This window comes from Akebia trifoliata, chromosome 10 (genome assembly GCF_017979445.1).
Source record: "Akebia trifoliata isolate Shusen 1 chromosome 10, ASM1797944v1, whole genome shotgun sequence".
NCBI classification, from domain to species: Eukaryota; Viridiplantae; Streptophyta; class Magnoliopsida; order Ranunculales; family Lardizabalaceae; genus Akebia; species Akebia trifoliata.
Window position 1 is genome coordinate 5320104 of NC_141384.1, and position 71268 is coordinate 5391371.

General features: G+C 36.0%; 6 protein-coding genes across 8 annotated transcripts; 3 read left to right on the top strand and 3 right to left on the bottom strand.

The window, feature by feature from the left end:
* Positions 1 to 848: 848 nt before the first annotated feature.
* On the top strand, positions 849 to 8607 carry LOC147392921 (VIN3-like protein 2). Of its 2 annotated transcripts, XM_086455390.1 has the most exons (6): positions 849 to 1043; positions 1132 to 1213; positions 2302 to 2977; positions 4269 to 4322; positions 5996 to 6315; positions 7193 to 8607. In XM_086455390.1, the coding sequence occupies exons 2-6, from the start codon at positions 1195 to 1197 to the stop codon at positions 8326 to 8328; spliced, it is 2205 nt and encodes a 734-aa protein (XP_086311516.1). In that variant the 5' UTR covers positions 849 to 1043; positions 1132 to 1194; the 3' UTR covers positions 8329 to 8607. The 2 variants fall into 2 exon arrangements, with proteins under 2 accessions (XP_086311516.1, XP_086311517.1); XM_086455391.1 differs by lacking the exon at positions 4269 to 4322 and having other exon boundaries at positions 852 to 1043.
* Positions 8608 to 10250: 1643 nt separating this feature from the next.
* Positions 10251 to 11743, bottom strand: LOC147392922 (ribulose bisphosphate carboxylase small subunit, chloroplastic-like). Its single transcript, XM_086455038.1, has 3 exons — positions 11447 to 11743; positions 11191 to 11322; positions 10251 to 10698 (listed from the first exon to the last, which is right to left on the bottom strand). The coding sequence occupies exons 1-3, from the start codon at positions 11591 to 11593 to the stop codon at positions 10453 to 10455; spliced, it is 525 nt and encodes a 174-aa protein (XP_086311164.1). The 5' UTR covers positions 11594 to 11743; the 3' UTR covers positions 10251 to 10452.
* A 5570-nt stretch (positions 11744 to 17313) lies between these two features.
* LOC147392923 (Zinc finger protein 622) lies at positions 17314 to 26507 on the top strand. The gene is made up of 5 exons (XM_086455037.1): positions 17314 to 17593; positions 24419 to 24991; positions 25069 to 25238; positions 25855 to 26073; positions 26158 to 26507. The coding sequence occupies exons 1-5, from the start codon at positions 17489 to 17491 to the stop codon at positions 26315 to 26317; spliced, it is 1227 nt and encodes a 408-aa protein (XP_086311163.1). The 5' UTR covers positions 17314 to 17488; the 3' UTR covers positions 26318 to 26507.
* A 3574-nt stretch (positions 26508 to 30081) lies between these two features.
* Positions 30082 to 36025, top strand: ACR11 (uridylyltransferase-like protein). The gene is made up of 10 exons (XM_086457011.1): positions 30082 to 30498; positions 33039 to 33096; positions 33183 to 33308; positions 33534 to 33628; positions 33938 to 34022; positions 34164 to 34223; positions 35173 to 35228; positions 35306 to 35411; positions 35512 to 35580; positions 35654 to 36025. Exons 1-10 carry the CDS (start codon positions 30359 to 30361, stop codon positions 35714 to 35716), a joined length of 858 nt encoding a protein of 285 aa, XP_086313137.1. The 5' UTR covers positions 30082 to 30358; the 3' UTR covers positions 35717 to 36025.
* Positions 36026 to 42340: 6315 nt separating this feature from the next.
* LOC147392925 (G-type lectin S-receptor-like serine/threonine-protein kinase At1g34300) lies at positions 42341 to 43903 on the bottom strand. Its single transcript, XM_086457010.1, has 2 exons — positions 43685 to 43903; positions 42341 to 43597 (listed from the first exon to the last, which is right to left on the bottom strand). Exons 1-2 carry the CDS (start codon positions 43713 to 43715, stop codon positions 42408 to 42410), a joined length of 1221 nt encoding a protein of 406 aa, XP_086313136.1. The 5' UTR covers positions 43716 to 43903; the 3' UTR covers positions 42341 to 42407.
* Positions 43904 to 45465: 1562 nt separating this feature from the next.
* LOC147392926 (hydroxyproline-rich glycoprotein family protein) lies at positions 45466 to 49650 on the bottom strand. 2 transcript variants are annotated; one of them, XM_086457013.1, is made up of 4 exons: positions 49205 to 49650; positions 49030 to 49127; positions 45899 to 45938; positions 45466 to 45776 (listed from the first exon to the last, which is right to left on the bottom strand). In XM_086457013.1, the coding sequence occupies exons 1-4, from the start codon at positions 49461 to 49463 to the stop codon at positions 45772 to 45774; spliced, it is 402 nt and encodes a 133-aa protein (XP_086313139.1). In that variant the 5' UTR covers positions 49464 to 49650; the 3' UTR covers positions 45466 to 45771. The 2 variants fall into 2 exon arrangements, with proteins under 2 accessions (XP_086313139.1, XP_086313138.1); XM_086457012.1 differs by having other exon boundaries at positions 45869 to 45938; positions 49205 to 49646.
* Between the last annotated feature and the right edge of the window lie 21618 nt (positions 49651 to 71268).

Here is a 71268-nt window from a genome sequence, read left to right on the forward strand (position 1 = left end):
CATTCAACAACACTTAAAATTTATGTTTCAAGACCACATGTCATCGAAGAAATCAACTTATTTGCGTACAACTTTATGGGGTAATTTATACCACATTAGGTAAAAGATCCCAAATGCCTAAGCCAAGCAATGGTGGTTTTTGAAAAGAATAATGCTGAAGTGACCTCAAGATTTGATCTCACATGGCACATCCAGACGTGAAAGTGTATGAGAACCATAGATACTTTTTCCAAAGATACGAGTGAAAAAGCATTTATAATTTATATCCACTTTCACGTCAAGATGTGTAATATGAGATTTAATCTTGAGGTCACTCTAGCACGACTCTTTTCAAAAATATTTAACTGACTTCCTCTTATATTTTACTCAACATTGCATTCACATGGTAGTGGGCGGAGAATCATAGATTTTTTTTCTTGTATCTCAAGGAAAAAATATATGGATCTATGATTGCCACGGCATTAGTACAATATCAAAGGAAGTCCCTTTAGAATGATTCTATATATTTTTTTTCTACCATATCTTATTATATTTATTCCCACCCCCCCCAAAAAAAATTTTAATTTATTTGTTTAGCTTTTATTTCTTCTTTCCAGGGTGGCAAATATCATTTGTTATTTTATTTTCAATATAAATATGTATTAGACATTTTAACAAAATATATTTTAATTTATTTGATAATTAAGTCAAAAAAATTAAAAATTAAAAATTAAAAAAAAAAAGTCACCATTTACCAAACTTTTTTTGATAAATCATGCAAAACACCAATTTATTTTCTCATATTTTCCTCTCTCTGACTCTTCTCATAGGTAACAACGTAGTAGATGGGCATGCAGTCGCTTTTGACCCCGTTCTTTAAGCCTTACTTATTTACTCCTTTTTCTCTTATAGGCTAATCCCTCTCTCTCTCTCTCTCTCTGACCATCTCAAAGGACTCGAATCTCTCTGCTTTCGTTCTTCTCGGGTCCTGAAAAGCCCACGAAGAGTACCATCGTCAGCCATGGATTTTGTTATGGAAGAATTCCCATCTTTTCTTCTTCTTGGTATGCCTCTCTCTGTAACACCTTTTCGTGTTTATTTTATTTTTATTTTTTTATGTATTCTGTGGTTTGAGGTTCTTATTGTTTGCAGGGGGACAAGAAAGGGTTGATTTTTTGTGGTAATGTGGCGGGGAGAGGATTTAAATACTGAAGTATGGATTCTTCTTTTGAGGGTACGAATTTTTCTTCTCTTAATGTTGATTTTTATTTTTTATTTTTTATTTTTTGTGTTTATGTTCTATGGGGTTTTAATTTTTTGGGGGTTTTTTTCTATCTGGGTTTTCTATTTTTGTGGTCTTTTGTCCATATGTTATCTGGGTTTTGGTAATCAATGTGTTTGCAAAGCAGATGGTTGAAGCTTTGATATTTGTATTCTTGACTTTATTCAGATTTATGTTGTTTGTGATTCTGAAGATTTATATGATTTGGGTATATCTGAATTTGTGAGTTTCTTGTGTAATTTGATTTGGGTATCTGAGATTGTGCTATCTGTGATTTTAATATATTATCTGATTTATCTTGTTTTTTGGACTTCTTGGTGATTTAAAGACCTGTTTGGATCTCTATCTAAGAGAAAAATGGCGATCCAAGCAGGCGCTAAGAGAAATTGTGGATACCCTTTTGTTTTCCATCCTTTTTTATTTTTATTTTTTATTATTATGTTTAATTTTTTTAATCAATATTTTTGACTTATGTAGATAATCTAGAGGGCCTTCCCTTTGATGGGTTTGAGCAACTTTAATTTTAAAAAACTATTTTGCCGTCTAGAGGAGTTGGTTAACTGCATTAAGTTTGATTAGGTCGTTGAACACCGAAGAAATGCTGGAGGTAGACTTCTTTGATGGGAACTTCTCATTAATGTGAGAAGAAATAAACCAATATAATTGAATTACTTGCGGTCCCTTTATTAATGGAAGTCAACCCTTTTTTAATATTTCTCTACAGTTATTTTATTAGTAAAGTGGTCTAACAAACAATGTACAGAAGAATTCAAGGTAATAAGTACTTTTCCTAGTAGTTTCCAGTTGGTTTCACTCATAAGAGGAATCACAACTTTGATTTGACTGTATTATGTGCATTAGTTTGATAAATAGCTGGCTTTTGGTCTTCTGCTTAACATGTCTAACTGATTTAGTAATGGACTTTATCTTTGTTTAAAAGGATTAAAATGGTTTATGAGGTCTGAAAATTTTGGGTGTCAGTGATTACATGCAAATTCGTGATGGGTTTAGTGATGTTCTTTTTTTCGTTGTTGGTCTAGGATTTGTGCATGACCCTTTGAAATGTAGTGAGCTGAGTATGGAAAGAAAACGAGAACTTGTCTATGAAATATCAAAGTGGTCACATGGTGCCCCAGAAATGCTACAATCATGGAGCCGGCGGGAACTTCTACAAATCCTATGTGCGGAAATGGGAAAAGAAAGGAAATATACTGGAGTGACAAAGTTCAAATTGATCGAGCATCTTTTGAAACTTGTATCAGAGAAAAATTCCCTCACACGAGTGGATGGAGCAGTCCTTGAATCACAGCCTCCACCTGAAAACATCCAAAATACTTCAAAGAGACAGAGGAAGACAGATAACCCTTCACGGCTTCCAATTGCAACAAATCATTCTATTATCAATAACAATGGAGATCTGTTTAATACAAAATACTGTCAAAACTCAGCTTGCAAAGCTACTTTACGACAAGAGGACGCCTTCTGCAAAAGATGCTCTTGTTGCATATGTTGTAAGTACGATGACAACAAGGATCCTAGCCTTTGGTTGGTTTGCAACTCAGAGCCTCCCTATGAAGGTTATTCATGTGGCATGTCATGTCATCTTGAATGTGCTCTTAAGCATGAAAGAGCTGGCATTGCTAAGGAAGGGAATCATGGAAGATTGGATGGGAGCTTTTATTGTGTATCTTGTGGAAAAATGAATGATTTGCTTGGGTGATTCTTCCTAACGATTCTTTTTATTTGATAAATTTTGCTTCATTGTGAAGGTTTGAATTTTATCTTTTTAAAAAATTTCATTCTATGTATGAAGCATACAATCCTTGCTAAGTTCTCTGCTTTATTTATTTATTTTTTTTTTGGCATCATGCTTTTTTTTTGGCATCATGCTTTCTGCTTGACTTTAGCAAGTTTATCTCTTCAAATCATTCAGAAAAAAATTTGACATTACCATGTTAACTATGTTTTGTGGTTTCTCCCCAACTAATGGACATAATTTTTTATTTTTTTTAATGTTAATGGGTTTGTTTGTGCTAGAAAATCTTGTGGTTATGATTTATAATGCATTGTCGGTCATTTTGAAAATGAGTTATAATTGTACAACATGGGATTTGGTGTGATTGGGCTGTTGACTGTTACTTGCAGGGTAGCATTGCTCTTATAGCTTTTTTTGCCTACGAAAAGTATATCATATTTTTGTGGCTCTATAGAATGCTATTGTTTCTAAAATAAATTTACATGTGTAGGAACTAATAATAGTGAAGGGTCCTAAAAATATCTGACACTGGTCTAGGATCCTTGTCACGTATTTATACAATTCTTGCAATTAATATGGTTTTACCCGCCTGTTGCATGAAGACTCGTAAACTGTTTCACTGTAATAGCTTCCATAATCAAGTCTCAAATAACTAAATCATTAGGTATGCCACTGGTGCTTTCTTGAGAAGGGCAAGCCAGCTTGATGTTTTAAAAAGCATTTGAGGATCATCCTTAGGCTTTGAAAAAAGTGCTCTTATCAAAAAAGAAAAAGAAGGTGCATGTTTCACAATTTTATAGAGCAGTGTTTTAATATTTTGAATATTTGTTTAAGTTATTGTTTATTAAATTTTCCTATTATATATTTTTATCTTTATTAAAAATGATTTTTTGCGAGGCTTATGCTTCTCATGTGTTTGGGCCATTGAAACTCCACATTTAAAAATACTGGTTCAGTTGTCAAGAGTGCCTATAATGAGAACCCTATCACTTGCTAGTCAATGATAGAATCTACAAATAGGATTTCACTTAAGTTTTTGTGGCAATGACCATCTTTTATTTAATAGCCATCGTAGGTTACAGAATGTATATCTCTTTGTGTTCTTGTGAAGGTCAATCTAGTAATGCGTGAATTATTTACTAAATCCTAAAGTATATCCCTATGTGAGCTGCATGTAAGGACATTGCTTGAGTTCTTTTTTTATTCATTATGTTTTATGTTACAAGTCTAACTAGTGGTTATATTTTCCAGTTGGGCCTTTTTCGGAGTTATAAATAGTCTGTTTTCATTAGTCATCAGTTGCAGGTGATATCCAGTCTAATGTATTTAAATTTTAATTTCAAGTTAGGGTATTGAATTATATATACATGGATTGGGTTCCAGTGACTCATGAAGAATGATTCATGAGAAAACACATGATCCTGACTGTGTAAATACGAAGTCCAACGGTTGGGATTTATTCCGGATAACAAATATCTCGGGGATACTTATCTCGAGGATAAATCCTGACCATTGGATTTTGTGTTTACATAGCTGGGATCATGTGTTTTTTCCATTAGTCATTCTTCTGAGTCATCAAAACCTGACCCTACGTATGTATGTCAGTGTGCGGTTCTCTGTGTGTGCATGCATGAGTGTGGTGTATATGTAACTTGAAGGGACGATAGTCTGGTAGGCAAGCTATAACTTGAAGTAAGTTCTTATCCAGTAATTAGTATGCTTTTTCATAAAAGTAGACAGTTGGCAAGGGATTTCTTTTTTCTTATTAGATTGATATCCACTCTTATTTATTTAATATTGTAATTTCAATTGGTGTCTTGAACTACAAATAAGTTATGAGTCGTGATTTTCTAACGCCCCCTCTGACTTACACTCCTTAACATGGCATGGGCTAGAACCATAGATTTTTTCCTCAGGATACACTACCGTGCATCCCCATAAATATGTGCAATTGTGTATCCTGAGGAAAAATCTATAGTTCTAACACGTTCTAACACATGCTACGTCAGGGAGTGTATGGGATATGTCAGTGGGCGGCGTCAAAAAATCATTATTCATAAGTTATTAGTACATGAATTTTACCTTGGTCACCTTATATTCTATATAAATATAACATCAATCTACAAATAGTTGGTTAATATCTCTTTTATAAGTAAGCAATTGATATGTACCTTTACATTTTATTTTTTTCTTGTTTGTGAACTTGATTTAACAAAAACCAAGTATGGATGCTAATGAGGAGTGCAGATCTCAGGGTATTGGTACCATGACTATAATGTCATTGTAAACATAGATGGTGGTCTCGGATTTGAGCTTTTCACCTCAGGGTCCTCTCTAGTTGCTGCAAGACATAATAAACTAATAAAAATAGTAAAGAAGTTTAAATTTTTTTCCCTCAAATCAGAAATTGCCACCTATGGTTACCATGACAAATAGTCGCGGTAACAGGTCCATGAGACCACCCTTGTTTAAACCCATAGTTACTATACTATCGGGTATTTTATCCAGCCACTTGGCTTAGGAGAGGAGACTTTTCTACAATATGGAAAAAATTAGACCCATTTGTATTCAATAATTTACCGAAACCATATCTATTCCTCTTTTTTCCTTTTTTTTTGGTAAATTAAGGATTTCATGGTGGAGAGTTTAACAATACAAAATGTACTTTTGAACTCTTCAGTTTCTGTCCATGAGACTTTTTGTTTTTGTTCTCATGGTCCGCGTGGAAGGCCAATAGATGAGGAAGGTGTTCATACTTCAGCTTGCAATCTGTTAATTTTCCTCTTTTTCTGCACTTTGATGTCATTTTCTCTCTTCTTTTTTTTCAGAAAAAGAAAAACAATTACTTGCATAAACCATAGATTTTCTGATTTGCACAAATTAACAAATTATGCAAAGCATTAAGACTTCCCAATGTGAAATATTCAAGAAATATTGAAGACCCTTATTTTAAATCGAAGTATTCTATTTTAATACAGATGTTGGAGGAAACAACTTATGATGGCGAAGGATACAAGACGGGTGGATGTACTTTGTTATCGTGTCTCTCTAAGCCAAAAGCTTCTCCGTGGAACAGAGAAGTACCAAAAGCTGAATGAGATTGTGGAATCAGCGGCAAAGAAGCTCGAAGTCGAAGTGGGGCCTTTAGCTGGTTTACCTGTGAAGATAGCACGGGGTATCGTTAACAGGCTCTCTTCAGGCCCTGACATTCAGAAGCTGTGCGCAGCTGCGGTGGAGTCGCTAGATTCAATGCTTTCTTGTAACATGTTGCATTTACCTCCAAATCCTCAGATTCGAGGTAATATTCTGCCGAATCCTACAAATTGTTTTTAGAAACACAGTCATTCTTTTTTCTTTTCTTGTTGAGTAGTGCTGGAGTAACATTAAAATTGACATCGATTCTCCCATTGCTGATGTGGAGGTGCGCCATATATGCTTTTCACTCTTATCTCGATGAAAAGCATCTATGATTCCATACATACATCCACGTCAGCAATGTGAGAATCGATGTCAATTTTAATGTTACTTCAGCATTTTCCTTTCTTTTTTTTTACAAAGGAAGTATTATTCATCCGGAATAATTCACGCATTTTAAGTATATAAAAAAAAAATAATAAAACGTATTTTTAAGAATTTTTATAAAATTCAATATAAAAAAATAAAAATAAAAACACTATTTTAGCATTTTGTATGTTTTAAAGTGTAAACTTGTAAGTTGTATCATGTAATACAAGTCCGACTTTAAGCGGCCACTCAAAATTTTGGAAGAAACCACCCATCTAGGTTTCACTTGTCCCTTTCATCTTTTTAAAAATAATGACATGCCGTTCTACGTTTATTTGAGATACCACCTCAATTTTTCAAGCTAATGATTTGTTCCTTGACTTTGGTCTTCTTTTATAAGCCAATGAAAAATAACCTCAATGCCCCCATTATCATGACCACCATCACCTTCACTATTAACATCACCACCATATTACTGAATTTTGTGTTTTTGAATTTTTGAAGTTGGGCATATAATACACATAAAACATACGTCACATATTTTCCGTTTACCAATTTTTTGACTGGATTTTTGCAATCCAAAATCGAATAGAAGTTGAGTTTTTCATGTGTTGAATTTTTGTCGTATTCCAAATTGTTGACGAGGGGTTGAACATGTTTCAACTTTGCAGATTCCTGCTTGACGACTCAAGGTCTTATCATGTTTGAGAATGTGTCACCGACATCTCTTACAGTGGTCTTGGGTTCCGAAGACAGATCATTAGAAGAACTTTTGGGGTATACCTTGTGGCATCGCAAGGCTGACGCTACCAACTATCCAGCGGAACCAACATGTACGGTATTCACACCGAACACTAGGTTTTTGGTGTCAGATCTTGCTCCATCTACAGCGTACATGTTCAAGGTAGTTTCCTTCAACAGCACAAGAGAGTTGGGGGTATGCGAAGTCAAGTTTTCTACAAATGTTGCTGAGAACAATGCTGCAAAGAGCTTGTTAGTAGAAAGAGATCGAAGCCCAACGACCAATAGTAGCAGCTTGTCTAATCCGTCTTCAGAGGGAGATGAATCCAACAACATTACCGATAATCCCCCGGGCACAGGACAGGAAGGAACGCCGGGAGATTCGGTTTCTATATTAGACGAGGAACGCATAACGGGGGAAGTCGGATCCATACCCAACTTATTAATCTCGAAGTTGACCATTGGAAACCATGTGTCTGACATCCCGAAACCTGAAAAGCATTCACTTGAAGGTCAATTCGTAGAGGACATGAGCATTGATAATGGATCAAGCAGTCCCGGGAGGAAAGAAATGCGGATAGTTCCATTCGAGCATGGAAATGATGCCGCTCTGCCCATCACTCCATGCAAGCTAGAGATTGGCAAGGATGGACTAGGAAGGAGTGGGAGACCAAAACCGAGTGACGTAGAGCTTGATAACGGGAATGGTAAGCCTGGGAAGGAAACACAAGCGGGTAGTTCGTCAAAGAAGAGAAGTGGAGCTCGGTGGGTTGAGGATTGCTTCAGTGATGCATCTTTGGAGAAGGAGTACGAAAATTGTGTCAAGAAGGTTAGGTGGCTTGAGTGTGAGGGATATATCGAGAAGAACTTTAGGGTGAAGTTCTTGACTTGGTATAGCTTGCAAGCAACCCCAGAGGAGAGGAGGATTGTGAAGGTGTTTGTCGATACATTTGTCGATGATCCAGCGTGTCTTGCAGGGCAGTTGGTTGATACCTTCTTTGAAGTCATATCTAGAAAGAGACCACCAGGATTACCAACCGGATTCTGCATGAAGCTGTGGCATTGATCGAACATTCAATTGTGGGGAGGAGAGCCCACTTGTAGGTCAACTGATTCTTGATGCAAAGCCCAATTGGGTTTTGTGTGTCAATGATTCTTTGGACCAAAATTCAACATTGCTAATTAGGTAAAACCCATTTATATAGATCAGCATTGTTAATTTGATTCAGATGTAAGAACTTCGGAGCTCTCATTTCTAGTTATGGAACAGTTCCTCTGTTTCTTTGTTTCTTTGTTCTTTGTTTTTTCATTGAAATCATCCAATTATAGAAGTTCGCTTCAACTCTTTGGAATGTGTGGCATATATATTATATACGTATCTGTTACAATCAGTATTTTGGTGTTTCAGCTTGAGCTGTATGAGATGAAATTCTCCTATATAGTTCTCAGGGGTTGAGTCCCGTCCCCTTGGTAAACCTTTCTGAATAAAGTATATGATTGGTTTGAAGAACATCTCGAGATTTGGGTGATTGTAAATGATATAACTAGTAAATATGTTGCTCCTCATCTTAACATATTGTCAACCTTTTTCAGATATGTATTTATCTGATTCAAAAGGGAAGAACTTGCATTAGTATCTCAATTTTAATTCAAATATGGGATTCATTTACACTCCATGTTATGAGTAATATTTACCATCCAAAAAGACGAAAAAACGGAGTATTTGTATAAAGAAATGTGTTGAAAAAATGGAGGTGCAAAACCCTGCCAACAAAATGATTAGAAGTGGGACTTAAATCATCTTCTTGGCTTGTGGTTGATAAACATTACTAATGGAAATATATATATATAGGGGGCAGTTCAAGGGCCATATGAGAAAACATATGAAAAAACTTTCGTTTTTCAAAATAAGAGTTAGAGGTTTTGGATTGAGCTAATTTTTTGCAAGGATGGTCACTATGATGAAAAGATCATCCTCTCAAAGAATCAGTTCAATTAGAAACTTCTAAATCCATCAAAAGTGATTTACAAATTAGTGATAAAAATTGGTAAAAAATCGACGGTCCACATTCTAAATCACTTTTAATGGGGTTAGAAGTTTCAGATTGGGCTGATTTTTTTTTTTTTTTGGATGATCTTCCCATCATAGAGATCATCCTCACAAAAAATCAGCTCAATCCAAAATTTCTAACCCATATTTTAAAATTTTATAAAAAAACGAAAGTTTTTACATATATTTTCTCATATGGCCCTTGAACCTGACCTATATAGATATATATATATATATATATAGGGAAATGTTCAGCAACAAACATTTTGGCAAAACATTTTTCAAAACATGGGTTAGAGGTTTTGGAATGGGCTGAGTTTTGGCGAGGATGATCTCTACGGTGAGGAGATCATCATCACCAAAAATCAGCCCATTCAAAAACTTCTAACCTTTTCAAAAATGATTTACAAAAAATGGACGGTCCACGATTTTTCAACTTGTAAACTGGTGCTAGAAGTTTTGGAATGGGTTGATTTTTGGTAAGGATGATCTCCTCACCCTAGAGATCATCCTCACCAAAAATCAGCCCATTCCAAGACCTCTAACCCATGTTTTCAAAAATGTTTTGCCAAAATATTTGTTGCTGAACGGGACCCATATATATATACATATCTCGGTTTATACCACGTTGATCCTTAATATAATTATGAAAATCTTTGTTCGAGTCGTTACAGAATCCTATGTAGTGATCTTCCGCTCTGACTCGCACTGAAAATATGTCATGGGTCATAGATGCAAATCATTGAACAAAAAACAGTCCGTTGATTGTAGGGTTGATAACACCATCGTCATTATCGTCTTTTTTAATGGGTAGGTTGAGATTTGATTAATATAGAGACATAGTAATGGACAAAATTTTAGTTTGTATAAGAGTTACTTTGTAACAACTCTCTAATTAAGTAGCGAAACTAATGACCAAATGAGATTCCAAAACCATGTCTTCCAACAAAACAATGTGCTTGTCACATGGGACATCCACTCATATATTTTTTTATATTTTCTAAGCACAGTCTTAATCATATTATAAGCAATTATTTATTAAAAGCCAACATCAATCCGAAACCAAGACACTTTATTTGTAACATCAAGAGAAATAAAAAAGGTTCCCAAAGGAACCATGGACTAAGAAAAACAAAAGGCCTAGGAAGAGGTGGTGGTGGTGGTGGTTGGTTTTTGAATGATGAAGGACATGCACTGGCCCTGCTTCTTGTTATCGAAAGCCAAGCAGCGGATATAAGCATTCGGGTACGTTTTCTTGCACTCTTGGAGCTCATTGAGGACTTGTGAGGGGTCGTTGCATCCGAACATAGGTAGCTTCCATAGTGTCCAATACCTCCCATCATAGTACCCCGGCATTTGGCTATTGGTTCTGTGAACATACCCCACCTTCAAAAAAACAATAATAACAAAGTTTAAAAAACAAAAATTAATCAATTCATATCCAATAAATTAACAAGAAATAATGGAGAAAATTTAATGTTTACAAGTGAAAGAGTTGATCTAAGAGAAGGGCGTTTTCAAAATGAAGTTCATTTATAGAGTTGGTTGTCGTCGTTTAAAAGAACAAGCCCATTACAAAGATCGTACAAAGAATTCGAGAAAAAAAAAAAAAAAACAAGTGAGAAAGATTCTTTGGAAACAAGGTTGATCTTAAGCTCTTATGAAGGAAATAGAGAAGGAAAAGACTTGAAAAGATTTAGATTGGGAGTGAAAAAAGATCTAAAGATTTGTTATTTAACATAAGATAAGACTCTAGAATAGAGATGAAAAAAGGCGTAGAAATCGCTCTCTATTTCTCTAATGGATTGGATGAAAATGGTTATACAATAATAATAACAATAACAACTTTGAATTTTTATTTTTTATGTATTTTCTTACCGTATCGAATTCTATGCAAGGGATCCATCCCTTGGAGAGCATGTAATTGATCTCTTTAGCGATCGAGTCATCAGAGAGAGGTGGTAAGTAAGAAAGCGTCTCGAACTTCTTGTTATCGATCGGATTCCATGTCTATTTACATTAATAATCACACATAAAATAGAGAGAAAAAAAAAAAAAATTTTAAAAAAAAGCTGGTGAGTCCTTAACACAAGTCATGACCAATTTTCCCATATTGATATTTAGATTACATTACCTTCATGCAACTAGTTTTCCATCCATTGGAGACAGTTTTTCGACTCCATTCAATTGAATCCTTAGGGAGAAACAGCTTCGGCGACATCGGTTTCAAGCCAACGTAATTGAATCCGGACACCGGAGTTGAGAGCATCCTGGCAGCCATTTTTTTTTACTCTTAGTGTAGGGAGGGGAGGGGCACAGTTGCAACAAGTAGTGAGAGTGATATTAGTTTATTTTATTTTGGATGGAAGAAAGAGGACAAGAGGAGCCCGGCTTTGGTGATTGTGGGGTTGGTTGTGAGTTGTTTTAAGTGTCAAATGGGCAAAGAGAAACGATAGGTACGAGGGTGTGACACTGTGGGGGGAGGGTTTTGTTAGGCTTTTTTACCTTGGTTTAATCACCATTTTTCTTGCTTTTCTTCTTTTTCTGTACTTTTTGGGATGATTTAGATACACCCCTTCATTTTTTGTTGAATATTTGTGATACCCCCAAGTTTTCAAACAGGTGACATGTTCCTTGACATTGTTTAACTTGGAAGATTAAAAGAAAATGGCCTAAATGCCATCATTTTCAAGTATGATTACTCGTGGGAAGGTCAATATGGGATTTCACATATGTCGATTACGCCTAATATGGGTAGTTTTGTAAATTGGACATGTCCTCAATACACGCAGTTTCACATGATTGGTCTATAGAGAAATAGATCCAAAAACAATAAATAAATAAAAGTAAATCAAGATGCACCATACATAAAACATAGAGATTTTGATGTCGTCCCTTTGAGACTAAGTTATGTCCACTATGTTAAATGATGAACAATGCATCCTGACTAGTACCATTGGACACCACAAACCATAAAAAAGGTCGATCCAGGATTCTATGAATTCTTGGATTGAATTTTCTGTGATAAAAAAAAAAAATTCATAGAGAATGGAAGACAACATGATTTTCCATGGAAAATGGGATTTTAATGTGTATGCTTGAATTAGGTTAAAAATAATTTATCCTATATGTTCAATGCTTGAGGATGAACATTTTTTTTTTTTTTTTTTTTAAGAGAAAGCCAGAGTTCTTGGCTAGACATTGAATATGAAGGCATTTAGATCATTTCTATTAGTTTGTTGTAGAAGACTGGGGTCAAAGTACTAAATAAAAAGTTCGAAAACAAGGGATTCTTAAATATCCTTTTTAAACTAGAGACCGAACACATGGCACACAGAAGGTGAAACGTAGCAATCAATGGGGGGTGTCAGTCACGTAGCCAATTGAGTACATCACAGTAACCGTTTGTGACATAAATGTGAAAGATGATTCTCTCCATATTTGGATTTTTATGGGTGTGAAGCAGAGAGCCTTCTTTATATAGCTGGATGTGGACGCAAGTATTAATCTATTTCTTTAATGTGGGATGATCCAGTGTTTCCGATTTACATACCATAAACAACATTACATACGTGGCAAATGATCATGAATCATTTGATAGATTTGGTGATAAACAAGTTTCCCCAAGGTGGAGTACCTGAAGTTCAAGATGCATGATTTTAAAATTCTAAATTCTACCAAAAACAGATTAATAAGTTCACCACCTCCGCGTCAGAAATGTAAAAATCGCAGTAAATCCAATGTCACTCGAGCACAACCCCAATAAGCTCTATAAAGTGATGGTGTGTGCAGATTCATTGTTTATGTAGAGGCCTCTTGAAAGCATATCTTACTATTGAGCTTCAATTTCGTAATCGTTTTTAAATCTTATCTAATAAAAGGAGTGCAACACTTTTTTTTTTTGATAAGGGGGTGTCCGACTGGGGGGATCAGATGAGCTAGGGCCAAAATCAAGGCATTTGGGTCCCTCCCTCGGGCATATGCAACACCTACACATCACATGCACCGGGTAAGTGAGGGAACGTCCTAATGAGTGTCCTCGAGAATATATTGCTCATATTGGGTATCAAACACAATCTGTGGACTCTCGTCGATTATTGGATTCGAAATTGCCATTAAGCCACCCCAGGGGCGGAGTTAGGATTTTGTCCATGTGGGGGGCAACTAAGAGTAGAAATTTTTTTGTGGGGATAACTAAGAGTGAAAAAAAATAGCTGTGAGGGTAGCTAAGATTGGAAAAAAAAAAAGAAAATGTGAGGAGGCAATAGACGGATGTTTTTATCTGCTAGTAAAATCTGTTATAATATCTCACTAATTTATATTGTTTGAAAATTCTTGTGGGGGCAAGTCCCCTCACAGCCCCACTTTAAATCTGCCCCTGAGCCACCCCCTTGAACCGGGTTCAACCCTTTATTGACCTTTCTTATTTATAATAAAAAAATTAAAAATAAAAATTTCTATATAAAGTGATAATTGTTTTTGATCTGATCATTTGAGGCATATAGGCTTCTGGAGTTTGACAAGTGCAAGAATCAAATTTTAATTCCATTGATGTGGAACTACATATCTAATTACTATTCATGATTAATCAAACTGGTACTCAAATAGTTGACACAAGTCTCACGAACTAAAAACAATCCTGACATAAAAATCTAAAATGATGTTAATTATACATGTACTTCGAGTCGTGCTGGAGTGACCTCAAGATTGGACTTCATATCGCACATGTTGACGTGAATGTAGATAGGAACCATAGATACTTTTCACTCGTATCTTAAGAAAAAGTATCCATGGTTTTCATACACTTTCACCGTCAGGGTGTGCTATGTGAGGTCCAATCTTGAGTTCACTTCAGCATTATTCTTGTACTTATGATGGTTATTGTTCTAAACTTGTATGGCTTCAGCTGATTTGAGATGGGTTTGGGCTTTGCTTTGGGCTTAGCCACCCCATGAATAAAACATACCGACCATCGTCTTCAAACCCTAACAAAAGTAGGCGGCTGTGGCACCTGCACCTCCCACGAAAAGTCTGCAACATCCGTAAATGGACAATGAAAGTCTTCAGCAATCGACAATACATTTCACAACTAGCGATAAGATGTCTGATGATCAAGTCAATAAAAATTACAATCTAATAGATCTTAGAACTATCCAATAATCAAACCAATAAAAACAAAATTAATCAAACATAAGTTGTGTATCTTGTTCCCTCACTAATTCTTTTTCTTTTAACTCTCTTAATCACCAATGAAAAATTTATTTCTGATCCACGATCAATCCAAGCTTTGTTAGCAACAACTTGGGCTCTTAACTCACCTCTCTCTTCTTCGCCCTTACTACAAAAGGGTATGTATTCTTGATGGGAAATTATGATCAAATAACAACATTATAGGGTGAAGAGATATGGCAAACGTTTCTAATTATGTTGTCTAACCCATCAAATAATAGAACTATTTATTTCACATATTACTTTGTTCTATGATTTCCATTAGAATTATAATTTGGAGAATCCAACTATTTTTATAAATATATATAATGTGGGCCAAATCACAGTGAATCTAACATTATAAAGTTGGGCTAAGGCTGAACCAAGCCACCCCAAGCCTCTCTATTTAATCACTCCATTTTCCTCTCTCTTTGCCTATAGAATGGAGAGAGAGGATAATGGAGTGATTTTTTCCTCACATCCCAACACCCGTTTGACATATGGCACAAATGACGTAAGTAATAAGAGGGAAAATTTGTCAAACGGCATAAATGACGTAAGTAATAAGAGGGAAAATTTCTCTCTTCTGTCCACGGTGAAAAAAATGAAATTTCTTGATTAGGTCACTTGTGGCATTCAAAAACATGACCAATGCATGTGTTGTAGAAGATGAAATTTTATGAATTTTTTTAAAAATAAATTTAAAAGTTAGTATCCACCATTAAATTTTAATTTTAAATTTGGGTAATTGGTAGCTATTCATTTTGAACACCTATGATTAAGCTCGAAAAACTTTCTTTTTTCTACCATGAGTTTTTTTTTAATGAAATCTTGAAGACTATGGTTTTCGATTGTCAATATGTTAATCCATGTGGGCCCCACGACCCTTTTTAAAATTTGAAATCTTAAAATTGAAATTTGTGAGCAAAGGATGTGTGGGCTGAGGAGAGAGAAATTTTCTCTTTATTAACTGGGAAGTTTTGTTAATTTAAGAATCTATTTCCAAATTTTAGAGTCATAAACTCTATATATGGAGTGAATGTAATTCATTGTTCTCACATAATAAAATAAATAAATTAGTATTTGGAGGAAGATCCCTCTTGAAATGGATCAAAATTGTCCATAGGATCAAGGATCATATCAATCGTCAGCCCAACAATTGATACACTTGTACAAATTCTTATCCACATTTTCATCTCACAGTGAATATTGATCAAAATCTTGAGATGGCATAGGTCATGCTCGATGGAGTGATCAATGGGCATGGGCACAAGGACAACCAAGTCTTTAGTACAACCTACAATGAAATTCCTTCCACCTCCTTAATTGATGAAAATGTCAAAAAATACCGAGAAATTTGAAAACTAATTCTTTTCGTGAATAATGGAGGATCTTGTCATATTTTCTATTCAAGATTATAATAATCGAATTCAGGAAAAGATTGCTTTCTTATTTATTTTATTTTAGAAGTCTTTCTTTTTTATTTTAAAAGGTTTAGAAATCAGCATGATAGTAAATTTTTTTTTTTTTTGAGTTTTGTGAGAGGTTGAATCATGGAGATTAGGCTTTAGATTTTTTTTTTTTTTTTTCAAGTCATCTTATTTCTGTCAAATTTCTTTTACTTTTTTGTATTTAATCATCAAGTAAGATGGAAAACCCACTATCAAAATGATGATTTTAAATCGAAGTCATCGAAGATTTTTTGATAGTTTTGTTTAGTAGGTTTAGACCAAACTTGTTTTAGCACATTCAATAAGCACCTACCAAATAAAATTTTCTATCTAACATTACAAAATCGATTCGATAAGTACCTATCGAACAAAATTTTCTTATGTAAATGATTTTGATTCAATTGGAAGTGTTAAGATAAGAAAAATAAGTAAGATCAAAGCTTAAAAGAGTGTTGATAATTTGACGTACTTTTAGTGCACGTACTTGACACACACTGGCGTGGGAGCACATAACTTATTTAGAAAAAGAAAGAAAAAAAGAGAATTTCTCTCTCCTGTCCATAGTGAAAAAAGAAAAAAAAAAAACTATATGATCCGATCACCTTGTGACATTCAAAAACATGATCCGATGAAATAGGATTGTAGAGGATAAAATTATACGAACTTTAAAAGAAAAAAAAAGTTATTTTTCACTATTTAATTTTATTTTTAAATTTTGGTGCTTGGTAGCCATCCGTTTTAAAAATCTTGGATTTTTTTTTTTACATGAATATTTTCATGAAATCTAGATGGTTGTATTGTTGGATTGTCAATGTGATCATCAATGTGGATTCAACGATCTTTTTTAAGATTTGAAATCTACAATAATAAATATATGGGTAGAGATTGGGCAAAAGAGAGAAATTTTCTCTTTTTTTTTTTTTTAAATAAGTTATGTGCTTCCACATTAGTGTGCCTCAAAAATACATTAAATTATTAACACTCAAGTTTAAAACCCTCACTAAACCTTTCTAAATGCAAAGAAGAAGAATAAATGAGAGAGGGGTGAAAAATAAGAGAGGAAGGAGAAGAAGGGGGTTAAAGAACATTTAATTGGTGTGTGTAGATAGTTATTTTAAAGCGGATGAAAGTTGCAATTTTGGTGTGTGCTAGTAAACCCACGTACCCATATTTCATATAGAGAAGAGATACAGACCGTCCATCCAGAAAAATCGTCCTTTTTAGCCTTTTGGCTCGTAGTTGAAAAGAGTTCAGTCGACAGATGGAACGCTATAAGATGGAAGACATCACCATATTATATAACATCTAGATGCACAGGATAAAATCTCTCTAGATGCGTTCTTCGATGCACGTGCAAGCACCCGTGCGAAACACCTCCGTACCCCTCTACGACTACGAGCGGCGCAAAAACCCTTTCTTCTTATAAAAATCTCTCAGATTTTTGCTTATTGTTTCTGCGAAATATCGAAACCCTAATATCTTTCAATTAAGTTGAATCGAATCGAGGTTAAGAAGAGATGACAGGGCTGACCTGCAACTCCTGTAATTCAGAATTCGTGGATGAATTGCAGCAGAAGCTCCATTACAAGTCCGAATGGCACCGTTACAATCTCAAGCGAAAGGTATGTGTCCTCCTTAATTTTCCAAGTTTCTTAGGATTAGGGTTTTCGTACTTGATTGCTTTAATTAGGGTTTCATGAAATATCATTGATTTAATTAGGGTTTTAGTTTTCCAATGTGTTTGTGATTGTAGATATTGTTGGTGTTGATTTGGTCGAAAAAAGAAAAAAAAACTCAATTGCAATCACAAGAATGGAAATGATGATATCCACACAAATGAACTTGAAAGAAAAAAAAAATTTCTAGGGTTTCTTATGTTCTTGATGAAAAATTGGAGAACAAATGAACAATTTTAACTTGCCTTTGAAGTTCTCTCTTCAAATTGAATTTTTTTCTTTTCTTTTTTTAATATTAATATTTTTCTTCTTTTCTTGCATCAGTGCTAGTGAGTTGATATTTAACAGGGATTTACCTATAAAATATATATTTACGTGTGTTTAACTGGGATTTTTTGTTGTGCTCTGTTGGTTACATTGTGTTGATCTAGAGTTGATACCATAGTCGTGTAATGTACTTCGTCTAGGATATGGTGATCTGTCCAAATGAATCTTACTTGCAAGGATTAAAATGTTGCATCGATTGAATGTTCAGTTAATGAAAGAACCAATAGGGTATCAGCCAATATGTTCGATACAAACAGATACATTCCATACAAACCCAGGGGCGGAGCCAGGGGGGCAATCGCCCCTGCCCCCCAACTTTTTGGATTTTGTAGAAAACCTCTACATTTTTATCATTATTTGAGATGCCCCTCTATTTTCAATGGGTTGCCCCCTCTCACTCTCCACTTTCTAGTTTTTGCCCCTCCAAAATTCTTCTGATTATTATTATTATTATTTTTTTTTATAAATATAAATATAAAGATTTTATAAATATCAAAAGGAGAAGGAGAATACAAAGGAGGTTGAGAGAACCCCCAAGATGGAAAACGAAAACAAAGAAGACAAAAACAAGATCTACTAGTTACATAAGCTATCCCATCTAAATACGAACTCCTCGAAAGAGAACCCGGAGAAGTCCTTGCTTAACTACGTCCAGAAAAACAACAGTCCTAAAATCTCCATGTACACCGAATGCCAATTGTTCTCCTTGCTTTGGAACACCATGTTGTTTCTCTCTTTCCAAAGACCCCAAGCTATGGCTAGAGGAATGATAGCCTAAAGGTGCATTTTTTCTCTGAGAGAATATGTTGTAAGCCTACCCTTCTAACATCATAAAAAAATTCTTTAGGAAAACCCAATACATGTGAAACAAAGACATAAAAGACGACCAAATTCCTTGGGAGAAAGAGCAATGAAGAAGACTGTGATCCACAAATTCGCCATCACTCTTACAATGAGAACAAAAATTAGGAGTGATCCTCCCACGAGAAATCAAATTATCCAAACTAAGAATGCTCCCTAAGGAGACAAGCCAAACAAAGAAGGAAATTTTAGAAGGAGCAAGAGAAGACCAAATGAGAGATTCTGAAAAAGAATTTTCCGACTTTGGAAGAATGACTTTGTAAAAGGAGCAAACCGTGAATCTCCTATCCTTACTCTTGACCCATTCCTTCATATCCTAATCATTTTACCTGATTTAGACTTCATTCAAGAGATTTAGAAGAGATGTTATCTTGGTTATCTCTCAATTATTAAAATTTCTCCTAAAACCCAAATCCCAAGAACTAGTGATTTCATTACGAATCAATCAGTACTTAATCAAGCAATTACTTTTAAGAGAACAAACATACAGTGATGGGTATTGGGTTGATAGAGTCGAATTACCACACCGCCTATCTTCCCAAAACCTCACCCTATCCCCTAAACCTACTCTAAAACCGATATCTCTCTCAAAAATCGTTGATTACCTTGAGAATACCCTACTCTTCCAAACACTACAACAATAAGACCCCTTGGCTTCCCTGTTGTACCACCCAAACTTCTTTTCCCCATAGCACAAACAACCTTTTTCCACAAATTATCCCTCTCTTCACCGAACCTCCATAGCCATTTACCTGAAAGAGCTCTATTTGTTAGCCTAAGATCTCTAATCCCTAGACTTCCATTTCTCTTGGGGGTGCATAGCAACTCCCAATTAAGCAAATGATATTTCTTTCCTCCATTCTTATCATTCCATCAAAAAAAAATTATAAGTTTTTCCATGTGGATCTCCATCGACTTAGGCATAGAGAAAATGGAAAGGAAGTAGATAGGAATGCTAGACATCGTGCTTTTGATCAAAGTCACCTTACCCCCCCTTAGAAAGATATCTCTCTTTCCACATACTCAACTTCTTTTCCATTCTATCAACTATCCCATCCCAAATGCTTTTACTGCTATACGTCGCTCCTAAGGAGAGACCCAAATAGGACGAGGGAAGATTATCACTAGAGCACCCAAAGATAGTTGCAAACAATGGAAGATCGTCAACGACCCCTACCCTAAAGATCTTACTTTTCTGCAAATTGATATGAAGGCTAGAGATTGCCTCAAAGCAGCTTAATAACACATGCAAGATGCTCACCTTATCTTTGGAATGATACAACAAGAACACTAAAGTGTCGTCAGCGAATTGAAGGTGGGAGATTAATGGACCCTCATTATTCACCATACCCTGAAAGCTTTCCTATGTCCTCAGCTTTTTTGAATAATATACCCAAGGCCTCGGCCACAATAAGAAATATGAAAGGAGATAAAGTATCACCCTATATGCTTTGGTGAATATTTTAGATATCCTCATGTGCCAATGTTCAATATTTTTAGGCTTTAGACATCCTTCTACATTTTGATACATATTTTTGAACCCCTTATATTTTTAAATTGATGAGACCCTTTGAAAGTGTTGCCCCCTCCCCCCCAAATTTTTTGAGTGATTAAATACTACCCTTATATGATTTGGTGAAATCAATATTTTCAAATTGATGATATGCCCCTTGCTACTCCCATCACCTCAATTTTTTGGATGATTGAAGCATCCCCTCTATCAAATTGGTGAATATTTGAGATACCTTTTTTTTAGTAGATAATGGAAAGGAAAATACAAAAAGAAAGGGAAGGTCAAGATAACCATTCCAAGAAAGAAAACAGAAGGAAAAACAAAGAGCAACTACTTTGAAATATTACAAATACTATCCTAACGGACAACGAAGTCCTTAAAAAACACCCCTTTGAACTCTTTAAAGATCTTACACCTGAAAAAGATAACCCAAGAACTGATAAAACTAACAGTTGGATTGATTGAGCAAATTGATGACATGCCCCCTTTGACCTTGATCTTCTTTCATAGACTAAAAAACAACATAAATACCTTCATTTTCAACTTGTAACCAAAAATCAATAATTTTCTTTCTAAAACCAGTCATTTTCAAGCTCTTCGACTTAATTAAACTAATTTTTAATCTCATCTTCAATCCATCATTTTGAACATCGCCTTAATCTCTTGTAGAAAATCCTAACATTTTCTATCTCATCATCTTCTACTACAAAAATCTTATCATATTTTTTAGATTTAAAAAATAAAGTAGATTAATTTTTAGGTTAATGTCTAGGATAGCAATTTTACCCATGAGATATATATGATTGGTTTTGAGAAGAGAACTCGAAGTGTTTTCAGTTTCAAGTTAAAGATGAGGGTAATGAGGTCATTTCCCATTAGTCCATTAAAGAAGACCGAGGTCAAGAGAATAACTGCTTTGGTGAATTGAATTTTCTTCCCAAAATTGGTCCATCTTCAAGATCTTCAATCTTAACTATAGTCCCTCCCCCCCCCCCCCCCCCCCCCCCCTGCCTCCTTGAAGAAAATCTTGGCTCTGCCCCTGTACATACCCGAAACATTCAATGTTCCAGGGTCAATGTTTTGTATTGGTCTTAGCCAATATATTTGGGTTATTTATGTAATCAGATTAGAGGTGTCTTGCCTTAGATATCTTCTATGCAAGGAAGCTACCCATAAAATGATTATTGCATTTGAAGTATAAACTTTAATTACTTATTAGAAAAAAGGTATAGACTTTAATATACCTCCTAAGCTTCCCATGCTTTTCCAGAAGGTCCCCAAATTGGGTTTCCTGACTCACTTTGGGTCTGTTTAAACAGGGCCTTATTTCCCTTTGTGTCACCAACTTCAGGTTTCCTGATTCGCTTTGGATCTGCTTAAAACAGGCCAAGATGGTATTATAAAAGAAGTGGCTGAAAATGTTGATGGAAAGATTGTCATCTTCTTTCCAACTTTGTGCCACCACTGTTTTGGTTTCCAAATGTTCCATTTGACAATGTGTATGTGTCATACACATAAACATGTTTTGGTGTCTAGATACTATTAGTGTCAGTCGTTAACCCCAGGAATCTGATATACCAAAACGCCCTCACTGTTTATTTCATATGTTGACATTTTTAATTTTTTTCCTTAAGTACTTTAGTTCTATTACTGGTTTATTAATTATAAATCGATGATCTATTATATTAATTTGAATGTTCATCTAATTATGACTGACAATCAATGGCAATATATAAATATTGCATGGTCAAGGCCATCTTGTTAGGTTAATGTAAATGTTTAGCATTGAAAATCTTTCAAGTTGGTCCAATATGATTGTGAAATTTAGAAAGTATACTAATATGGAGGGTTGGGAGTTGAGCCATCTATCAATGGTACCGAACATTTTCCATCTGGTTTCCCTCGTCATACCTATGTCATCTATTTGTACTTCCCATTGGCATTTCCACTCGTTGCCAGTTCTTTACATCTCATGAAATTCTTGTAAATAATACTCACAAACTAGATATTTCATTTTAATCATTATTATCATCCATCATCATCTACGCCTTTTTGCCATTAAGTTCTATCTAGAGCTTCTCTTTTCTTTTCTTTTTTGATAAGTATAATTTTATTAAGCAAGAGAAAATGGGAGGTTGTGATATCCCCTTACAAGAAAACCAAAAAAGAAAACAAAAGAGAACAGAATAAACAAAACCACCCGCCAACAATGAGCCAACCCTCTACCTATCTATGCACTACATAACAACTCCCACTTAAACAGAAAGTCCTCGAAAAAGACTCCTTCACAATCTTTACACAGCTTACTCCAAAGGAACAATAAATCCAATCTATCCAGCTTCACTTCTTGGGGAGGCTTCTCCACTCCTTGAAACACCATTCTGTTCCTATCTTTCCACGACCCCCACAATACACGCAAAAGGAAGAATAGTGTACAAGTATATATATATATTTTTTTCTTTTGGAGAAAATGTTATGAGACCACCCAATGAAAAGGGCCGTGATAGCATTAGGAAAGACCTACTCTATCTGAAAAAGAAAGAGAAAATAACTCCACTCTTTTTTACTTTGTTTGACTTTTTAAAGTCTTCAACTTTCACCGAAGCGCTCCTTACTACTGCAATCATGGTCTTTGGTGTACCTGAGCAAACCAACTTTCTTACATATATATATATATATATATATATATATATATATATATATGGGAGGCGTTCAACGCCCATTGTTTTATCAGTCGTTTTAACAAAAGAAGCTCGACCGTTGGATATATAGCGATTGGATGGTCGAGATTGCATTTGCGTTTAAGTTATGGATTTATGAATTTTTTACAGCGCCATCCCTCGATTATACAGTATTTAGTGTCACCTCCCTGGCACAATTAAAAAACAGCCCACTGTTATCTGCGTTTAAGTTATAGATTTATGGGTTTTTACAATGCCATCCCTCGGTTTTATAGTATTTAGTGCCCCCTCCCTGGCACAATTAAAAAACCAATTGCTGTTAAGAACAGAGAGTTCTCCTTCACTCTCTCTCGCTCGAGCGCATCTCTTTGAAACCCTCTCTCTCTCTCTCTCTCTCTCTCTCTCTCTCTCTCGTTCCATTGATGGCTTGTTTAGCAGAAACAGGGGTCGAATTAAGGTTTTGAGGGGGGGCTTCCATAGTTCAAATTCATCCTTGCAACCTGTCCTGCAGCAGCGTAAAGCAGATCCCAAGCTTCGTCATTCACATTCATGGGCGTCGAAGGAGAGTTTGGGCTCCCTTGGTTCGACTCTAAGTTGCAAGCAAACCAGCTTCCAACTCCGCACAGCGTCGATTGGGGGGAACCGGCCATGACCCATGTCTTTAAAACATCAGAAAAACAAAAATCCTAAAAAATCAGTAAAATTAAAATGAAAACCAGACTACCCTTTAAAACATTCAAAAACAGAACAGACCTTTGGGTTTCCAGCACCATAAACAGGACCTGAACTTTTCTCGACTTTTTGAAGCATCGAACAAGCCATCTGACGAGTTATACCAGCGAGATATTCCTCCTCATCGCTCTCAGTCTCGGTTGAACTCACAACGGACTCAACTGGCAAACTCAGAGCAGAAGAACCACAAGAGGTAAACCCATAAACGTAGATAACAGCAATCGGCTTTTTAATTGTGCTAGGGAGGTGGCACTAAATACTGTAAAATCGAGGGATGGCGCTGTAAAAAGCCCATAAATCGATAACTTAAACATAGACGCAATCTCGACCATCCAATCCCCATATATCCAATGACGGAGCTTCTTTTGTTAAAACGACTGTTAAAAGAGAGGGCTCTGAACGCCTCCCTATATATATATATATATATATATATATATATATATATATTAATATATCTAATATATATATATATATATATATTAGATATATATATATTTATCTTGTTGGGACTACTACTAGATATTCTCTATGTACTCGCAAAAAAAATATTGAATAGATTAGTTGGTTATGGTTGCGCAAGCAGCTCAACTGTTGGCATATGAGATGTCCTAGGCTGGATTTGCCAAGTCTAGATTAATCTGCATTGATTTTCAACAGGTTGCTGGGGTTCCTGGGGTGACAGAAGCCTTGTTTCTAGCTAGACAATCTGCACTAGCCCAAGAACAAAACAAATTTAAAGAAACTCCAATGCTATATAGTTGTGAACTTTGTGCGAAGGAATATCGAAGCTCAAAAGCTCATGCTCAACATCTTAAATCGAGGAGTCATATTATGCGAACATCTCAGGGAATGAGCGGTCCTCAAAACATGGGGTTTACAGTTATAAAGCCACTTCCAAGCCGTGTTGTAAATAAGCCTGCTCCACCAAAAGAGGCAACAAATGACGAGAGTGGTGATAGTGAAGATGAATGGGTGGAGGTTGACCCAGAGGACAACTTGTTTGATGAAGCCACAGATTCTTTATCCCATTTGAATGTGAAAGAAATTGCCTCGGATGATGATATGGATGCTGAAGAGGAATTGGATCCCTCCTCTTGCTTCATCTGTGATTTAGAGCATTTAACAATTGAGAGCTGTATGGTTCATATGCACAAACAACATGGGTTCTTCATCCCTGATGTTGAGTATCTGAAGGATCCCAAGGGTTTGCTTACTTATCTTGGTCTAAAGGTACCGTGTCGTAGGAGTTTGTGCTTCTGAAGTGTTTTCTAATGTTAAATTTGACTCAATTTTTTTGTCCTTTTTAGGTCAAAAGGGATTTCATGTGTCTGTATTGCAGTGATCGCCACCATCCTTACAGCGGCTTGGAAGCAGTGAGAAAGCATATGGTGGCAAAAAGTCACTGCAAGGTACGCTATGGGGATGGAGGCGACGATGAGGATGCTGACTTGGAAGAGTTTTATGACTACAGCAGCAGGTTTTTTATCTTCTTAATTTCCCCATACATTGTAATAGAACAATTTGTGTTTTTTATTTTGACCTATAAAAGTAATTAATATAGTTGAATCTCCACTCTCGGTGTCATACGCATACCCCAGTTAGGCCCTGTGACCCTCTTACATTCATAGTTCTCTCCCTCTCCGAACAGATTGGTCTTTTGGAATAGTTGGTTGGTTAAAATGGTATCACAGTGCTAGGTTCATATAGGTCACGGGTTCAATTCTTTCCACCCTTATGGGTTAGGGGGAGTGTTGATTGTATATTTTCTTTCACTCTAGGGTACTCCAGTTAAACCCCGTGACGTTCTAGGTCTTTTGGAGTAGTTGGTTGGTTAAAATGGTATCAGAGCACTAGGTTTGTATAGGTCATGGGTTCCATTCTTTCCACCCTTATGGGTGATGGGGGTGCATTAATTTTATATTTTCCTCCACTCTCGGGTGTGTCATACCCTAATAAGGCATGAGCCTCTTATATTCATAGTTCTCCCCCTTTAAAAGATCGGTCTTTTAGAGTAGTTGGTTAAAATGGTGCTCCATTGCTTGTTCTTTGAGCTGAATCTTTGGGTATTGGTTGTTTGTCTCTTACTTTTGCAGTTATGTGGACACCGATGGGAAACAGTTAGTTGCATCCAATGATACGGACAACACCGTTGAACTCGGTAGTGGTGGATCTGAGCTTTTGATAACAAGAAAAATGGACAGTGGAACATCTATCAAAACTCTCGGATCTCGTGAATTTCTGCGTTACTACCGCCAGAAACCCCGTCCCTCTCCAACAAGGGATATTGCCTTAGCTGCGGCCTTAGCCTCGAAGTATGCTTCATCTCTCAGTTCGCATTTTTTTTTACCCTTTATAAAAGAAGAGAACTAAACAGGAGCATTATTTATGATTTGTAGGTACAAGAGCATGGGCTTGGCAACAGTGCAATCAAAGGAGCAGATAGTGAGGATGAAAGTGTTGAGAGAGATGAATAGGTCGGGCGTGGATGCAATGCGCTCCAAAATGGGAATGAAGAGTAATGTCATCAGGAACCTCCCAAAGAACGTCACATATTGATCCTCTGCCGTGAGCATGATTGTATTGATATTGCACGATTATGCCGAGTACTTAGTCTGCTATATTTTTGCATTTAGGATAGACTTTGATTAATATTATTAGGGATTTGTTTGTTTACTGGAAAAGTCTATATGAAGAAATCATGAGAAAAATATTTGCTTGGTAAATTATAAAATGATTTTTAATATAATTGTTGGTGAAAGTTCATCATTTTTTTTCATTGACACCCTTACTGATGCGATCAAATGTCATTAGAGAGATCGTGGCAATTCTTAACACGACCCACAAACACGCAAACACTAATGGGGTAGGAAAGACATTAGGGGTAGAACTTAGTCTGGTTCAAACCAAGAATTGATAGCTTTGGACTGGTTTGGTATAAGTTGCAATTATGTTCTAGGTTAAGAAAATGGACAATCAAACAATTTGATTCAGTTCTCGGTTTAGGGCTTATATTGATTTATGATTGTTATGGATAAATTAATTACTTTTTTGGGTAGGTTATGATTTATTATATAAAATTTTAAAATTACGTAGCTTCCAAGCAAGTTCATAGGATATTAGCAACCCATAGAGCCAAGCCAAACCAAACGAAAACGACCTTGGAGAATTCGATCTTTCTAGTGAACCAAGTTGCACCTATCGAAAAAGAGACCTGTCGAGCAAGGAAGGGGACTCATGTTGACTTTTTCCTAGTAGAGCAGGGTAAAGCATGTGAAACACTGCATCTTTCTCTGTATAAAATGTGGATGAGAAACGTGAAGTCAAGAACAAATTTAGCTACGATTGGACTCTCTTGAGTCTTGAGGCTTCTCAATCAGATCCAAGGTTGGCGGAAATGAGGACCCAATTCATGTGTCATGTAACTGTATTGTGTACTATACCAACAACGTATTACACTCCATAATACATAGATACTGTATAAATTCATCCCACATCTCAAGTATCTTCTCTATTTATCACATATTCTAGGCCTCTAGTTGAGGTACTCTATAATACATTCCCCTATAGGTTTTAAAAATTATGCCATACAACCACCTTGATTTCAGTCTTCCATGAGATACAATCCATTGTCATATCTATGTCTAGAGTAAAAGAAAAATTCCCTCTTCTCTAACCTCAATATTATGTCTTTTCAATATATTAATTTTCAATTTAGCAATTCGATACCATAGCCATCTAGATTTCATGGAAAAGCTCAGATTTAAAAAAAAAAAAAAATTCGATTTCTTTTTTTTTTTTAGATCATGTTTTTGGATGCAACAATTGACGTGTAAAACATTCTTTAGTAACTTAATACGGGAAATGTTTTCTTTCTTAATAGATCTAATAGTGTGACCCACATTTTTTTTTAAGTTAAATACCTATGATCCTCCTTGATGCAATGGATTTGTGAGTAAAAAAACTAAAAATATTATAAGTATTTAGTCATTTAAAATGACATAGATCTCACTTAGGATATACGGAGTAACAAAGTTGGTTAAGTAAGGGAGTTTTTGTGAAAAAAAATATGAAATAGATAAGTCAATTTGATAACTCTCTTTTCTTCTATCAATCTATTATGAAAAATGAAAGCCAAAGGGATATGAGTATCATGGAAGACCAAAGTATTTAGAGACAAGGGAATAAAATGATTGATTGATGGTGGTCTTTGCTGTATTATGAGTTTGGGTACTTAATAAATATACAATTCATTCATTGGGATAGAATATTATGAGTGGTGCTATTGCCTACCATATACTCTCTCGGCACGACACCCGCTTAAGTGGAATCTTAAAAAAAAAAAAAGGAAATTACTTACACATATACCCTCATTGAATTACTTTATACACCCACCATCTTCTCCATTTATCTATCAAATGTAAATCCGAATCATCTTGTCCATCCATTCTCTCCTTCTTGTACACTAGGAATGCACAGGGTTCGGATTGGTTCGGATTTTGGCAAAATTTGAACCGAACCAAATATGATCGGTTCTACAAATTTGGAACCAAACCAATCCAATTACCTTATAGAACCGAACCAATCCAAACCAACCTTGGTTCGGATTAGTTCGGATCGGTTCTCGGTTCTCATACTTTCAAAATAGAAAAACTCATATTTTTTGTTTCAAAAAAAGAATCATTTGGATCATATCATGAATAATGCCTATATTTTAAAATGAAAATGATTTTATGATTAAATTTTGATTGAAATCTGTATAAATTAAAAATTAGAGGAAGCTCAATGAGAATAATAAAAAATTATAATTTTAAAATTGGTATTTTGAATGGATTAGTGAGAAACCCAATCTATAAATGGTCGATTAACGAATTCAAGTCTAAGTTCGTATAGTATATTTCATCTAACAAACATGGCATAAAGGTTCTCATAAAAAAATAAAAAAATCAAACTCTTTGAAAAAGTTTTGCATAAATGAGTTAATCCATTTAAGAGTTGAGAGAGAGATGTGTGTACATTTTTTATTAGTTTTTGTTAGAAAAAAATGGAAGAGATGAAATTGAAGACTTTGATGAGTTATCTCTTCGTAACATACTTATACAGTTGAGAGAGAGAGAAATAGATAATAGAAGAACGAAACTAAGAAAGAGTTTTATTTTTAAATATATAAATAAATATATATATTATAATAGATACTTCGGATTAGTTCGGTTCTCGGATTGGTTCGATTCTATTATACCCCTAATTCGGAACCGAACCAAATCAATCGGATTTTTTTATATACAATCTGCACCCGAACCAAACCATGCTCAATCCGAATCAATCCAATCCAAAAGCCTTCGAATTTGTTCGGTTCTCGGATTTATCCAATCCAATGTGCACCCCTATTGTACACTATCTCTCTCTCTCTCTCTTCTTCTTCTTCTTTTTCTTCTTATTCACATTCATCTTCTTTTGACTTTTGTAAGAGGTTGAATAAATGGAAATTATGTTTTTTTTTTGTTTTTTTATTTTTTTGTATTTAATCATCAAGGAAAATAGAAAAACACTATTAAAACTTTTAAAAGAATGATTTTAAATTAAAGAGCTCGAAGATTTTTTGACAATTTTTTTTTTTTTGCAATTTTTAACAAATTCGATAGGTATCATGTCAAACATTACACAATAAATTCAACCGACACGATTGGAGGTGTTAATGTCTACCGAACATTAAAAAATTGATTCGATAAGAACCTATCATACATTACAAAAGAAATTCGATAAGTACCTAGCGAACCAAACTTTCTCGTGTAACCCTAACACTTCCAATCGAGTCTACCAAATTTATTTTGTAATGTTCGATATAAAGTTATGTTCAATAAAGTACCTACCGAATGTGATAAAATAAGTTTGGTCTAAAACAACCAAACAAAATCTTTTTCATCTTTTTTGATGATTAAATAAAAATAAAAAAAAAAATTCAAAGAAATGACATAACTTGAAGAAGAGAAAAAAAAAAAAAAAAAAAAAAAAACTAAAATCTCCATTGATTCAATCTCTCACTGAACTAGAAGAAGATGAATATGACGAAGTAGAAGAAGAATAAGGGAGAGATGATGGAAAAGAAAGAGAGAATCAATGGAGAAGATTGTGAGATGGTTTGGATTTTCATTCGGTAGATAGATGGAGAAGATGGTGGGTGTGTATAGTAATTCAAGAGGGTGTAAGTTATTGCAGATGTATGTATGTATGTAGGTTGGTATGTAGAGGTCACCATCGTATATTGTCGAGAATATACGATGAGATGAGGGATCTGTGATGCTCCATGACTCCATCTTCACCGAACGCGTCGTTATTATCCAGAAAACTACAATAGATAGATAGATAGATAGTTGTTAGATAAAGGAAGAGCTTTAATGGCGGAGGATAAGACACCCACCATTACCAGCACACAACATCAAACCAAAACCAAACCAACTGTTTCAATCTTACCCATGGATTCCTTCCAATTGGGTTTCTCTCAAACTTCATCATCAACAACTAATTTGTAGTTAGGGTTTGATTTTAGGGTTTTGGGCTCTGCACTTCTGCTTCTCTTTTGATTTTCGTGGGACGGGAGCAATGGCTGTGTCTGTGGTCTTTGGGACTATCAGGGTTCACTCTGGTTTCAACATTCTCGGTAATCGATTAGCGAATCGGGGTTTGTTTGGGAGCTTCTTTGGTTCGTCTGTTCGACAATGTGGAGTTCTTCGCAAGGGAAGGTAATGGTGGTAATGGGTTTTGTTTGTTTTGGTGAATTTTCGATACTTTAGCACTAAATTTTTCTCCTTTTGTTGGATTAATTTACAATTAGATATTATATTGGTTGAATTTTGGGATTTTGATTCAAAATTTCAAATTTGGCATTTATTGCTCATTGAAATAGATTCATGTGGATCCGTTAGCTTTGATTTAATACATTCTTGTGTAATTTTCTAAGAATGTCATTATTAGTAAATTCTTAGCACTAAATTTAGTGGGTTTTTTTTCCTCCTTTTGTTGGATTAATCCACAATTAGGTATTATATATATTGGTTGAATTTTGGAATTTTGATTCAAATTTGGTATTTATTGGTCGTTGAAATTGATTCATGGGATCTGTTAGCTTTGATTTGATACAATTTTGTGTAATTTTCCTAGAATGTGATTATTTGTAAGTTCTTCGCATTAAAATTTAGTTTGTTTCTCCTCCTTTTGTTGGATTAATCTACAATTGGGTCTTATATTGATTGGATTTTGTTATTTTGATTCAAATTTGGAATTTATTGCTCATTGAAATAGATTCATGGGGATCTGTTAGCTTTGATTTGATACATTTTTGTGTAATTTTCCAATAATGTGATTATTAGTGAATCGTGAAAATGGAGGTTTTTTGCTTATCAGAAGATATTGTCATTGATGTTTTTAAAGGCGTTTGAGGCTTCATGGGAAGGCTCATTCACCCCCCCCCCCCCCCCCCCCCCCGGGCATTGAAAAAGCTTCCCCCCTTGGCAATAGGCACGCCTATTGATTAAGGCTTAAGCATTATGACATGTTATATATTTTCTTTTTCTATTTTTCTATTTTTGTAGTATCATTACATAATAGTTTATGCAAGTATAAAGTTCTCCCTTTTCTAACATTAAATTTATGTATCAATCTCTAGATTCGCTAGTTTTTGTTAGTTCATTATTTCTATTAAACTCTCTATATTGAACCTATTCCTACGGTTCTTCTTCAAATATTAGAGTGGTTTTATGTTTTTCTAGTTAGAGTGATTGCTACACTGAACGTGATACTTTTATTTGGAGGATTAAAATTTAGAGAGTTGAAAATTATGAAATTTGTACAATTTAATTTCATTTTGATAAGTTTGGAATTTAGATATTAACATTTTTTTGTAGGTTCAAGTGTGTGGGCAGGTTTTGATCCCAAATCTTTGGTATTATTACACACAAACTTTACCATCTCACCTAGGTGCACCTTCTCAATTTGGATATTAACTTTGGATTGCGAAATTGTGATATTTCATATATATATATTCCCAATTTTTTCTGGTATTGAATACTGATTAGAGATAAGAGGAAAAATTCTAGAGGTTTCACTTGGTGCTTTTGATAAAAATCCATCCGATATATTTTGTACCCTTTGCTTGCTAGCCATATTTCTAGAACACAAAATATAACAGCCTGTCTTGGTTGCCATTTTTTTTACCAAAAGAAGATATTTTTAAGAGTTACTTATATATATATATATTATATATATAGGGGACGGATCATAGGACATATGTAAAAACAATGTAATAATAATAATTTTTCAAAATATGGGTTAGAAGTTTCAGATTGAGCTGATTTTCTGTGAGGATGATCTCTATGATGAGAAGATCATCCTAAAAAAATCAGTCCAATCTGAAACTTCTAACCCCCTCAAAAGTGATTTAGAATGTGGACCGTTGATTTTTTACCAATAATTTGTAAACCACTTTTGATGGACTTAGAAGTTTCAGATTGAACTGATTTTTTGTGAGGATGATCTTCTCATCATAGAGACCATCCTCACAAAAAATCAGCTCAATCCTCAATCCAAAACTTCTAACCCATATTTTGAAAAACCATTGTTTTTTACATATGTCCCATGATCCACTTCCATATATATATATATAATAAAATACAATGGTGGGTCCCACTCCAGCTACAATTTTGTGGGGTATAAACGTCCCATCCTGCTACAGTGGAGTGGGGTCCACACCACCCCACTTTATGGCTTTTCCTCTTCACCCTCTTCAAGATTGATAAAATGAATGGATATGTTTGGTTCCTTCTCTTAGATACTTTCATTTTTACTTTTCAGTAACATGATTATCTAACATGTAAAAGGGAGGAGGATCAAATTTCATTTTATGATTACTTTTCATAGTATTGCTTCTCTTATTCTATGCTTCCATTTTTGCTCATGGGTTTCTTCTCCTAAAAGTGTTAGTCATGGTGACATGCTCATTGATGTTGATCATCTAACAAGTGGTGCCACTGAGGAGATAAGATATCCCAAAAATTAACCAGATTGGACAATCCTAACCATTTGGGGAAAAGTTTTGCTGAGTTGGAGTTTTTACCATTTCCATTATCTTTTCTATAGATTGTTCAACTAATACAAATGATTAGTATAGCATTAGCCTTGTCTACATCACTTCAGTCCCCACTTTTCGATTTCAATTTTTTCATATTCATGTATCCTGGCATTGGCTTGTTATTTTTGTGTTGATTCGGTTGTTGGGCTTTGTCAGATTGTCAACATCTGTACCAGCAAACATCCCACGAGCTTCATCCACAACTGCTGTGGAGGTACTGCACAACATCTGCTTCAGCCTTCAGATGTGCTTCGCCATTACCGCATACTTGCTTAATTTTTTTCTTTTTTTGGGTAACAGGATGGAAGCTCTAGTGAGACTGATACGGTTCCTATTCCCAAAGTTATAATAGATCAGGATTCGGATCCAGATGCGACTGTTGTGGAGATAACTTTTGGCGACCGCCTTGGGGCTCTCGTTGACACGGTTTAATACTGTCTACTTCCCAGTTTTTCATTAATATTCTTTTCTTTGTTGTTTGTTGGTGTGGGTGAGTGGGAGTGGTTTATCTTAGCTGACAATGTGGTAGGGTACACATATCAAAAATGGATGTGTAGGATACACCATTTGGTTTATTGCTTAAATAAATGTAGCTTTGACCGAAGGAAAGTTGGACTTGCAATTAGCTGGTTATATTTCTCTCATTTGCAGATGAGTGCACTCAAAAACCTTGGGCTTAATGTTGTTAAGGCAAATGTCTACTTGGACTCTTCTGGGAAGCACAACAAGTTTGCTATAACTAAAGCGTATGTCTTATACTGTGCTACTGTATCAGACTTTGATATTCTTTATTTCTTATTTGTGTTCTTTAATATTAGCCAATTTGAGCTAGTAGTCATCGGGTTTTTTTCATTTGTGCTTTAGTATCTTTTAAAAAAATAAAATAGGTTGACACATATGTCCCACACTTTAAAGAAAATTCATAGTATATTCCGGAACCCTTCTTAAGATGATAGAACTATAATTTCTTATAAGAAACTAGCTTTCATGAAATAAACTTCGGTAAGTTTTTATAGTGATTGTTGATGGATTCATTTGGTGGGGATTGTTTGTAGCAATACTGGCCGAAAAATCGATGATCCAGAGTTGCTAGAGGCAATACGCTTGACGATTATCAACAATCTGCTTCAGTATCATCCGGTAATTATTTATTTTTATTTATGCTTTCTATATTTTTTTTTGTGCACTAAGAGGTATCCCTGTGTGACACATCTCAAAAGGACTTTCCTGCACTTTATCACTGATTAATAGTTTCTTTAATGAGTGGGATTGGTGGTCCAGGAATCGAGTAGCCAGTTAGCAATGGGAATAGCTTTTGGAGTTGAACCACCACCACAACAGGTACGTCGCTGTTTATGTAGAATTTTGTTACAATATCTCCTTTGGTGCATGCAATGGGTTTCTTGTTTTATCCATGTCAGAGAAACAAGTGACACTTAGAAATGAAGGGTGCGTGTGCATGGATGGTAGTGCAGAAAGGCATGCTTTTTATGTGGTTCACAACTTCACATGTGCTTTTTTTCAATTACTGATTTTTCATGATTCTCCTTTAAACAACATTTCATCAATACATGTTTTTCTTTTTCTTTTTTCTTTTCTTTTTTTTTTTTTGGGTTAGTCCATATGAGATTTGAATTCATAAACATCCACACCTATATTTCATTTGTGAAGGGGAATTCTTGCACCAGTCTTTCTGACCTTCTCTGCTGCTCCATGGGGGTCAGTTTTTAAGGGCTTTGGTGTCACCATTTTCTACAGTCAAGAATTGTAAATGAAGTAATCTTAGGGGTTAGACTCATAGCTCGGTTTGTTTGACACATTGCAAAACAACTTTGAGGTCATGGGTTCAAGTCCAGCTTACCCCTAAAATATAAAAAATAAAATAGAAGTCATCTTAACCATCCATCTATGTACATTTCCTTCTATTGTCGTATTTCTTCGTAAAATTCAGAGAATACATGAATTGGATGGTTAGAATCATCTGTCACCTTGTGTTTTGATCTACATTATCTGCTTGGTGAGACCATGCAACAGTAGACCCTTCGTGGACTACATAGGTTCACCATCTACAGTACAGAGAGGAAGTTTCTTCATGTAACATCATGAAGCAATTTTAATTTAATTAAGTAGCTAAGAATTATATTACATTATTACTAGAAACAAAATACAAAAGATAGGGACTAGCCATCCCAATGATAAGAGACAGAAAAAGGGACATAATCCCCGACATATTGAGTCACCCATGTTTATTTTCCTGATGCAAATATTCCTCACTTTTCCTATTTTTTAGGTTGATGTGGATATTGCAACACATATACATATCTATGAAGATGGTCCCGATCGTAGGTATGCATGTTGAAGCTTCTCTTAGTTACTCCCTAAAGGATGTTCACTTAAGTCTGCGATGTTATTTTTCTTTGCAGCTTGCTTTATGTGGAAACTGCTGATCGACCTGGATTACTGGTTGATCTTGTCAAGATTATTACCGACATAAGTGTTGCAGTTGAATCAGGAGAGTTTGACACTGAGGTAATAAATCAACCAACATATTTTTCATCTATTTTTGGCCATTTTGACTGTATTTGGTGTGTCAGTTACTTATCAAACATTTTGATGATTTTACACAAAGGGTCTGTTGGCCAAAGCAAAATTTCATGTCAGTTATCGTGGTAAAGCCATCATCAAGCCTCTTCAACTGGTAAAAATCTTTTGAAATGCTTCTAAAGTATATCATTAATAATCTGGAAATTAAATTAAAACCAACTTCTCAGGTTCTTGCTAATAGCTTGCGATATTTCTTGAGGCGGCCGAGCACGGAGGAGGGAAGTTTTTGAGCCATTTGTTGGTTCTATGTTCATCTATTAACTTGGTACAAGGAAATGTTGAATGTTCTCTCAGTATTTCCTTTCTCCTCCTGACCAGTTTTCACGCAGGGCAGTCAATGAAATAGACTATATTTTGATTAGAACAATATGTTCTACTATGATAGATATTCAATGTTGTTGTAATAGAAAATTATAGAACTATACCTGTTTTAATCAAATTTGTAATGTCTGCAATTGAATGTTTGATTCACTGAGAGCAGGATTGAATATTATGGCATTGCCTCTGTGCATGTTGATAGCCCAATCTGGGTTCAAAAACCTCCTTCGCCTACTTATTACTAACGGCTAAATGAGATTGACTAAGAATAAATTTACTCAACTTAGTAAAAGAGGCTGCTTGAGAGAGCTGTGGCGATTTTCTTGTTCCACCTATCTAAGATTAGAGATTTATCAAAAGAGATCCTAGAGGGAGTTCGAGTCAATCTTTGGATTGATACAAGAATAACTTGCAAATTTCTCTGAATAAATCTCGATATCTTCTTAGAATGGGTGAATCGTCTAGTGGCTTTTCATGGAGAAATCTTTTTAAAGGTGAAGACACCACCATGGATATATCCCTCAAAAGCAAAATCAGATCTAAAAGGGAAAAAGGTTTTCTCTATCCCAGAGGAGAAAGTCCAAAAAGAAATTGACCGATGGGAGAACGCGCTTGTGTGTTGGGTAAGAGACCTTATTTTCTAGATTTAAAGGTTGCAATAATTAAACTTTGGAAGACTAAAGGAACGGTTGAAATCATCTCGATGGATGATGGGTTCTTTTTTGTTTAAGTTTAGCCTTTCAAAAGATTGCGCAACCATTTTAAACTCAGCGATTTGGACAATAGGGGGACGTCCTTTGATTTTTAGAAGATGGCAACTTGGTTTGTCTCTGACTAGGGAGATGCTCAACTCGATTCCAGTTTGGATTCGTTTGCTAAAATTTTCACTCCAGTTCTGAGGTCTTAATTGTCTGGGATCTATTGGAAGTACTTTCAGAATGCCATTGCATATGCATGAACCTACAGCAAATAGAATTCGCTTATCCTAGGTTAGGATTTGTGCTGAGATCGAGTTGGATTGTTGCTTTCCGGATTCAATTGGTCTGTTTAGGGGATCAGGTTCAGAGGTGCTGCAATCAATCCAGTTCGAATGGAAACCGAAGTGTTATGATGTATGTATGACTTTTGAACATTCTAAGGATCGTTGCCTGAGCGTCAAACAGTAAACTCATCGAAAAATTCAGCCAAAAGAGTTGTATGACTAGAGAGTTAAAGCAACGCAACAAACTAATGCCTAAACAGTGATGCAAGACATGGAGCTTGCCTTAGTTCTTGTTAGCGGTGGTAATGGTGGAGAAGATCGTAATGCAGCACAATTGGTAACTATTGCAAAAAAGGAAATTAATTTAGAAGATCCTTGTGTTGCCGTTTGTGATTATCCAAGTTTGGAAACCATGTCAATAATGCAACAACCAATAAAAGAACTTTCTAAATCGAGAAAAGGAAAGGAAATTTTGGAGACAAAGCTGATGGAAACTCCAGAATCAACAGTAATACCGTTAAAATTGGAGCAGATCTGGGGGAGATATCAATTAGTGCAAATCAATCTTCTGGAGAGAAAGTAGATTGTGAGTTTCAGGTTAATCAAAATCAATTCTCAACTTTAGCTGATAGTTTGGACAGAAGGTCTATGAGTCAGATGCTAACGAGATGAATACCATGGATGATGCTGCAAAAATACCTGTTAAAGGTAAAAATAAAAAGAAAAAGAAGGGATCGAATGGAAAGTCGAAGAAAGCCAAGAAGAAATCAAAGTCGAAGTAGATATTAGAAATTATGACTCGGTCGAAAGCTATGCCTACCGTGGAAGGCAAGAAATCAGAAAATGTCTATGAACTTGGGTTGTTGGAACATTAGGGGTCTGAATCACATCAACGAAAGGAGAGTAGTCAAGGACCTTATATGTTTGGAGAAATTTGATATTCTAGTGTTGAATGAGACTAAAGCCGAAAAATTTAGAGTTGTGAGTTTCCATAGAAGCATTTAGAAGAGTTGGAGTTTTATAGATAATTACGATTCAGATGATTCATGGAGAATTCGAGCTTGTTGGAACCCGACGAAGATTAGAGTGGAAAAAATTTCAGAATCAGCCCAATGTATTAATTGTCAAGTGCATCGATTGAGCGACAATTCTAATTTTTTTATCACTTATATTTATGCAGCAAACTTTCGCTTAGATAGAGTTGAGTTATGGAATTCGTTGACATCAATGGCAACAAGTATTGAAGCTCCTTGGGTAGTCATTGGTGATTTTAACATAGTGCGATTTAGAAACGAGAAAATTGGAGGGAACCTTGCGCCTCGTCGGAATTTAGGCAACTAACAAGTATTGCAATAATTCATGTGGTCTGCAAGACATGATCACGACTGATCACTTCCTTTCTTGGAGCAATAAGGCAACTAACAATAGGCATAGCGTATTTTGAGTAGATGGGATAGAGCCTTAGTGAACGTCCGTTGGATTCAAAAATGGGCTAACATGCGGCTAAACTACCTCCACCCAAGAATTTCAAACCATTAGCCATTGAGGTTCAGTTTGGAGAACCTTGTTAGAAATTGCAAGACAAACGTTAATTTTTTTACTTCGTGGATTAATCAAGAGGGATTTCACGAATTGGTGGAAAATGCTTAGAATACTTGCATAGCTGAAAATCCATCCTTTGTTCTAGCTTCCAAGCTTTGTCAGGTTAAGATGGCTATCAAGAGTTGGAATTAGCATTATTATGATAATGTTACTAGCAGGAAAGATGTGGTAGAAACCAAACTCAAAATTATCTAGCAAAAAATCCAAATCGAGCCCCTTAATATAGATCTTGCTCATCAGGAGAATGTAGCAGTTTGTGATCTGATGAAAGAAATTTGGCGGAAGACTCCATGATTAAACAAAAATCTTGGATTCAGTGGTTAAAAGAAGGGGATACTAATACCAAGTTTTTCTATGCATCTTTGGTTTCTAAATTTGCGAGAAACGGGATTTATGAACTTATTGATGATTTGGGCGCTTCTATCAGAGGTGAAGATCGTATTGGGGACTATGCTATTGATTATTTCCAGAAGGTATTTTCCTCTTATTCTAATTCCCCTTGCCCATCTATTCTCTTTAAAAATAGACTGTCTTTAGATTAATCTCAAAGTTTATCTACTCCAGTTTCTAGAGAGGAAATTAAGTATGTTGTCTTCCAGTCTCCTCTTAACAAAGTCCTTAGCCCTAATAGTTTTTGTACGGAATTTTTTACTTCCTTTTGGGATATCGTAAAGGAGGACTTTTTTTGAGCTATTATGAATTTTTTTCTCATGGGAAACTCCTTAGGGAACTGAACTCTACTCTTATTGTCCATATCCCCAAAGATAAAGATGGCAATCGCTTGGATAGATTCAGACCTATATCGCTATGTAATTTTGTTTACAAAGTAATTACTTAAATCATGGCTAATCATCTTTCAAATCTTTTACCTTCCATCATTAGCTTGAACCAACCAACATTCATTAAAGAGAGAAATATTTCTAATAATATTTTGTTAGCCTATGAACTTTTCCGTAATTCCCATCTTGATTCAAGTATTCCTTTTTTCTCGGTCAAAGTTGATTTAAAGAAAGCTTATGATAAAGTTAGATGGGATTTTGTTTTGAATATTCTCAATCAATTGGGTTGTGACCAAATTTAGATTTCTTGGATTAGGGAATGCATTTCTACTCCTAGATTTTCAATTGTTCTTAATAGAGTTTCGTGTGAGTATTTTCCTAGTAATTGTGGGTTAAGACAAGGGGACCATATTTCCCCTTACGTCTTCACTATTGTTATGGAAGCATTCTCTTGCCTTCTTGAAGATAGAGTTAGGAATAATCTTATTTCTATTCCGAATATGAATAATGTCCCTCATATTTCTCATCTTATGTTTGCAGATGATATTGTTCTTTTTCCTAAAGATAGTGTTCAATATGCGTCAAATATCAAAGCCCTTCTTGATGATTTTTTTTTATATTTCAGGCCTTCAAACCAATGTTGAGAAGAATAATTTATTCTTTAGTAGATCGTGTACTAATAAAAATCTTATTCTTCAAGTCCTGTCATTCAGAGAAGGAAATCTTCTTGTTCGATACTTAGGTCTTCCCTTGTTCTCCTCTCGTTTGACATTGTTCATGTGCTATCCTTTGATTGAGAAAATTCAAAAACGTATTGAGGGTTAGAAATCTAAATTTTTATCTTTCGTAGGTAGGATTGAACTCATTAAATCAGTCCTATCTTCTTTTCAAATTTACTGGTCCTCTTGTTTCTCTTTACCTATAGGGATTATTAACAAAATTGAATCCTTGTTGATTAATTTCCTTTGAAGTGGATCCTCTTCTAGAAAGTCATTTCATTCAATTAGCTGGTCAAAAGTGTGTCGACCTTATAAAGAAGGTGAACTTGGAATTAGAAGGATGAAAGATTGAAATATTATTGGTCTCATGAAATTATTCTAAAAAATAATCAATAACAATAGTCTGTAGAGTGATTGGATGAAAAGGAGATATGTTCAACATTGTAACATTTGGAGATGTATCCCGCCGAACGATGCTTCTTGGGCATGGAGAGGTATTTTGAAGGTCCGAGACTTCACTAAAAATCATATTTGGTTCTCAATGGGTGATGGATCTAAAACTTCCTTTTGGAACGACCCTTGGTTAGAAGGTGGTTCTTTGATTGATCAATTCGGAAGAAGGTCTGCATTTCGTATGAATAGCAATCTTGATGCTATGGTCTTTGATTTTGCTGGGAATGACGGTTGGGATGGTCTTATCAGAGATGATATAAGACTATCGGAGATTGCAGATCAAGTTGAAGCTCACCATCCTCTGTAGAAGAATGAAGAAGATAAAATAGTGTGGAAGGGGAATGCGAATGGAAAATATACATTGAAGTCATCATGGAATTCAATTAGTAGACATGAAACAGAAGTTATGTGGTACAAAGTTATTTGGAACAAAATAAAAATACCGCGTCATTCGTTTATATCTTGGATTGCGATGAACCAAAGTCTGCTAACAGTAGAAAATCTTAGAAAGCGATGTCTAATGCTCATTTCTAGATGCATCCTATGTCGAAATGACGCAGAGGAAAATGGTCATTTATTCTTCAAGTGCAACTATAGTAGTGATTACTAAAAGAAGGTGTTGGATTGAGCTGTGATTGATAGAGAAACAGTGGGAAGAATAGAAGAGGAAGTTGCAATTATTGGTAATCATTCGATTTCTACCATTCTTAGCTTAATGTTCTGCTTTACAATTTATCATATTTGGCGTGAGCGTAACCTTCGAATCTTTGATGATAAAGAGATTAATGGGCAACAGCTAAGCAGTTTAATTATGGCTGATGTTGGTGGTAAGATTGAAGGAATGAAGACATCTAATGCTAACATTCTGAACTTGATTCAGAGTTGGGGCTGTAATGGCACACTAAAAGTTACAGATAGCTCTGTTATTCGATGGAAATCTCCTCCAATGGGAGTGATTAAGATGAACACAGATGGGTCGTTGTCAGAGATAGGGGCAAGATTTGGGTTTATTGCTAGAAACTATAAGGGAGAATTGATTACTGCTGGAATGGGTCGTTTGAATCATATGGATATAATTGCTGTTGAAATGGAAGCAATTCTCAAAGGATTGAATCATCTTGGAATGCAGGGGTACTCGGATATAATTATAAATTCAGATTCGTTAGTGGTTATCAAAGGTATTAAGGAAGAATGGAACACGCCTTGGAGATTACTAAGCCTGATCAAAGATATTAAAAATGCTAACTCGATTATGCTGGAGTTCAATTGGCGAGAAACAAATAAAACAGCAGATTGGTTAGTTAGAAGAGGAGCTTTAAATGAAAATCTTTGTATTTTTAATTTTTCTAATATTCCTGTAGATCTGTATAATAACCTCTTGGAGGATTTCAATGTCTGTTATTTTTGGCATTAGCAGCTTTTAATATAAGGGAGGGGCCCTCTATAGCCTCAGCTCACCGATCGAAGAAAAAAACAAAAGCGATTGACTAAGAATAACCCAATTTAATCAAACACAACCTAAAGTAACTAATCTTGATATCAAAGGAGTTTTTCCAAAATATGTGAGTGGCTGTCAAGGTCGTTGAAGAGCAGTTCATGGTGGAAGAACTTACCACATCAAACCATGATGCTAATCCACGGGAAATTTTTGAAGAGAAAGATCGAGAGGAGGCAGAGAGAACGTCAATGGTTCTCAATGTCTCGAGTCATGTGGTCTAAATTTGGCTTGGCTATCATGTGAAAGTAGTTATATCACAGGTTCTTTGACGTTGACAAGACAAGCTTGTTTGTCCAGAAATATCTCATTCTGCGCTGATGAAAATGATATTTGATATTGAAACTAGTTTGTTTGTAAATCAAAGAAACTCAAATTGTTTGTATGTTTATGATATATGTGAAAAATCCAAAAAAATTTACTTCAAATACTCCCTTGTTTAGTCGGATGGATCATCTTGTATGTTTTCTTCTTGTTTATAGAATGTAACTTAGCCACAACTACAATGTAGAAAAGAAAAATCCCTAAACACACGCATGTACACACATCATGAGCATACAATCTCCACCTACCTTACATTGAAGCTATTTCGATTTCATATTTTCTCATGACAGGGGTCGAACATATATAAGAAGGTTCTGTAAGCATTTGAGAGGAAGTCGAGTCTAACCCACTCTGTGTCCACGACAAAGTGTGTGCATCAACACATGGAGTACCTACAACTAAATGTTGAAATGGGTTAGTGGGTGTTGGAATCTCCACGCCTCCTTCCAACATCTTCACCACAAGACTCATCCATGGTCTAGCCTCTTGTCGATACTGAACACACCACAAAGCGACCTTAATCATCCTCTCGACCCGTTCTCTATCTTTCTCCTCAATCCCACTAACCACCATGAAATCCACAGATTCTCCCTTCTCATACTTGTTCCACACCAATTTTGGGAACCACTCTTGGCTCTCTGAGAGCTTAATATCAAGGTTCTTCCTCTTCCCAATGATCTCAAAGAGAAGCATCCCAAAGCTATAAACATCACACTTATGAGTTACTGGGAAGGGCATCCACAGCTCCGGTGCAGCATACCCCGGAGTCCCCCGTCCACCTGTCATCGTCACGTGTGTGTTCTCCCTATTACAAAGTTTTGCCAACCCAAAATCCGCAACTTTCGGGATGAAGTTTGCATCCAAGAGAATATTTCCTGGCTTTATATCATAGTGTATGATCCTCTTTGGACACTCTTCATGTAAGTAAGCAATCCCCTTAGCCGTCCCAACCGCAATCTCATGAAGCTTATCGAATTCTATAATCTTATTTTCTTGAAATAAGAATCCATCCAACGAACCATTAGACATGTACTCATAAACAAGACCTCGTAAGTTTCTCTCAAAGCAGAAACCGTAGAGTCGAACCAAATTAAGGTGATGTGTTCTTCCAATGGTACCAACTTCTGCCATGAACTGCTCCTCGATTCTTTTATCGGAGCTTCCGTTTAGAATCTTCACTGCCATCGGTAATCTATTAGTAAAGTAACCTTTATAAACTGCACCGAAACCACCCGCACCCAAGAAGTGGATGAAGTTATCAGTTGCAATCCTAAGTTGTTGAGAGGAAAATCTGATTGGTTTTTCTCCTTCGATGTCGTTGAGGAATTTGTCGATTGTAAGTGTCAGAAACCTCGAGTCTGGAAGAACAGTGTTGCTTGCTCTCTCAGCCCTCTTTTGGCAAACCATGATGACGATAATGATCTTCACAAAAATGACTACTGCATTCTACAAAGAATAAAATTAACAAACCAAAACCAATTACTATAAATTTTCAGACCCAAATTTAAAAACTTGAGACAACTTACTCAAGCTTAGTGCAATAAGTGCACCCGACATTCCGTAACAGATAACTGAGAAGCAGAAACACAAAAGAGCTCAAGTTGATTTTTTGAAGGAAAAAAAGAAAAAATTTACTGAAAAGAGTTTGCAAGAGAATGAAATCATCTTCATTAGTAATGCCTTATCTCTATTTAGAACTATGTCTTATGTCAAGGAATGTATTTTCAGATCTTTTCTTAATACCCAGATCAATCAGATATCGTATTTTAAATCTTCTATTAACATTTATAGATTATAGATGGCAAAATTTCTTGATTCATGTTTAACTTATTATGATGTTCACACCAGACCAGAGAATATGACCCAAAACCACGTAGAGTAGACGTTTGTGATTAAAACACGAAACTTATAGATTCTAGATAGGTTCAAAACTTTGCAAAGTGTCTTGATAAATGTTTAAATTATTATGATGTTCACACAGGACCAGAGACCGTTCGTTTGCTTCATTGGATTTTTCAAGGGGACGAGCCGGGACTGGCTCACGGCCCTCTTTAAATATGACCCAAAACTGTGTAGATTAGATGTTGGTGATTAAACCATGAAGCTTATAGATTCTAGATGGGTTAAAAACTTTTAAAAGTTTCTTGATTTATGTTTAAATTAATAGGATGTTCACACAGGACCAGAGAGTATGACCCAAAACTGCGTAGATTAAACTTTGGTAATTAGAACATGAAACCGGCAAAGAAATTGACATCAATCTTGGAAAATCTTGTTTTAAAATGCTAATGTTATTTAATCTTCATGGGGTCCAGATCACTATCAACCAAGAAAATAAAAATTACAAGAAGTTCTTTGTTTTTTAGCCATCTTGAGATGTAACTATTTGAAATTCCACCAAGATGGAAAGATAGTACCTGTACCATGGACTGATCTGTTTTTCAATCAAAAGAAAAGGATCAAACACTTGAATCATCATTTAGAGATGGTTAGAAATACCAAAAATGATCCCAGAGAAGTCTACATATTAGGTAGTCGATCCCCACATCACATTCATATTCATGCAATTTATACGTTTTATGCAATTCATATTCTATTTACTATGGTTAAGAAGTGTGATCAAACCATTCCAAATTTTTTTGGGGGAAATCCTAGTTTAAGCTGCCCAACCCTACATACTCAATGAAAATTTACCACCCACCTCTAATGTCTTTCAAAACTATATTAGAATGATCCTTATAATCTATATAGTTATAAAAACCTGACAAAAAATCAGCAGCTTTATTGCCCTCCTAAGAATCAGTAGTTTCGATTGAAAGAATTGATCTAACAAGATTTAGGCATTCTGTGGCAATCTTCGAGTCTGTTCAAAGTGATAAGCTTTTTGTTTCTTATATTTTCCAGCATAGATAACACTCCCAGTATCACAAACAACTGATGCAAGATACTAAGAGGCGCGCAAATGGTCTCCGATGATAAAACCATACCCACCCTATCACTGCTCATGAAATTCATCTGTGCTCAAGCAAAACTATTTGACTTCTTATTAAGTACTGTTTCCAAATTGAAGAGCCATCTAAAGATGGATCATTCTCCATTAGGAGCACATGTGCACCATTGCGCATGCTGTATCATATATCGAAATTCCATGATTCTTCCAAACCCATTTCAAAAACCATTCTTTGTCCCTTCGGATCATAACCCTAACTGTTTTGAATCGGTACAGACTCTCCATTAGATAGAAGGTAAAATAAAGAAAAATAAAGGGAGGAACAATTTTGAGTTCACAAGCATTCAAGATTCAAACTTGTCTTTCTTAACTCCTTGTACTATATAAATTGGGTGGTTGACTGGAAGGACATTGAACAAAATGCTCCAAAAAAAAAAAAAATCAATGTGCAACACAATGACACAGCTCACAACCTATTAAATACACCACACTCCATCGTTGATGTATCATGAGAGAGGGCGAATCAAAAGCTACTAATACTACAACAACAATAACATTAAACCCCCATGCTTTGAATGGAGATCCCTTTCATGTGTCAACCATCATTTCTGTTGTTCCGTCTTTAGATGCATAAGATATGATCTACTCTTAACGAGCTTCTACTCATCCTGCAATACCACAACATTCCAAATTTAGAAACAATTAACTGAAACTAAGAATACTTGAAAACAAATTAAACTTGGATAAGATGCAAAATGACCTGCCATCAGAGCATGTTAAACACTCTGACCTTTGCTTGCCAATTCTTTGGGTTTGGCATCTCCTTTTTCCTAAAAAACCATCAAATTCCAAGTCGGTTAGGGCAATTGAACTTGTATAGGCAAATTAATTGGGGTATAATTTCAACAAAAAAAACGTGACAAGAATATCACAATTGAGTATTTTTCACCACAGCAAGGAAAATAAACTGGTCTTATATGGTATAATTAGTTGCATAAAATTTCAGGCCACTGCAGATATACAATTGGAAAGCTCAAATCACATAATGCATTCAGTTGGTTATCCATACTTTCTAATAGGCAGTCATTAGCTCTTTAAAAATAATACTAATAATAATAATAATAATAAACAAGGACCATGAATGCCAATGCAATGGACAAACTTAAATTAATGGAGGCATGGAGCCACCCCAAGCTAAACCAAGGCAAATGGCATGGGTGTCTAACCAAACTAGTTGGAGAAATGCAAGTAAAGAAATTAGTCGAGTGATGTAGAATTCATCCTGCTACTTGTAATGTAGGGACTTTAGCTAGATCTTATAATTGGTGGATACAATGAAAAGAAATTAAATTAAACAATAGAGTGCTTAAACTAAGTCGACTCACAAAAGAAGGTAGGAATTCCTACACTATAACTCGGTATTTGCCTCGAGAAATCTTACTTATTAAAAACAGGTATTTGCCTTGAGATTTGTATCAATGCAAGAATCGAGGATTAGAACGTGCTTCATGTTGAGCAATATCTTAGTTAATTCAACCAAAAAAATCAAAAGAAAAAAAATAACGAGGGGGAAGTCCTAAACCTCGGGTGGTGGTTCTCACTTTGAAAAATGTGATTTTTGTGGGAATAGGGTTATGTGAAATATTTTAATATTGTTATAATTTTCTTAGTTGTTAAGTATTAAATATTTATATATTAAATGTAGGTGGTAGGGGGTTAGGAAAAAATCTACATAAAGAAGACTCCTAGGCCCATTTTCATTAACTAAAATTGAGGTTGAATCTGTGATTTGAATTCTTCCTTTGAGGAAAGAATATTTTTTGAAAATAGAGTGATCCATAATTCGGATATAATAGATCCCCGATGGTTCAAGTTGATCCCAAATTATTAGTTGAATGTGTACTCCTAATCATTGTAATGAGTTTCCAATGAGTCGTGTCCTCAATTTATCCTTTATACTGATCTTGAATCTTATAATAGATCTTCAAATCTACATTACTATGTGATCGTTGTTGTTTATCAATAAAAATGATATTTTCAATTGGCCTCAATTTTATCTCAGTGCATCACATTTTCCAAGGAGAGAACAGCATCCCCGGGCTTGGAACATTCCCCTTTTCATTATGACTTTTTTAGTTCTTGATTCTATTAATCAAGATATTTCTTCAATATGAAGCAAGCTCCAATCCTCGACTCCCACTTGATATAAATCTCGAGGCAAATACTCAATCACAAAGTGTAGGACGTTTCTACAATTAGAAGATCAAGTCAGCCCATCAAGGATCTGTTCAACCCAGTCATGAAGAAATCATTGCATTCCAAACATACTATCACCTCAAAGAAAGTAAAATAAACCATGTGGAGATTCTTTCTCTTTTTCTTAAACTTCTCCATCATTTGTCTAAGTAAAAAAAAAAAAAAAACCTCGATAATTGATCAACTAGGTATAAACCAAATTGGTTCTGTAATATTTTTTTTTTTTTATTATTGTAATCTTTGTTTCATCACTCTTTCCCATAATTTCATGGTGCAGATCATAAGGTTAATGACCCAATAATTAGTACAACTCTGTCTCATTTATTCTGACATATGGATAGTATGCTAATTTTTATCCATTCATCCAGTCTCTTTTGTCTTCAAAATGCCATTGAATAACTTTGTTAGCCAGGAAAATTTTCCATGCATTTCCATACTTCTATAGGACTACCATTTGGTCCTAGAGCCCTACATGTATTTATACTTTCTAGCAATGGCTTCACTTTTGAAACCTTAATTCTATGAATGTATATGTGCTCTCAAATCTCCAATTATGTCTCCTAGTCGTAATCCTCGTGTGGTTTTATTCAATAATTGCTTAGATCATTTTATTCAATAATTGCTTAAATAACCTTGCCACCTTCACGAACTCTTCATCTTCTACCAAGAGTCTCTCGTCTTCGCCTTTAGTGCACCTAACATTGTCCAAGTATTTAGTTTTCTTTTCTCTAATTCTTATCAACTTGTAGGCATTTTTCTTACAAGCTTCAATACCCAACCCGTTATATAGATCATCATATACCTTATATTTAGCTTTGCTTGTGACTCCCTTTAGTTCTTTTTTTACATTTTATATCTTTTGTATCTCTCTCTGTTTCTAGTCATGTTCCAAGACTAGTAATGTATCTAATAACTTCTTAACCTCATTATTCTATAACAAGGTTCCTAATGTGTGACTTCTAATGTAGATTCCCCCTAGAACCTCTTTTGACTACTTAATCCAAAATCATTGTAGTTTCTGACCCTTTCAAAATATATTTTTCATTTACCAATTTACTTACAAATAACAAAAAAATTTCTCATTTTGGCTCCTACCACCTCATTCTTTGATATCCTTTATTTTCATTCTCTCTTCCATTTTTCAATGTAAATGTACAAGACCACTAACCTATGGACAACCAAGATCTAGAAAAACATTTAGTAGGGCTGAATGACGAGATAACTCTGGTCATTAAAAGGAACTCAACGGGAAGTCTCTCTAATATGAGCAATAACAAGCATCTAAATGTTAGGAACCCCCCCTCCCCTCCAATAAGAAATACACATTGTGGACTTAGAGCCATAGCTCAGTTGGTTTGACACATTGCAAAACAAATTTGAGGTCGTGGGTTTAAGTCCAGTTTACCCATAAAAAAATAATAATAATAATTAAAAAAGGCATTGTTTTCAAGGCAATCAACTACCTTGCTTGTCCAGAAAAACAAGATACAATTTTGAATACTTGTAAGCTCACAGATCAGTCTCATACTTTTAGATCTTCCATCTCCAACCACCAGTCTCACATTATCTTCCCCAAAAGCAACAAAATTTACAATATAAAGAAACTTATCCAACAAACAATCAAATTCAAATTCCTAAAAAAATAAAACAAAGAACGAAACTCACCATTCCCTTACTCTCGTAGTAATCGTTCAATGCCCACTGATACTTGGAATGATTCAACCCGAACCAGTCCGCCAAATACTCATCCAAACTCGAATGTGCTGTAACCAAAACCCTTAAAAAAAATACCCAAACCAAACCAAAACCCTAACAAAAAGAAAATAAAAAAAAAAGTTACCATTTTGAACTTTGGCAACGGCATTCCAGAAGAACCCAAATGCAGATCCGTTCGATGGAGAGTGAACACTGCTCGATTTATCAAATTGTTGCGGCGGAGGTTGAACTGGAGGAACAATTTTTTTTGGAGATTGGGTTTTGGGGGAATCAAATTTGGCTTCAGATGAGGGTTTTGGGGTTGTGGGTGGGGTTAGAAACACTGTGTATCTTCCAGCTTTGCCGATTATAGGAGGTGGTGTGGATTCTTTGTTGATCACCATGATTGATGAGAAGGATCAGAGATGTAAGAGATGTTGTTGGGATGTGTGACTGTGAAGGAGAGCTCAGAGGATCAGAGATTCTTCCATGAAAGAAGAGTAGAAGAAGAAGATGGAAGCAATGTTTGTGAGAGTGAAAGTGAGGGAGAGAATATTGGTTGTCTATTGGGCTTTTAAAGCATCTCTATCTTTTCTCTCTCTTTCACACCGATCTCTTGTCTTTTATTATTTTATTGTAAATGGGAATATATAAAGGCATTTTCTCAGCCTTTGATTTTCATTGAAATTGCTAGAATGCCATTTCATTGTATTTTAGACAATACTCACCTCTTTATTTTGATGAATATTTGAAAGGTAATTATAAAAACACCCCACGAATAAATAAGGACAACCCACACTAAAATTGAATTATTTTATCTTATATGTGTTAAAAGCTTTGAAATAAGTTGATTTAAATCATCTTCACTAAAAAAAAAATCAATTCATTCTGAAATTTCATTAAAATTAATTTACAAAAAAAAAAAAATGGACGATCTACAATTCTTGAATTTATTTTGATGGGATTAGAAATTTCAAAATAAACTGATATTTGATGAGAATAATCTCCTCATCATAGAGATCATCCTCATAAAAAATCAGCTTATTTCAAAATATTTATAGTGTGGGTTGCCCTTATTAATTTGTAGAGTGGTTTTATAATTTACTCATATTTGAGATATTCCTTTTAAAAAATCAACATAAAATGAAAAAAATACTTTTTATCTTTTATGTAAAAAAGTCTTCGCTTCCTCCCAAAAAGTCTATGGCCAATCAAGGGGCGGTTTGGGTCTGGGCCCAGCCCAAGGGCAGAGTCAAGTCTTTTGAAAAATAACTTTTAGCCCCTTACACTTTGATCATTATTAGAGATACAATATGTTTTTTTTTTAAGATTATGCCCCACTACACTTTTATGGATGATGCCTTACTAAGGATCCTTAGGCTTACGTTGTGGCATCAAAAAAAAAAAATGATCTAATGATTCAATGTTGTAGAGTACCAAATTCTATGAACTTTAAATATAAAAAATTCTAAAAAACACTTATTTTTAACCCTTGAATTTAAATTTTAAATTTGGGAGTTAGGTAAAAGTTCGATATCCATCAATTTTTAAAAACTTGGATTAAGTCCAAAAGAAGAAAAAAAACGCGAAACAAAAATTTATCCGAGTTTTTCCATGAAATATGGCTGTGGTGTTGGATTGCTAAAGTGGTAATCCATTAGACCAAAACAATCCTTAGTGAGGCCTAATATCATAATTATGTTGGCAAGAAAACTGTCTTTCTTTCTCATTTTTAACAGATGACGTCAGACCTCCACCAAAGTTTAAAAAAGAAAAAAGAGTCAGACTAGCCTTACTAATTTAGTACGATTGATTCGAAACCCCCTTTTTTTTTTTTGTCAAAAAACTTTTGTATCGATCCCACATTTGGGGCTCAAGATCAAGGCCACAACCCTTATTTCTTGAATCATGTTTTTATCTGATTAGGTGGTGTTAGTAATTAACAAGTGAATCTCCTAATTAAGTCCATCCGGGTCTTCTATCTTTCAATCTAGGTTCCGACTCAATTGACTGTCCTCTCTAATTGGTAAACGTCGAAGAAGAAGAAAGCAGAGGGGATGGCCTGGGAGGGGACGGCCCGTGAGGGCCTCAGGGGAGGTCCCGATTGTTCATGATAGAATGAGATTCGTTCCAAACCTTCCTTGTACCTACTAACCCTACCCATATGCTCGCCAGACATCACCCCCTGCTTTGACTTTGCATCAGACCCATTGCTTTGACGACCGGACCCACATATCACATCATATTTCACCATCGACCATACACTCCATGTCGTGTGGAAAAATAAAGATCACATCCCTTGCTTGAACAATCCACCTTCGCACGGTACTGAGTTGTTGGTGATGGGTGGTGATCTGTGTAGCGGGAGGATGTAATTTTGAAACCTAGATTGTGATATCAACACTCACATGCTTTAACCAACTTACTAAGTTGCAATCTCTTAACAATTACGATAAAAACTTTAGTTTCTTAAATTTGATTTGGAAGAATAAATAATATAAAAAAGGTATAATCACCAAAACGCAAGGTACAAAATGAAGGATTTTTTCTTTTAGAAAGATAAAAGGATTTTTGGAGAAAAAAAAATCAAGGATTTTTATTTTTATGATATTAGTATTTCATAGAAGATCACAATCAAGTGAATGACTGGAAAGAAAACCATACTCAAAGATAAAACGTCGTTATTTTCAGGTCTAAATTCTTATGCAATTGCAAGCATAGTTATAAAAAATAAAAAAAAAACTCTATTTTCTTGAAAAAGATTCGTTAAAATATGTTTTGCAACTCTAACGATTAAAACGACAAGGAAAAAAAAACTCAACTCTTTAAAATAAAAATAAAAACACACTTTTTAATGCTTTAAACATGTTTAAAATTTAGACCTATGATTAATTTCTATAGCCTAATGATTTTTGTGATTAGGTATATTGTTTGATGTAGGATTTGATGATCATCTTTAAAAATAAAAAGAACTCTTTTATTTTTTTGTAGGTCTATAATTAATTTCTTTGGCCTAATTAATTTTGTGATTTGGTAAATTACTTGTTGATAATGTGTTGATGTTATGAATTTTTAATATATTTTTTTTAATCATATGTTATTTTGCTCAATAGATACATTGATGGTTACACTTTTTTACTATCATAAAATGAATAATTATGTGTAGATACATGTTATCATACATAAATATTCAATAATATTTAAAATCGTAAACCGACTTTGGTGGCAAGTTGCATCTGGACACTGAGTCAACTCTAATGATACGGGTCCGAGTTATTGTCAAAGCTACATCAGCCTTGAACTTCTACCCCGATCGGATCCCTAGTTTGCTCAATCGAGTCAATGTTAATGAGTCTTCTCAACTAAGAAATCTATATAATAAAACACGATGATTTGAATTTGCATAATGATGAATTTAAATTGTAATTGATTTTGGAATTTTGGTATAACTCCACATTGCATTTGAAATCAAAAATCAATAAAAATTGGGCGAAAATGATGAGGTCTCAAACCCCAAAAACTGGCCTCCCCATTTTAAGTATAGTTTTTACAGATGTGAATAGGCATGAAGTACTCTTTTTGCAGAATAATGTGCTACAGAAAAAATCAGGTTTTGTGCATCCAAACAGATCCTAAGATGCCCCCTCCAGAGCAAAGGCTTCTGCTATCATCTTTTACAGAGTCGTGCTGGAGTGACCTCAAGATTGTACCTCACGTCGCACTTTCCTGAGTGGAAATGTGTAAGAACCATACATGTTTCTCATCGAGATATGGATGAAAAAGCATCTACAGTTCCTACACAAAGTGAGATGTGAGGTACAAGATTGAGGTCACTTCAGCATTATTCTCTCTTAACGTGATTGTAGATCAAGTATGAGTTACTTGGGGGAACAAAAGATCGAATCAGTCATGTTAATCACGACATACAGGCCAACTTGGCCAGCTAGTAGATGTGTAGCCTCCCCGCAGTAGTGCAGCCTTTACAAGACCGCAACCACTGAAGTCATGCAAAGGAATTTGAACAAATACTCGATCCAAGCTTCTTCTTTCTTAGGAAAATTCCATTTTTTTTTATAAAAAATAAAAAATAAAGGAAAGAAACCAAATCCTTGATCGAAGCTAGAGTACAGGAAGAAACTACCTTCACTTACCCATGCAGTAGATATCACTGGAAGCCTGGTGCAGATAGTTACTCTATCCATGGGTATGGGTAAGTATCAGATCATTTATTACTTTTGGCTGCACCATGCAACATGAGATACTGCACAGGCAAGAAGGCAGAGATATGAACATTGTTTTGCATTGCTGCCTAACATGTGACCCTCTTATTTGCAGAATCCGGAAGGGAAGTCACAAGATCTGAACACACGAGATCTTCCAAGGCAGCAAAAAGAGTAAACATGTTAAAATTAAGTGGCGAACAGGCATAACAAAGATCAAAACAATGCTTCAGCATAGCATAACACGTGGAAAAAATAAATAAACGGAGACGCAGGAACTAAAAAAGCTCGCAATACATATAGAAAGTGTGGAGTTAAAGTTCTCAATAACAAAATATATATACAGGCACCTTACATTTTCTCAAAAAAAAAAAAAAAAAACAGCAAAAAGACGTCATGAACCGAACCCACGTGATATTATTCCAACTTATCTACATGGTATTATACTGACCTGATCCCAGCACAACTTCCATTCTTGTAGAATGCATTTTTCCGCCCGAGTTGTGAAGATAAATTCCTTCACCCATCAACCACTAAGAACTACCTGTACAGGAGAATGCATCACAAACAGACAAACATAAAAAAGTGCCTAATCATCCAAAGCAACAATTTACTTCTTTATTTTCACCATTGATAAAAACAAGTGAAATCCAAATTTTTACTCAAAATCAACTTAGAAGCCTTGACAATAATTCCTTCCACATAACTTACCATTATACTTCCGAATCAAAGAACCAAGCTCGCCAATGACAGCTCATGCAGCTCACTAAGCATCCACTCTTCCCCAGTTTGACCTCCAATAACTATAGCTCTCGTTCCTCCAACAACGCATGTACTATGACCCCAAGAAAATCTTGGGGGCCGCCCAGGTACATTTAATATCCTCCAAGTTGGCTTCTCATCTGTTGGGTCCAAGAGGTAAAGCTGTGAAGCGGAGTGGAGACCAGCAACAGATCCACCAAAGATCAGAATCCTGCCACATGGCAGACTCACAGCGACATGATCAAGCCTAGGAGGAGGAGCTATACCTGCGGGATTTCCAGCACCAGGCATTCCACTTCCGGTTATACATCTCCAACACGGATCCTCTTCACTTAAATCCATTGTGTATACATCATTTGAGCGGAGACGAACAGGCCCACTCTTGGCTAAACCGCCGAACATCAATATTTTCCGTCCACCATAGACAGAAATTGTATGGCCCAACCTCGAAGGAGGAGTCCATGTCACGGGTATCTCTCTCCAGATAGGTCTCTCCATTGTTAGATCCAACAGAAAGGTGTCACTTAGAAGAACCCCGGAATCTGCACAGCCCCCAGAAACTACCAACTTAGTGCCGTCTAGGGTGCACGAGCTGTGCCATGATCTTGGGATCGGTGGGGTCAATCCAGAGATTTCACGCCATGTAGGATGTTGTGCATCCAAGTCGAATACAAAAACGTCATTGAGTAGGCCTTGTTTACCACAGCCTCCGAAAACAACCAAGCAAGACTCATTCACACAAGAAAGAGTGTGACCCCACCGTCCAGGGGGCGGGGAGCTCACATTAACATGTCTCCACTCCGGTTTAGTAGCATTCAAGTCTAACACAAATGTGTCGTTCATTGGTTGCATGTTCACACCCTCCCCACCGAATAGAACAACCCGGTTCCCAACAGCACAAGAACTAAAGTTGCAACGAGAGGGCTCCACACTACCACCAACGGTTAACTTCCTCCATGCCGCAGCTTCAAGAGTGGTTAGTTCCCTTGCGAGCCGGACCCAACCAAGTCTTTTTGCACCGGGCACGGTCTCTAACACACGAGTGGTTTCGCTACCCCATGCATTTCGGCAAACCATTCTCCAGAGATCCTCGTTCTTTGTTAACTGATAGAGACCCTTACACACAGAACCAACAGACCCGATATCTCTTGGGGTCAGCCGTGAGAGTATCTTGTGAGATATGACCTCGTCACTCAGTTGGAACATACTACAAAGCTCAGAACAAATATTTCCATTTCCAGATGGAAGAGTGCGGTACGAGGAAAGATCAGAATGGAAGTGATCAGATGATCTTGCAGACTCCTTTGTCAAAAGTCCAGGTAATGGACCCAGATCAAGATTCGCTTCTGTGAAGAACTGGATGCCTATAACATGGGTAACGGTTCCATCATCTCCATATATAGGGGTCAACCGCAGCTTATTCATCATTGGAGAACCATCTTTCCTAAAATTCAACAAATCACCTTGGAACTCAATCCCAGCGTCGGTGCATCTTCGTATTTCTGAAACTACTGTTGAATCCACCAGCGGATGCCTCCTTTTAGCAAATGGCCCTCTGCACTGCAAGAAACGGCTGAAACACGAGTTGAAAAAATCAGTACTAGCGTATTTTCCGACAACTCAAGCAGTCAAAAGTTAACCATTAATAACAAAGGATGCTTCAAACAACTTGTGGAAGCATAAGTCGCCTGAATCTTTAAATAATGTGTGTGTGTGTGTGTGTGTGTGAGTGAGAGAGAGAGTGGTCATTTCTGTTGGTCGCAAGTTTTTGAAAAAGTCTGAACTTCGTGAAATGGCAGGTTCTTGAGTTATTTAAAAATACGATTTAAAATGAATTTAGTAAAGTGTGTGACATTTTCAAGAAGTCGTCACTTGAGTTATTTAAAGAAAATGATATAAAATCCTAAAAACTAAAACTCTCTTGATTTTGTCCAGAATTTTCTGACTATTTTTTTTTTTTCATTTGAATTTTCCCTTTGCCAACTTATTCCCATACCCCAACTTGGTAACTATGTCCTGAAGTTATCCACTAGGACCCTTTAGTTACCAACATGAACAAAAGTAACCAAGTTTAGAAGAATTGTAGAAAGGAATTGTCAAGTCTCTAATTAAGAGCTTGGCAGATATTTATACTAATAAAAAAGGTGAATGGACATAAATGCCCTTACATAGGTGAATAGACATAAATGCCCTTACATAGGTGAATGGACATAAATAAAAGAATTAGACTACTACTATCTACTATTTTCCAATACTCCCCCTTCCAATACTCCCCCTCAAGCTGGAGCAAATATATCAACTAAACCCAGCTTGATAAGATGAGAGTTAGAGATAGAAGGACCAACAGACTTTGTAAACATGTCAGCGAGTTGATCTGAAGAAGATACAAATACTGTCTGAAGGGCACCAGATCGAACTTTCTCCCTAAGGAAGTGAACATCAACCTCTATATGCTTAGTTCGTTCATGAAGAACTGAGTCCGAAGCAAGCATGATAGCAGATTTGTTGTCGCAAAACAACGAGGAAGAACTAGAAGGAGGAAATCCCATCTCTGTTAGTAAAAATCGAAGCCAAAGAAGTTCACATGTGCCTAGAGCCATAGCACGATACTCAGCTTCAACGGAAGAGCGAGAAACTACACTTTGTTTCTTACTTTTCCATGAGATAAGATTACCTCTATGGAATGTACAGAAACCAAATGTAGATCTCCTATCTGTAAGAGAGCCCGCATAGTCAGCATCAATGAAACACGAAAAATGTGGTTGAGCAATGGATGAGTAAAAAAGGTCAAAGCCAGGACGTGACTTCAAGTAGCAAAGAATACGGTGAATGGCATCAAGATGAGACGTGCGCGGAGCATGCATAAACTGACTGACTACACTAACCGCAAAGGTCAAGTCCGGTCTAGTGTTAGTCAAATAAATCAGACGACCTACAAGCCTCTGATACGAAGAAGGATCAGACAATAGATCACCAGATTCGATATGAAGTCGATGATTCTGATCCATAGGAGTAGAGGTAGGACGACAACCAAGCATACCAGTGTCCTGAAGAAGGTCTAGTGTGTATTTGCACTGAGATAACGAAATACCACGTCGAGAACGAGCTACTTCTATTCCCAAGAAGTACTTGAGAGGACCCAAATCCTTAACCTCAAAGGCACTACCCAATATCATCTTCACCCTATCAATCCATTGTGTATCATCTCCTGTCAAGATAATATCATCTACATATACTAGAACAATGGCACAGCAACCATCCAATTCTCGATGAACAAAGCAAGTATGATATGAGTGGCATCTGGTAAACTCCATAGATAAAATAACTTCTGAAAAACGCTGAAACCAAGCACGCGGGGACTGTTTTAGGCAATACAGAGATTTGAGAAGCCGGCATACCTTCCCACAATACTCCCCCTGAAGATGAAACCCAGGAGGGGGGTCCATATATATAGCTTCAGTCAAATCACCGTTCAGAAAAGTGTTCTTCACATCGAGTTGATGAAGGGGCCATGAGTGACAAGCAGCTAAAGAGATTAGAAGTCGAACAGTAGAAAGTTTGGCGACAGGAGCAAATGTGGCACCAAAATCTTTCCCTGGAGTCTGTGTAAATCCCTTAGCAACTAATCGTGCTTTATACTGATCAACAGTGCCATCCGCGAGGTATTTCACAGTAAAAACCTATTTACAACCAACGGTCCTCTCCCCAGATGGAAGGGTAACAAGTTCCTAGGTATTATTTTTCTGCAAAGCATCCATCTCGACAGTCATAGCTCTAGTCCACTAAGGATCTTGCAAAGCCTCTGATACAGACCGAGGAACTCGAATAGAATCAATAAGAGCAAGGTAGGCCTGATAAGAAGGAGAAATACCCTGATAGGAAACAAACTGGACAATGGGATGATCAGTAACACACCCTCACTTACCTTTGCGAAGAGCAATAGGCAAGTGAGAATCAAAAACAGAAGGAATAAGAGCAGGTATAGGTGTAAGAGTAGGAGATGATATACCTGAGTCCAAAGAGGAGGTTGGCAAGGGTGGAGAGAGACGAGGATGACGAGTGTAGACCTAAAGCTCCGACGGAGGTGAAGGAAAGATTGGAGAAAGTAGCACTATAGGTGATGGGTCCTACGAAGAAAAAGGTTCCTGCAACGTAGAAGTAATACAAAAGTATAGAATATTTTCAAAGAATGTAACATCAAGAGAATGTATGACACGGTGAAAAACCGGATCATAACACTGATACCCCTTTGACATAGAGGAATATCCCAAGAAGACGCACCAAATGACTTTATCATCTAATTTAGTGCGAGTGGGAGTCCTATCCTGAACAAAGCACGTGCACCCAAAGACTCTAGGGGTAATAGGGAAAAGAATGCGGTCGGGTTGAAGAACATGAAGAGGTACCTGTCCCCCTAAGGTGCGACCCGGAACGCGATTGAGAAGAAAAGCTGCAGTGAGGACTGTCATATTCCAATATGCTTTAGGAACATGCATGCCTCGAAGAAGACACCGAACTGTATTCATGAGATGGCGATTCTTACGTTCCGCCACCCCATTCTGCTCAGGAGTGTATGGACACGTCAACTGATGAAGCATACCATTCTCATGAAGATGGGAACGAATCCCATCAGAAATATATTCCCCCCCATTATCTGACCTAAGAGATTTAACAGTGATGTTGTACTGAGTTTGAATCATCTTAAGAAAATTAACAAAAATAGGTAACACCTCAGAACGAGAACGCATCAAATAAACCCAAGTGCAACGAGAATAATCATCTATAAATGTAACATAGTATCTATGACCATTAAACGTAGTAACAGGGGAAGGCCCCCACACATCAAAATGAACTAAATCAAATATTGTATTAAACCGATGCATACGAGGAATATAAGAGGTGCGAGTGTGTTTAGATAGTTCACACACAGAACACTGAAATTTGTGCCCACTACAAGAAGTTTTTAAAGAAGGAAATAAAGAACAAAAATGCTGAAAATTGGCATGTCCTAAGCGAGCATGCCATAAATCTAACGAATGAGAAGAAAAAGTGTGATTCCCAGAGGATGGAAGCACAAAAGCCGGAACTGCAGTTGGTTGAGATTCAAACACGTACAATCCATCCTTCTCATACCCCTTGCCAAAAATCATCCTCGAAACTAGGTCCTGAAAAATACAGTGAGTAGGGGAAAAAGTTACTGAACAATTTAAAGATTTGGTAATGCTATTCACAGATAAAAGGTTAAGAGATAGGTGAGGAACATGAAGCACAGAGTCGAGCGAAAAATCAGGAGATAATGAGATGGTACCCTTACTGTGGATAGGTGTAAGGGATCCATCAGCAAGGCGAACCTCCTTATGGACAGTAAGAAAAATAGAGGATGTAAAATGGTTAGACTCACCAGTCATATGATCAGAGGCGCCAGAATCAATTACCCATGTCAGAGGAGTAGAGCCAGACTGAGCAACATGAAGTGCAGAGGATGTACTTGGGGGTGTAATAGCTGACGCAACAATCGAGGATGAGGTAGTGTGAGCCTGGATCTGATCCCGTACAATGGTGGCAATCTGAGTCTGGAGGTGTTGTAAATCTATAGTGCCAAGGGAAGCTTGAGAAACTGATGCAGACTCCACAGTAGCAGCACGAGGAGAAGGTTGTCCCACAGATGATCTCAAAAGGCGGGGATAGAGCTGAAAACAACGAATCTTCTCATGTCCAACCTTCCCACAATAGCTGCAAGTAAGGCCACTCCCTTTACCACGACCACGACCACGACCTCCACGAGCTCGACTTCCATGTCCTTGAGTACGAGAGTCAAAGAAACCTGAATTGGCTGCAAGAGCTATTTGATCTGTAGCTGGGGCAGAGAGAACCCCAGGAGCCTGAGTCTGTGAAGAAACTACACGGCGACGGCGCTCATCATTATCAATGGTCGCAAATGTCTCAAATAAAGATGGTAAAGGAGTGGTGTTAAGGATTTGTGTCCGAAGTACTTCAAACTCAGGACGTAGACCCATGAGGAACTGGTATGTCTGATGTCGACCAATCCGCTTAACCACAAACCCAGCTGCCTCTGCAGAAAACTTAGCCATAGACTCATAATGCGAAAGCTCCTCCCAACGGGACTGAAGGAATCCAAAGTAATCTGCCACACTTTGAGTGCCTTGGGTAGCTTGGGCAATATCCCAATAAAGTTCATAAATCCTCGAGTCATTCATAGCATGCGCATATGTCTGAGTGAGGGCTGACCACAAAGAAGAGACAGTCTCATGATACATGAACATGGTATAGATGCGCTGCTCCATAGAGTTAAATAACCATCCAAGAATAGTACAGTTATCGATTTCCCATTGTTCAAATTTGGGATCAGTGAGGAGTGGCCTAGGGATGGTGCCTAATAACCAACCAGATTTACCCCTACTACCCAAATAAAGTGGCACAGAACGTGACCAGGACTGAAAATTACGACCATCTAACAAAGCAGTGGTAATTCGCTGTGCAGAAAAATTTGCCCCAAGAGTAGTGTGTGAGTCCTTTGTCTCTTGAGTAGATGGCATGGCTTACTCTGAACTAGAAGTAAAAGTACTTGTGGATTGAAGGGAGATCTCGAATAGTCGAAATTAAGAATAGTCGCCTAAGTAACAGGTTTTGCTGTCGCAAAACACAGCAACCACACAAGATATTAACACACCCTAAAAAAAAATCACCTATGTTGCTGTTAGCACCACCAAACACTGTCGCAGGGCATAAAGAAGGGCTCCACACAGCCATTGTTGCTATCTCACAAATCTGCTGCTATCGCAAGAGTACTGCAACCCAGAAAATTGATCTAGTTACTGTTAGACAGACCTAAACAGCAACTGCTGCTGTTGTGGAGCAGAAAAACCACTAAGGGAGGCTGTCGTAGGTCACCCAGCAGCAGTCTGTTGCTGTCACAAGCCACCGCAAGTCTTCCAATAGGTATATGGTGCTGTTGTAGGTCCCCAAGCAGCCACCAACACTGTCGCAGTCCACCAAATAGTCACCAAACTGTTGTTGCAGGCCACCGCAGGCTAGGGATAGATAAATTTTTTTTATTAGAAGGCAGAAAACGCTATGATAGGGTATACACAGCGCAAAAAATCGCAGCATGTGAAAACGGGAACAATCCTTATCGCAACAGGAGATTAAGGGATCATGAGTTAAAAAACAAAAGAAACCCCCGAAGGGGAGACCTTACAACGAAGTTGCTACTAAGTTATTAAGTTTCAAGGTTTAGAGGTGATGATGAAGGAAGAAAAAGAAGGGAAGGGAAGGGAAGAGAAGGGAGGTCGATGGATCCTTTTTGGCTCTGATACCAAGAAGAATTGTAGAAAGGAATTGTCAAGTCTCTAATTAAGAGCTTGACAGATATTTATACTAATAAAAAAGGTGAATGGACATAAATGCCCTTACATAGGTGAATAGACATAAATGCCCTTACATAGGTGAATGGACATAAATAAAAGAATTAGACTACTACTATCTACTATTTTCCAATATAATCTAAGTATCAACCATCTCATATAAGACATTCAAGTCAAGAACAACTCATGTTACAAGTTCTTTAAAAAAATAAATCACAATCCATAAAAAAGCATTACAAGGAAGAAAAGAGATGACTAGGATGAGAAATCACAACCAATAAAGAAGCATTACAAGGAAGAAGAGATATGAGTAGGATAAGAAATATCTGACTACGTCTTCAATTCATAACCATAGTCGGCAAAGAAGATAATGAAATAGAAAACAGCTACTCCACGCTTGTAAAGCAGACGATAATAATACTCCTATCAAGCATAAAAGTTTAACTTGATAACAACATTAAAACTAATCAGCAAAAAACAAAAATCTCCACATTAGGTTATCTCCCACACTCACCCTCAAGCTGGAGAATAAGGATCACTGGTCCCAGCCTGTCGCTCTGCCAAGTAAAACAGTAATTTGATCCTCACCATTTACAGAGGTCTTAGGAATTCCTTCACATCTTTTTCCCTCATAAAATGATAATGTTCATAACTTCATATGCTTCATTTTAATTATAAATTGTAATTGTGGAAAGATTGACTGCCATTGATTGCTGCAATACATGACCAGAGAAATGATGATAAGTTCATGAAAAGTAGCACCTTGGTCCAAATATGCACACTGGTAATAGTGGACAAAGACCACATTCAAACTTTTCTCTTAAAAGTAACGGTTATTTCTTGACGAATGAAAAAAGGACAAAGTTGACTAATAAAAAATGATCTCGAAATGGGAATAAACTATAACAATTTTCTCTTGGCAAAAGTCAGCAATGTCATTCACTTCCTAATTAACATGATAGAACAACAACAATTTTTTTTTTTGGTTAGTGGATAGCAAAGTGAAGTTGGGTTCAAGGGTAGGGCTTAAAATGGATCAGATTTTATCTGAAATCCGAGTTATCCAAATTTAGCGATTTGGTTCCTTCAAGTATATCCGAATAAAAATATGGGTCGGATATGGGTTGATGTCCCTTGACTCGAGTCAGATCTGGGTCTGATACGGATTCATCCCTATTCCGCCAAGATCCGAATGATATATTACTTTGCAAGTTATATTTTTATATTTTTCAAATTATCTTTCATCAACCAACGGTTGGGTGTAGTGGTCAAGGCCTCTCTTCTAAAAGGAGAGGTCTTGAGTTCAAGTCCCCATTTGGCCATACTTTAGGAATTTTATTTGAAATAAATTCGAACAGTTTGACATTATCTAACCCGACCGACCCGAATCAATTAATTTGGTCAGATCGGATCCGGATATGGATTTAATGAAAGCAAAATGGTTTGGATATGGTTTAGCTAGTAGGATCCAAGTCAGATTCGGATCCGAATATGAATCCGATTTTAAAACTCGGATATGGATATGGACATACACATACCCGACCCGTTGTAAGCCCTATCAAGAGGGTTTGAGCCTAGGACGTGGGATCAAACTCCACACATCCAACCAAGTACCAACAATATATAATGGCATTCATAAAATACATTCAAGGTATCCACTAGCTCCCTCACAATTGGATCGAACAGCAGACAGAATGATTAGAGAATGATAGGGAGTTTTACAAATCATTATCTTCATCAAACCACTATACCAAATATTGGGAATCCATTGAATGGATCTTGTTCAATCATTTGAGTTATACAATAAATGTTTTGCGATGGTAAATCGTTATCTACCATTGAACACAATGGTAGTGTTCACACTACCTCAATCCTCATCCCTGTTGGCTCTCTCTCACTATTTTTGAACATTCAACCTGCACGTTCCAACTCATCAGTGCAGCCTGTCGTCGTTGCACATGACCAAACCATCCCAATCGACCTTCTTAGTATATCACCAAGTGGGCCTACTACTACATTTTCACAACAGTATTTATTTTATCGTTCTTACTATTTCCACTCATCCATTTCAACATCCTCGCCTCTGTTATGCTCATTCGATGAATGTGTTATTATTGATTGCCCAACCTTTAACACCGTAAAAATGCCAGTCTTACTCAATTATATGGGTAACATCTTCCATAATTCCACCATCCTTATAGATAATATAGAAAAACAAAAATGGCTGCTCCACAATATTCCCTAGCTACCAATTTTACTAGCACACCCCCCCAATGTTTTTCTGTCTCGGTCCAACTTAATTTTAAACCCTTGGAATTCAGAAAAACTCTACTAAGTTCTAGAATAACACGGAATTTAAAAATAAATAACTTTAAAAGTAATCCAACTAATAACGATTTACAATTGACTGATAAGGTTGAGTATTGGCAATTGTATTCGTCTTTGTAACATAAAATATTGTTTATCAAATATCATGGTGTTTCTGCAAATGCCTTCGTGTTGGTCAACCAAACCAATTTTTTGCAGCAAAAGACACTGAGAAATAGTGAAAGAGAGTGGAACTAACTCTTCTACCACATACACATCCAGAGGCACCACACATCAATTGATAAAAGACAATATTCAATTACATTGACTAGAGAATTGGAGGAATTATAAAGCTATACTCGTACACATTCAGAGGCACCATACATCCCTAGACAAAAGGCAACATTCAATAACTTTGGATAGAGAATTGGAAGCATTATAAAGCCCGTACGCAATATGGAAAGCTGCAAACATGGATATGCGGTTATTAATATAGACCATCCAAATGCTAGGTAGCTCCTTGGACAGTAATTTGCAAACATCCAGTAGCCTAATATCTCGACTGACATTGTGCCAATCCCAAGAAATGGGTACAAATGTACAATGACCTTTTTAATCTCCAAAATCAAAATCAAAATCTAGCTTACCTAATTCCCTGACAAAATATATTTCCAAATTAAATAATAAATAATCCATGTAGGAGATGGTTATTCATATTGAGTAGGGTACAAAGAGAGAGTTCCACCTTATGTATAAATTATTTAACCCATCATCAACGGCATCCTTACATTTCACCAAACTTTTTTCTTCGATTTATATTACTAGACATCTATGGCAGTGCACAAGCACAAGCAGTCTAATTATTCTCCAGCTTCCCTAACCACTCTTTCCTTCCCCCAATCTCTAATCAAACCAATATTTTATGCAACTTCGTCACCTTCATTTTTTGTCCTTTACCTTTTACCTCTTTTTTCTCATCTTTATTCAATAATTTACATTTGAATAGAATCATAACCAGCACAATTTTTTTAAGCTAACCTCAAAATCCGACTAAGTGGTTCCACCTTTGACTCCATCCCCTGCGAAATATCTTTTTTAGCTTGTCATCAAAGGCAAGCAAACATTTGGAGTAAAAAACCTAAATTCTCAACCGATATAAGAATCTTCCCAACAGTCCAACAAATAAAATACTCCCCACAAAACACAGTAATTTCTATATGATTGTGTCGTATTACAAACGATGCTAAAATCTCACCAGGAAAAAAAAATAATCACGAATAAAAGTCCTAAATGTTTCCCCTTATCAAAATTAAAAGTTTATTCACCAAATCAAAGCCCTAAACGTGACCCCTCGTCAAAATTAGAACTTTTTTCACCAAATCAAAACCTTTCCCATCAAAACTAAAACTTTATTAACCAATAACTATAACTAGAAAGAAAATTTACAAGGGAAGAACATATAGAATTCGCAACTCTTGTTCAATCAAAAATGCCAGTCTTACTCAATTATATGGGCAACAACTTCCATAATTCCACCAGCCTTATAGATAATATAGAAAAACAAAAATTGTTGTTCCACAATATTCCCTAGCTACCAATTTTACTAGCACACCCCCCAATGTTTTTCTATCTCAGTCCAACTTAATTTTAAAACCTTAGACTTCAAAAAAGCTCTACTAAGTTCTAGAATAACAGGGAATTTAAAAATAAATAATTCTAAAAATAATCCTACTAATAACGGTTTACAATTGACTGATAAGGTAGAACATTGGCAATTGTATTGATCTTCGTAACATAAAATATTGTTTATCAAATATCATGGTGTTTCTGCAAATGCCTTTGTATTGGTCAACCAAACCAATTTTTTGCAGCAAAAGACACTGAGAAATAGTGAAAGTGAGTGGAACTAACTCTTCTACCACATAAACATCCAGAAGCACCACACATCAATTGATAAAAGACAATATTCAATTACATTGACTAGAGAATTGGAGGCATTATAAAGCTATACTCATACACATTTAGAGGCACCATACATCCCTAGACAAAAGGCAACTTTGAATAGTGAATTGGAAGCTTTATAAAGCCTGTACGCAATATGGAAAGCTGCAAACATTGCTATGCGGTTATTAATATGGACCATCCGAATGCGAGGTAGCTCCTTGGACTGTAATTTGCAAACATCCAGTAGCCTACTATCTCAACTGACATTGTGCCAATCCCTAGAAATGGGTACAAATGTCCAATGACTTTTTTAATCCCCAAAATCAAAATCAAGCTTACCTAATTCCCCGACAAAATAAATTTCCAAATTAAGTAATAAATAATCCATTTGTATATGTAGGAGATGATTCTTCAAATTGAGTTGGGTACAAAGAGAGTTCCACCTTATGTATAAATTATTTAACCAACGATCAACAGCATCCTCACATTTCACCAAACTTTTTTTCTTCGATTTATATTACTAGACATCTATGGCAGTGCACAGGCACAAGCAGTATAATTATTCTCCAGCTTCCCTAACCACTTGTCCCTTCCCCCAATCTCTAATCAAACCAATATTTTATGCAACTTCGTCACCTTCATTTTTTTTCCTTTACCTTTACCTCTTTTTTCTTATCTTTATTCAATAATTTCAATTTGAATAGAATCATAACCAGCACAATTTTTTGAAGCTAACCTCAAAATCCGACTAAGTGGTTCCACCTTTGACTCCATCCTCTGCGAAATATCTTTTTGAGCTTCTCATCTAAGGCAAGCAAACATTTGGAGTAAAAAACCTAAATTCTCAACCGATATAAGAAATCTTCCCTACAGTCCAACACATAAAAACTCCCCACAAAACACAGTAATTTCTATATGGTTGTGTCGTATTACAAACAATGTTAAAATCTCACCAGGAAAATAAATAATCACAAATCAAAGTCCTAAGTGTTTCCCTTTATCAAAATTAAAACTTTATTCACCAAATCAAAGCCCTAAAAGTGACCCCTCATCAAAATTAGAACTTTTTTCACCAAATCAAAGCCTTTCCCATCAAAACTAAAACTTTATTAATCAATAACTATAAATAGAGAGAAAATTTACAAGTGAAGAACATATAGAATTCGCAGATCTAGTTCAATCAAAAATGCCAATCTTACTTAATTATATGGGAACAAGCTTCCATAATTCCACCATCCTTATAGATAATATAGAAAAACAAAAATGGCTGTTCCACAATATTCCCTTTCCACCAATTTTACTAGCACACCCCCGTATGTTTTTCTATCTCAGTCCAACTTAACTTTAAACCCTTAGACTTCAGAAAAGCTCTACTAAGTTCTAGAATAACAGGGAATTTAAAAATAAATAATTCTAAAAGTAATCCTACTAATAACGGTTTACAATTGACTGATAAGGTTGAGTATTGGCAATTGTATTGGTCTTCGTAAAATAAATATAGTTTATCAAATATCATGGTGTTTCTGCAAATGTCTTTGTATTGGTCAACCAAATCAATTTTTTGCAGCAAAAGGCACTGAGAAATAGTGAAAGTGAGTGGAACTAACTCTTCTACCACATACACATCCAAAAGGACCACACATCAATTGATAAAAGACAATATTCAATTACATTGACTAGAGAATTTGAGGCATTATAAAGCTATACTCATAAACATTCAGAGGCACCATACATCCCTAGACAAAAGGCAACATTCAATAACTTTGAATAGAGAATTGGACGTATTATAAAGCCCGAAAGGAATACGGAAAGCTGCAAACATGGCTATGCGGTTATTACTGTAGACCATCCAAATGGTAGGTAGCTCCTTGGACTATAATTTGCAAATATCCAGTAGCCTAATATCTCAACTGACATTGTGTCAATCCCTAGAAATGGGTACAAATGTCCAAAGACCTTTTTAATCCCCAAAATTAAAATCAAAATCAAGCTTACCTAATTCCCTGACAAAATATATTTCCAAATTAAATCAGAAATAATCCATTTGTGTAGGAGATGATTCTTCATATTGAGTAGGGTAAAAAGAGAGAGTTCCACCTTATATATAAATTATTTAACCAACCATCGACGGCATCCTCACATTTCACCAAACTTTTTTTCTTCGATTTATATTGCTAGACATCTATGGCAGTACACAAGCACAAGCAGTCTAATTATTCTCCAGCTTCCCTAACCACTCGTCCCTTCCCCCAATCTCTCATCAAACCAATATTTTATGCAACTTCGTCAACTTCATTTTTTTTCCTTTACCATTACCTTTTTTTCTTATCTCTATTTAGTACTTTGAATCTGAATAGAATCATAACCAGCACAATTTTTTGAAGCTAACCTCAAAATCCGACAAAGTGGTTCCACCTTTGACTCCATCCTCTGCGAAATATCTTTTTTAGCTTGTCATCGAAGGCAAGCAAACATTTGTAGTAAAGAACCTAAATTCTCAACTGATATAAGAAATCTTCCCAACAGTCCAACACATAAAAAACTCCCCACAAAACACAGTAATTTCTATATGATTGTGTCGTATAACAAAGATGTTAAAATCTCACCAGGAAAATAATAATAATAATCACAAATCAAAGTCCTAAATGTTTCCCCTTATCAAAATTAAAACTTTATTCACCAAAAAAAATCCCTAAAAGTGACCCCTCGTCAAAATTAGAACTTTTTTCACCAAATCAAAGCCTTTCCCATCAAAACTAAAACTTTATTAACCAATAACTATAAATAGAGAGAAAATTTACAAGTGAAGAACATATAGAATTCGCAGCTCTTCTTCAATCAAAAATTAAAAAAACTAAACAATAACATCAAAATGTTCTATTATTTTTGACAGATAATCTATCCCAATGCTTTGAAGACTCCATGACGGTAAAAACTACATCAAATTGAAAAATAGTAATTGAAGAAGAAGAATGAAAAACCGAACCAATTTCGTCCGAGAACCTCCTCGGCTTGATAACCAGTAACCAACTCAAATCCAGCGTTCACATATATAATTGGGTGATCAGGCTCTAATGAATCCGTCACAACGAGTCCACATGGAGAGCTCTGAAGCAAACCCTCAATTGCGAACGAGAACGGACCCCCATCGTTCAACAAGAATCCTTCTTCATCACCACTCACACCTTCTGAATCGCTATCCCATTCCATGATTTTTCTCTCAAAATTAACAATTTCAACCCTTCGATTCAAAATTCAAGCAAAATGAATCGAAAATACCTCTAGAATTAAAGCAGAATCAGAAAATTGGTCAGGGTTTTCTTCAACAAGCTTTGGGGATGGTTTGATTCACATCATGTGGTTACGAAGCTTAACGATTCAGCCACAAACCGACCTATCTCGAGGATTTCTGTGGAGATAGAGATCCACACAGAGAGAGAGAGAGTTGGCCTTTTGTAGAAAATATCTTGGAAAAAACTTTGAAGAGGCCACCCCGCTTCAAAATTTTGAAGCAACCCTCCTTGCATGATGACACGTGGTGTTTTAAGTATCCCAAATATTTATAAATTAATAAAGATTTGAAATATTTTAAAAAAATTACGTGTCATGTTGCAAGGAGGGGTCGTTCAAATTTCGAAGAGGCCTGACTACTTCAAAGTCAAGTCGTGGACTCAAATATCTTTTGTTGCAAGTGTCTTAACACGTGTTGCTGTCGGACTAGTAATTTTACGGCATCTTTTGTTTTTTTCTCTTCAGTGCGCGTTACACACGAATATAGCATCTTCGTCAAATGCATCCCCGCGAAAGGTGGCGATGGTACCTAAATATATTCGGTGTTTTTTAAACCCGGACCGAACTGATCCGACCGGATTTTTAAAATATCTATTCTTTTAAAAAAGAATAATTGAGTTTTGGACTCCAGCCAGAGTCACTGACGTGGATGATACAGTGTCAGAAGATAAAACAGTATTGTGTGACATACTAATCCACGTTAGATTAATTTTTAACCAAAAAATAAAATAAAATAAATAAAATAAAAACTCAAATGAACTCCGTCTATTTGTGATTATCGATAGAACTATAGAAAAGATGAGGGGAGGAATGTTCGTGATTTAAGTTGGTGCCAATACTAGTGTCGGCATATTATTATGAGCTTATGCTGATGCAGAATCAAGAGTTGCTGACTATATTGTTATGAACTGTCTGAATAACTTGAGTAGCTCTCGAAATGTGAATTAGTGTCGATAGCATATTTCCAATTGATGCCATTTGATTGCTTAGTTTTTTTAACGCTTTCTCACTAATCGGACGGTTGCTGCCAGACTAGTAATTCTACGACTTCTTTCTTTTCTTTCTCTTTAGTGCGCGTTAAACACGAATATAGCATCTTCATCAAATGCATTCTCGCGAAAGGCGGCAATGGTACCTAATATTTAGTGTTTTTTAAACCCAAATCGAACTAATCCGATTGGATTGTTAAAATATCTATTTGATTCTCTTTGAATAAATACCTCTTAAAAAAGAATAGTAGAGTTTTGGACTCCAGCCTAACTCACAGACATAGATGATACAGTGTCAAAAGATAAAACAGTATTGTGTGACATACTAATCCACGTCAAACTAATTTTTAACAGAAAAAAAAAATTAGAAAAAAAAACTCAAATGAAACTCCGTCTGTTTGTGGTTGTCGACAGAACTATAGAAAAGATGATGGGAGGAATGTTTGTGATTTAAGCTAGTACCGATACTAGTGTCAGCATATTATTCTAAGCTTGTGCTGACGTAGGATCAAGAGTTAGTGCCATTGGAGGAAGTACCACTGTTAGATTGGCTGCTATGGGTGTTTGTTGACTAGATTATCCTGAACTTTTTGTATGATTCTGAATAACTTGAGTAACCCCCAGAATCTGAATTAGTGTTGATAACATGTTCCCAATTGATGCCACTTGATCGGTCAGTTTCTTAAACGCTTCTTCACTAACCGGACGGTTGCTAGTCAGACTGTTCGCAACAAATAGATTTTCCTAACTGAAGGCTCCGTTCTATCTATTGGCTCCATGATAGAAGTCTTAGACCTGAGATGATGTCCCTCTCTTCTCAATCCTCTGTTCTTTAGTCGTCAAATTTGTGTACCCTTAGTACAGAAGATCATTTTAAAGTGTAACCACTTGGTTAAAGAAAAAGACAAAATTTATATATATTTAGGTCAATAGAAAGTCCCTCTCATAGTGAGGTTAAAAGAGACCTTGAAAGATTTAGGAGAAAGGATAATCCTAATTGCAATCATTTATTGTTTGTCAAATTTTTTTTTGACACCTAAAAGAAGGCAGAGAAATTATCTTAAATAAATCTAAAACGTTCTACTAAAAACCTTTAAGCGATAAAAGAAGTAAAAAAGAAAGAAATGAGTGCTAAGGTGACCTTTAAAAGGTCCAAAGGTCTTTGAGAGACCTAATCTATGAAAGGAAATGCAATTAATTTGACCTTTAAAAGGTCTAAAGGTCTTTAAGAGACCCAATCTATGAAAATATCTCGAATGTAGGATATACAAAGAAAAAGGTCCCTTGTATGGATGTTATACCCGTACCTTT

What these genes read in the sequence shown, in the direction of transcription:
- LOC147392921 (XM_086455390.1), top strand. An exon ending in AAAATGAATGATTTGCTTGG is followed by an intron (nt 2,978 to 4,268) that starts GTGATTCTTCCT and finishes TATATTTTCCAG; the next exon opens with TTGGGCCTTTTTCGGAGTTA. An exon ending in TCATTAGTCATCAGTTGCAG is followed by an intron (nt 4,323 to 5,995) that starts GTGATATCCAGT and finishes ATTTTAATACAG; the next exon opens with ATGTTGGAGGAAACAACTTA.
- LOC147392922 (XM_086455038.1), bottom strand. Translation starts at nt 11,593, where the DNA reads ATGGCTGCCAGGATGCTCTCAACTCCGGTGTCCGGATTCAATTACGTT. An exon ending in GGAAAACTAGTTGCATGAAG is followed by an intron (nt 11,323 to 11,446) that starts GTAATGTAATCT and finishes TAATGTAAATAG; the next exon opens with ACATGGAATCCGATCGATAA. An exon ending in CTTGCATAGAATTCGATACG is followed by an intron (nt 10,699 to 11,190) that starts GTAAGAAAATAC and finishes GTTTTTTTGAAG; the next exon opens with GTGGGGTATGTTCACAGAAC.
- LOC147392923 (XM_086455037.1), top strand. Translation starts at nt 17,489, where the DNA reads ATGACAGGGCTGACCTGCAACTCCTGTAATTCAGAATTCGTGGATGAA. An exon ending in TTTTATGACTACAGCAGCAG is followed by an intron (nt 25,239 to 25,854) that starts GTTTTTTATCTT and finishes TTACTTTTGCAG; the next exon opens with TTATGTGGACACCGATGGGA. An exon ending in GCTGCGGCCTTAGCCTCGAA is followed by an intron (nt 26,074 to 26,157) that starts GTATGCTTCATC and finishes TATGATTTGTAG; the next exon opens with GTACAAGAGCATGGGCTTGG.
- ACR11 (XM_086457011.1), top strand. Translation starts at nt 30,359, where the DNA reads ATGGCTGTGTCTGTGGTCTTTGGGACTATCAGGGTTCACTCTGGTTTC. An exon ending in GGAGTTCTTCGCAAGGGAAG is followed by an intron (nt 30,499 to 33,038) that starts GTAATGGTGGTA and finishes GGGCTTTGTCAG; the next exon opens with ATTGTCAACATCTGTACCAG. An exon ending in TTGGGGCTCTCGTTGACACG is followed by an intron (nt 33,309 to 33,533) that starts GTTTAATACTGT and finishes TCTCATTTGCAG; the next exon opens with ATGAGTGCACTCAAAAACCT.
- LOC147392925 (XM_086457010.1), bottom strand. Translation starts at nt 43,715, where the DNA reads ATGTCGGGTGCACTTATTGCACTAAGCTTGA. An exon ending in ACTTATTGCACTAAGCTTGA is followed by an intron (nt 43,598 to 43,684) that starts GTAAGTTGTCTC and finishes TGTAGAATGCAG; the next exon opens with TAGTCATTTTTGTGAAGATC.
- LOC147392926 (XM_086457012.1), bottom strand. Translation starts at nt 49,463, where the DNA reads ATGGTGATCAACAAAGAATCCACACCACCTCCTATAATCGGCAAAGCT. An exon ending in CGTTGCCAAAGTTCAAAATG is followed by an intron (nt 49,128 to 49,204) that starts GTAACTTTTTTT and finishes TTTTGGTTACAG; the next exon opens with CACATTCGAGTTTGGATGAG. An exon ending in ACTACGAGAGTAAGGGAATG is followed by an intron (nt 45,939 to 49,029) that starts GTGAGTTTCGTT and finishes ATGGTTTTTTAG; the next exon opens with GAAAAAGGAGATGCCAAACC.